Genomic DNA, 72,089 nt, shown 5'->3' with positions numbered 1-72,089 from the left:
AAGGATGTCAAGTGTTAAGCTAGCACATGATATTGGTATGGGAGGTGTTACCAAGAATAAGGGAGAGTCATCCAAGGCCAATAAGAAGGAATATGCTAGGGTAGCATATAATTATAGCAAGGATAAGGTGTCCAAGATTAAGGACAAGAAGAAATTCCCAAAGACAAGGTGTCTAAGGTTAAGAAGGTGAGTCTTGTAGGCCAAGTGTCAACTGAGATGCACCAAAATGGCATAGTCATAGTAAATGAGTCACCTAGGGAGGTGGATAAGATTAAGAGCTCAAGGGGGAGCTCAAAGAGTCTTTGGGACATATGGTAAATGATCTTAAGTGAACCAAGATGTGCCAAAGGGATTAGAGATAGATTTGAGCCTCTACTATACTTGGTTGGCACAATTGGGTTAAGTTTTATGCATGGAAATATGAATTGGGTTCATATTGCATGAAAATTAGTTTTTGATGTATAGATGTCATATAAACCCATGCTAGGAAAGTATTGTGGTTTAGTATGGGCAGATACATCAAGAGGAAGCCAAAACTAGGACTTTAGGTCAAGGTTCAATTGAACAATTTAGCTAGGTTTGAATTTTGTGTCAATCTTAGGATCTGTGATAAATATATTTTTATATATATTTTTCCCAAGTAGACAAGGTTAAAATAGACCTCTCCACAAAATTTGAGATTTTTTGGAGGTCTGTAGAATTTCTGGTGCATTTCTGAAGTTGGTCAGAAAAGGCTGATTTTTTCAGAAATAGGGTGCCAGTCGACTGGTGCAGATACCTGTCGACTGGTAACAGTGTTTTTTAGCACAGAATGTCTCTGTAAGCTCATTTTTATGAGGGCAGTCGACTGGTGCCAAGACCAGTCGACTGGTAACAGTAGATTTCAACTACAGAATGTTTCTGTAAGGTTCTGTCGAAGGGGGCAGTCGACTGATACCAGCCTAAACGTGTTTTTCAACGTTGTTCTTGACCGTGTCAACTCGTTTAAATATGAGATCCATGGGAGATAAATACATGAGTTTAGGGTCAATTTGGATGACATGTTTTCAATAATTGGGATATTGTTGGAACTCTTTTTGATGTATGGCAAAGGGGGAGAATTTTAGGTTTAAGTGGAAAACCTATACACCTTTGCAAGAAATCCTAGCTCAAGGGAGAGCTTAGGTGAAGGGGGAGCCTAGGGATTTAGGTTCCATTATTTATGCATGAGTTGATTTGCATATTTATTTGCATATGTATTATATTTATGTTTCCCTAACTTAAACAGGTTGCTAAACATCAAAAAGGGGGAGATTGTTGAAGCAATTTAGATGCCCTAGGTTTTGATGTTTGGGCAAAGGTTTAAGTTAGACTTATTGTTGTATTTGATATGCATTGTGAGTGTGTAGGATACAGGTACGACAAGGAAAGTCCAAGGGTGAGTCTTGGCGGTGTAAGTCCAAGCATGTAGTTTTGGCAACGTAAGTCCAAGTGTGATCCAAGGATGAGTCTTGGCGGTGTAAGTCCAAGCATATAGTCTTGGCAACATAAGTCCAAGTGTGACTTGGCAATGGATGAAGTCCCGGAGGCGTGACCTCTTGGCAAAGGAAGACCCGACAATAATGACAAGGCCGATGGAAGCTCCAGAAGGCAAGACGTGAAGGATGGGGAGGCATCCGAGGGACGCAAGGCTGATGGAGAAGGCTAGAAGGCTAGGTCTAGGTTGGTCGGGTGAGAACGAGTGTTGAGTGAATGTACTCGAGGTAAAATCCTAAAATTAGGGTTTACTATAGCAGTACTGTAGCAGTACTGTAGCGTTACTGTAACAGCACTGTAGCAGTCGACTGATGACTGTTGCAGTCGACTGGTACACTGTAGAGAGCCGTTGAGAGAGCCGTTGCGATGGAACCAGTCGACTGGTGCAAGGACTAGTCGACTGGTAACGGGCAAATCAGCTTACTGATTTGTTCCAAGCTCTATAAGAAGGAGTTTGGGATGGCCGGCCTAGGTGACGAAATTAGACTTGGTTAAAGCCTAATTAGTAGTCACCAAAGTGCTCAAGGATCTCTTGTGTCCAAGTGTTCTTGATTGAAGTTGTGGTGAGGTTTCTCCACTCACAAGGAGCGGTTGAGCTAGCCGGAGTTTCCGGGGACTAATCCACCGACGGATTGAGGGATCGTCCACCTTACGGACAGTCGTGGAGTAGGAGCATCATCTCCGAACCACGTTACATCGACGTGCATTGGTTTGATTATTCTTTTCTTTATCTTTAGCTTTCGTATTCGTAATTTGTATTGTATTATTCCGCTTGCACACTAACGAATATGTAGGAAGCCATCGACTTGGGTGAGACGCTATTCACCCCCCCTCTAGCGGCCACCGATCCTCCAACAGAATATTGATATATGTTGATCGTAAATCAATATTCTTCGGGAACATTGATAAAACTTATATCTTAGATCGACATTCTTTAAGAATATTGATAAATCTTATATTTTTATATTTTAAATTGCAGATCTGTCAATATATCAATAATATATCAATATAAGTTCATATTATCCTACTTCAGGAGCATCAACATAGAATTAAAAGTTGTGCTTCTTCAAGAATATTAATACAAATTTAGAATTTATGTTATTTAAAGAGTATCAATATTAAATCTAAATATTATGCTACTGCAAGAGCATTAATATAAAACTAAAGATATAAACATAAAACTAAAAAATTGTGTTATTTTGAGTTTCAAAAAACTAAGAATAAGAATATTTATGAGTCCCCCCCTTTATAAAATAGGTGGAGTGATGTAAATATGAAAGAATACAATAATTCATCAATTATAATAATTTTATATAAATATAAATAATTTTATATATTTTTATTTACTTAATCTATTTATTGGAATAAAAGGTGAAGTCGTCACCTTAGCAACCCCTTCAGTGCAACCCCACGCTCTCTTGAAAGGGAGTAAATAACAAGAGAAATTTATCCTAATATGACGACCCTTTGCATGGGGAGATTAAACATCTAATAAAACATTTTACATTCGTTGAAAATTAATCTCGAAACCTATTAAAGAAATCATCCATGTAGGTACTCACTTTGCTAATCCATGGGAAAACTTGATCAATTTATTTTTTTATGAAAATACTTCTTAAAATTGATCTATTAAAATTTAATAAGATAATATATCTAATAAAAATAATTTAAATAGCTTTATAATTTTATAATTTAAAATTTTCATAATGTTGGAAGAATAATGGATGTAAGAAATTTTCAAATTTGAGATTAGTGACTATATATATATATATATATATTATATGCTATTAATGAGTTTCAATTAAGTTATTGATCGCTTATTGATTACAAATAATTATATTCATTAAGATTGACTACACAAATTATTATTTTAAAAATTAATAGACAATTTCAATTATCGCTATAAAAGTCATATTATAAAAAAAAAATCTAACTACAATATAATATTAATTAAAATGAGCATATTTTTTTAAAAAAAAATTACTGATGCCACAATGCACACCATAAATTCCACATTATCATATAAAATAAATAAAGTATTAAAATATTTACTGAAAATTAAAATTAGCTTCTTAAAATAAAATAAAATAAAATAAGTAGTAAATGATATGTATGGTCGATCATCATCTCGTATATGCTTGTTGCTTTCTCTCCGTTTGACCCGGACAAATTTTCATCTCTCATTTTTTGAGAGAAACTGCGATTATCTTTCTAACAAAAATCTCTAGGGCAAAAAGTTTTAGATTCAGTTTTCCCTTTCATATTGTGGATCTGATTTCAGAGTATTGTACTTTGATTTTATTCCCATTGAGTAGTAGGCAATAAACAATTAAAAATGGCAACAATGAGGCTAGGTTCCAAGCCGGAAGAGTTTCAATTGGAAGGTCAAACTTGGTAAGCCTCACAAAGCTCTTCATTTTTTTTTTTTTTGCTTGACATGATTCTTCTCAATGACGTACCTCATTGTTTGAATTTATTCTAGGATTTGTGGTCTGAAACTTATCTTTCTGCCTAATTTTGGTTGCCAAATTTTTGGCGTGTTGAGGAGATCAGTAGCTAGATGTGTTTTTTATCTCCATGTTAAGGTTTTCATCAGCGTAGGGTTGATTTTGTGTCTTTAATTCGATCGGTCCATGCTCTTGTTAGTTTTTATACCTTTTGGTTGTGTAGGGTACGTCTTTATATGGAAAGAGCACTAGGCTTGACGGTGTAGTACGGATATTTTCATTGAACTTTTGGTGGATGCAACTCTACCTACATACACCAATTTTTAATCCCGAAAGGCAAATGTTGTTTCAATGTCATTTTACTCCTGATTACTCCATGTTATAGGTAGGACTCATACATATATATCGGTGGTTTCTTTATTATGTGGATTCTATGACATAGTATTTTTTAAAAAAAAATTAAAAAAATTACACATGATCAATAGAAATATCAAGTGTTCATGTATCCGACACAAGCGTGGAGAGGGTAGTAGATTGAAGGTCAAAGTGTCAGAGTGTGTGTTAATGTTCCTGTTGTTATGTTTCAGATGCTTTGTCGTAGAAAGGCAAGGATGAGAAGCAGAAAAATGTCTTTTTAGCCTGTAAATTTGAAATTGTTTTGATGTCGTGAGTTTTTAAAACTCATTGCAAACCTGTGTCTTCTTTTCTAAGGATCATAATTGTCGTTGGTTTTTCTTTTACGTGCTAAAAAAGACTCATAGATCGTGATCAGTTTTCTGCATCTCACAGGATATGTAAGAATGAATTGCTCAGTGATATCTCAATCAAGGTCGGAGAGGTGTTCTTTCAGCTCCACAAGGTGTTTTTCGTTATATGAAACCTACCTTCTTTTACTATCATTTAATTTGTTCACTAGAAGCATTCATTTGTAGAACAGATTTCAGTTAAGTCTTAATTGCAATATCCAGCTCAAACTTTATTTATGCTGCTATATCTTTGCCGGTTCCTATATACAGTGATGAACTATCATTAATGTTTTGTTAGTTTACTTACTCAAAAACGGTTTGATGAAGATTTACTAGCTATGCAATATCCGAAGCAACTTAACTTTGAGATGAATGATGAATCAGCTTATCGTGTATGTATCTTCTCTGTAATTTGCAGTTTCCATTGATTAACAGAAGTGGGTTGCTGCACAAAATGATCAGCGAATGGCACAACGATGATGATGCAAAAGATTGCATACTCGAGCTTCATGACATCCCTAGCGGCGCCAAGACTTTTGAGCTTGTCGCAAAGTTTTGCTATGATGTGAGGATAGAGTTGAATTCTTTGAATGTGGTTGCTCTTCGATGTGCTTCCGAATACCTCGAGATGACTGAACATTATGGAGGAGGAAATCTGATGATGCAAACTGAAAACTTCCTCGAAGAGGTTCTCGGGTATTGGAGCGACTCAATGAAAGCACTCTTAACATGTAAGGATGCTCTTCCTCATGCAGAAGAGCTCAACATTGTGAGTAGATGTATCAATTCATTGGCTGGAAAGGCATGTGCTGATCCGACGCTATTTAGTTGGCCAACCGATGGACAAGGTAACATGAAGAACGTGGGGGGTAGTGTACTTTGGAATGGAATTGGAACAACAGGAAGGGAAAGGTCCCCAGGTGCTGATTGGTGGTATAAAGATGTTACTTTCCTCGACTTTCCTATCTATAAGAGGCTGATTCTTGCTATGAAGTCGAAAGACATGAAGGCAGAGGACATTGCGGGATCTTTGGTGCAATATGCAAACAGATGGCTTCCGGGATTGACTAGGCACTCAGGCTCACAAGAAAGTTGCAATACCTTCAATTCTTCCAGCTCTTTGATTCAATTGGAAAGTGACCAAAGGGTTCTACTCGAACAGATAGTCGAGCTCCTGCCCCTGGAAAAGGGTGTCACTTCTTCCAAGTTTTTGCTTGGCTTTCTCCGAAGCGCTATAATACTACAAGCAAGTCCCCTTTGCAGGGAGAATTTGGAAAAGAGGGTGGGGGCTCAATTAGAGGATGCTACACTAGAAGATCTCCTAATACCCAATCTCGGTTACTCAATTGAAACTCTTTACGACGTCGACTGCATGCAAAGAATCCTTGACTATTTCATTTCTGTTAACCACCCGGAACGATCCTTGACGACTTCACCTTGCGTGGAGGATGAGGGACAGTTGATTGCCTCCTCTACGGCACTGACATCTATGACCATGGTAGCAAAGCTGGTGGATGGCTACCTTGCAGAAGTAGCTTCGGATGTTAATTTAAAGATTCAAAAGTTTCAATCCTTGGGGGCTTTAATTCCTGACTATGCCAGGCCATCAGATGATGGAATCTACCGTGCTATCGATGTTTTCTTAAAGGTATGTGTTTGTTTGTATATATGATCTTCTTTTTTTTCCCTTTTAACTTTAGCGAATGTTGGTTGGTTGGTTCGCTGGTTCAACATTGCCTCTAATGTATAATAGATAGATAGTTAGTTCCACAAAGTCTTTTTTTTTCAGTCCAATTTTCCTTTTATCCAATCCAATAGTTCCGTGGCTAGCTAATTAACAACATGCACAATATGTATGCACTTCAGTCACATCCGTGGCTAACAGATTCGGAGCGGGAACAACTTTGTCGACTAATGAACTGCCAGAAGCTCTCTTTGGAGGCATGCACACATGCGGCACAGAACGAGAGACTGCCTCTTCGGGTCATTGTGCAAGTGCTCTTCTTCGAGCAACTTCGCTTGAGGACGACTATAGCAAGTTGGTTTTTCGCCAATGATAACACGGACATTAACCCTGATATTAATGCTCCTCGTATGCTACCTAAGATCAATAGCCGGCACAACCAAGAAGACCAAGATTTCCAGAACTTGAGCTACGAAGAGATGCGATCCAGAGTATTTGAACTAGAGAGGGAGTGCTCAAGCATAAGAGAAGAAGTCAAAAAGATGGAAAAGCCGAAAAGTAATTGGAACATCTTAATAGGGAAATTTGGACATGGGATGAGATTGAAGCGGTCTGGTAGTACAAAAAAATAACAACTAGCTCATCTTAATAGGCACCGTACGTAGAGATTTACACTTTTTATTCTTCACTCTTTTTATACATGTATGACTCGATCTCTCTGTACGACTTAATTTTCAAACTAAACTTGTCTTCTTGGAACGAATGAAAAATTAATACAATTTATTCTGCATGCATATTTCACAAATGTTAATTAGATGATCGATGATTGTTACTATCATGATAATTTTTTCATTTTACATTTTTCTCCTCTCTAGTTTAGTTGAATTATTATGAACTATATATAGTAATTAAAGGGCCGTGTGTCTAGAGTAGTCATTCGACATATTGATATAAAATTAATTTGTTAATATCATGTCTCAACCAATGTGGAATTTGTTGACGTGTAACATCTTATTAGGTCTAGAGTCTTCGCCAATTACATTCTTTAAAACGCCGAGTTGGCAAAGAGCATTCTAATAGCTAAGAATTAAAATTACTAGCTAGATTAATAAAGGAGCTGAGTAATTGCTACTTAAATTCTAGGTCAGTAGATACTTAAACTCATTTCAAAACTAAATTTTAACTCTAAATCCTAAATTTTAACTAAATTTTAACAATCTGAATACACTGTCACTTCACCATAGCCTAAAATATGCATCCATATTAAAGCCTCAAATTATTAAATAAGGTTGTAATTTAATTTGTTCACTTGAAAGAGATATTGAAAATGAACACATTTTTTATTTTTAATATTATATTTTACTTTCTAATCTAATTGAGGATCTTTTAATGTTTTTTTCAATTAATGTTAGAGATTAATTCCTTTTATAGAATATCTCTAATCTTAAATTATAAATGTCTATTATAATTTAAACTCACATACCTTATAAATTGAACCACCTGAATTGATAATCTATGTCAACACAAAGAAGCTATAGAAACATAAATAAGAACTGTTGTCACACTAAGAAGGTGCATCATGGTTCTAATTGAAAGTCATTCATTGTGATTTGCTAAATCATGTGATTTTAATATTTAATGATTAATTAATTTAAGTTGGTTTGGAGCAATTGTAACATTGTGAAAGATTGACTAAAGGGAGTGAATAGATGGCACATAAAGATCTCATACATTCAAATCAAATCAAATCAAACAATTAGTCTATCCTGCGTGTGTGAAATATGTAAGAAAAAATAATAAAATAAAAAGAATAGTAATGATAAATTTATTATTCATCCTAGTTTATGATTCATCTTGGTTTTGGTGCAATGCTTTAAGAGAAAAACTCATAATAAATTGGTTGAGCAAAGATGCTCTTAAAAATTTAGTGGATTTATAGTTTAGATCACTTATATGCATTTTCTTTTTTTTAAATATAGGTATTTAGGTCTTCAAACTGATTAATTCTAAAGATGACTAATTTGACCTCACAAAAATTTTTTACCGGTCATCAGGATAAATCAGAAAATATAGATATCACGGGAGGTCCATTGTCATAGGTAGTTCAACTTCTTACATGCTCGTTGCCTAGGGATCTCACCCCATTATTTATCATTGTACCATTTTCCCAGGAGCTTATAGAGATTTGCTCTTGATTGACCTTAGAGGATTATAGCCTTTAAATCAATATTTTTAGATCTATTAAATTAACTTAGAATTATAACCCCTAAATTAACCTACTTTAGAATAATAATAAAATTTTTAAACCAACCTTAAAGGAATGCTAACCTTCGAGAATTGCAATCTTCCTTTTACAAGGATTTAAATTAGAGTGTGGAGAAAGAAATATAGAAAAGCTTTGATCTCACTCTAGAAAAATTAAAAGAAAAATTAGAAAGTGGGAATAGTTACTCAAGATAGGTAAATGTGCAACTAAAGCTTCAAATGCATAGGAAGCCCTTAAAGAGAAGTTTGCTTTACTTGTTGATAAATATCTCTCTAGAGCCGGGTTATAGATGATTTCTAACAATTATAGTTCAAATTTAAGCTTATCCATTGAAATAATAGTGATATCACTCATCCTAAGTGATCTAATATCATCAATCCCACGGTAAAATATATGTAAGTAAATAACGAAGGATATTTTTTCCTAATGCAATAACCCTTTGTATAGGGAATATCAGATATTCAACGAGATATTTTCACTAAAAAAAGTACTATGTTGGGACTAATTCTGAGACGAATTTCTAAAAAAAATTTCATTGTAAAAATATTTGGGACGAAATTTGCGATGAAAAATTTTCGTCCCAAAATTCTCATTGCCAACTTGACGATGAATTTGGGGAAGAAACTGCAAAATTGGGGTCGAATTCAACGATGAAATTGGCAACGAATTATAATTGGAAAGTGCAAGTACAGAAATAACAATTCTCTACACTCACCTTTTTTTTGTTTCCTTTTTTCTATTTTTCTGAAAATATTTTTGTTTGTTTTGGAATTTTGGCCTTTTTTTGCTGAAACTAATTTTTTTATTTTGACCTTTTTTACCAAAAATAATTTTTTTTTGAATTTCGACTTTTTTTTTTGCCAAAAAGATTTTTTTTTAATTTTGGCCTTTTTTTGCTAAAAATATTTTTTAAAATTTTGGCTTTTTTTTGCCAAAACTATATATATATATATATATATATTGAATTTTGGCCTCCTTTTTTTGTTGAAAATAATTTGATAGTAACAAGATGAATAATACTCACTAAGATTGAGATGATAATGTTAAGTAGATAATGTTGAACAAATAAACAAAGATTCAAGTACAAAGAAAAAGGATAACTAAATCGATTTAGAAAAACCAAAGCTCTGATACCAAATGATGTGAACCCAACGAGAAAGATATCTCAAGAACCCACAACGAATTGAAGACAGAAAGAAGGAAGGTCTAAGAGGATAAGATGGATGAAAAGAAACCTTGACCCAATGCTTAGGAAAGCATGAACCTTGGTATAGAAGATAGGAGATGCTACAACCTTGGGATTGAGGTTGATAAGTCTTTGAACGCTACAAGGAGATGCCTTGATAAGTTCTAGTTCAATGAAGAACCAACAAACGAGAGCCTCACCGTGCTTTACATTAAAAAATATGTCAAAGATACATGTGTGGTCGTCACCCCCTTTATTTATAGCTATAGGGTGACCAAAAAACTCTAAAAGGCCAAAAGAAAGCTCATTTAGTAAAGGCCTATATAGACTACTTAGCCATTTTAAGTTTATGCCATTATTACAACCCAAATAAAGATAGAAATTGAGTCTAAATTGAGCCTACATATCCATACTACATAGATATGAGACTTAAATGCTAATTCACCTCATCTAAGGCTTGAATTAGGTTGACTAAGCCGGATAACTTGCTCTTGATCAAACTTTCTTCAATGGTAGCTTTGGCCTTGACATCTTTAATTAGCATATTAAGTGTTTCCTTCATTTTTTTTAGCCTTAGCCCTTGTAATTGGGCCTCCATTGATGCATAATGGATCATCATTAATATCTAAAGTGGGTTGAGCATAATCCATATCATAAGCTTGTTGCGCAACTTGTTGTTCGCCTTCTTTTACTCCATCACAAGCTAACTTCATAGCCAACGGATGAGCAGAACTCCACCTCCTAAGTGTGTTGCCACTGTAGGAAGTCAACAGAATCAACGCCTATAGATCAACAAAAGAACTCTGGGAGAAATTCCTAGAGCTACATGAAGGGACTTCTAAAGCCAAGCTCATGAAGTGGGACCTGCTCTAGAATCAACTAACGAACCTTCTGCTAAAAGAAGGAGAGTCGGTCGCTCAACTACACGCTAAACTAAAGGAGTTGATCATCAAACTCACAAATCTCAAAGAAATTGTAACAAACTAATATTCACTAAGGTATGCACTAAACGTTTTCCCAAGAATGCCCGAGTGGATGTCCATAATCGATTCATATTATATCTCCAAGGATCTAGAGGCAAGTTTATTAAAAAGTTTATTTTCTACTTTAGAACTTCATGAATCTAGATGTACAGAACTAAGGAAAGAGTTAAATCAAAGATATTACCCTAAAGGAAAAATGGACGAACTAGACTCTGAATCTTCGACGACGAAGACAAAGCAGCCCTCATGGTAAGAAACTTTAGTAAATTTCTTAAATCTAACAAATTTCCCAAGTCACAGGAAAAGAAACACCTTCAAAGCAAAAGGAATATACGATGCTACAACTACCAAGAAAAGGGCACATCAAGGACAACTGCCCAAAACTAAAGAAGAAAAAAAAAAGAAAAACAAAAAGGGCTAAGAGGAACAAAGCAGAAAAACATAAAAGCTACGTGGGATAAATCATCGTCTTCTAAGTCTGAGATCGAATCCTATGCCAGATTGGCACTAATGGCAAACCATCAGAGGGGCATAGAAAGTTCCTCAAAAATGAACATCGACGAAGGGGGAGAGTTTTCAGAAAAAAGTACCAACAAAGGGGGAGCATCGGATAACGAAATCATCACCGTAAGTAAGGTACATTCCTGATCTTCTTGTTAGGATGTATACTAAAAGCCTAGCTTTTGAATGAACATTTATTTTGAAATGAGAATCACATTGGTCAAATATCTACATTTAGTAAAATACAATTATCCATTTAATTTATATTGTAGATAACATGGTGTGTGGTGTCACATAAAAGATCATGTTATCAGTTCCTTATAAATTATAAATAATAGCTCACAATCAAGATGGATTGGGACAAACCATTGGAATGGTTGTAGTGTAATTTGATATTAGTTTGTCTTGACTATAAAATTACACTAGTACACTATGTGTGTATTGAACAGGACTATTTGATGTTGTTTCTTTTTATACTGACTACATAAAAGAACAGAACCTCTGTTATTATGGATGTGCGTACTCTTAATCACGATATAATAACATATACTTAGTATTTATTTCTTTAATTTATCAATGGGTCAGATTTATTCATTAAATCAATAGGCTCGATAAGTTGAAAATAATATAATTTATATGATGTGTTGTTGATTATAGAAGGAAATTGTGTCCTAGTTATCTAGGTTGATAGTGTCCCCTTTAGGAGCTCATAAGGATTATCATGTAAACCCTGCAGGTGGACTTAGTCCGACATGATAATGAAGTTGAGTGGTACTACTCTTGGAGCTAGATACTAATTAAGTGAGTTGTCAATAACTCATTTAATTAATGGACATTCGATATCTTAAACACAGAGAGATTAATACACTCATGATAAGAAGCTCATAATGTAATATGTGATTGGTGCGGTAGTTCAATAATAACTCTTTAGTGGTATGAGTTATTATTGATGAACTTGAGTTGGGTGTTCGGGTCAAACACAGGAAGCTCAAGCTCATCGGGAGGTCAAAACTAATTCCTCCTCTAGATCCTTGTTGTGGCCTCTATAAAGCCTCGCGTTCACTGGTTTTGATTTTCCTTCTTACCCAAATGAGGGGTCAGCCACATCCTTGCTTGGTGCCCAAGCAAGGGGTCGGCCAAGTCCTCTTGGTGCCCAAGATGTGGGCCAGCCAAGCCATGCTTGGTGCCCAAGCATGGGGCCGGTCATACAAGAAGAGAAAAGGAAGTTTTGTTGAAAACAAAATTTTGTTAAAATCTTTCCTTTTATAGCTTTCTATAATGGATTAAAAGATAGATTTTAATTTTGTTAAAATCTTTCCTTTTTGTAGTTATCTACAATGGTTAAAAGAGAGATTTTAATTTTATTAAAATCTTTCCTTTTTGTAACCAACCATTATAGGAATAAAAGGAAGATTTTGTTTAAAACAAAATTTTGTTATAATCTTTCCTTTTATAACTATTTACAATGGTTTAAAAGAGATATTTTAATTTTGTTAAAATCTTTCCTTTTTTGTAACCATCTACAATAGCAAATAAGAGGAAATTTTATTAAAAACTCTCCTTATTAGCCGCTAGCAAAGATTATAAAAGAGGAGGAGGGAGGTGCCCAAAAACTAACACAACCTAAGGCTCCTCTTCTAATTTCTTGTGGCCGGCTCTTCCCTTTTTCCCTTTCCTCTTCATAAGGGCCAGCGGCACTTGGAGAACGGTCTTCACCTTGTGGCCGGTTGCTTGGAGAACAAGAAGAAGAAGAAGGAAGCCTCTTCACTTTGTATTCTTTGGTGGCCGAAAGCTTGGAAAAGAAGAAGGTCGGGTATCTTCGTCTTGGTAGATCGTCACCCACACGACGTCCAAGAGGAAGAGAGGAATACAGTAGAAGATCAAGAGGTCTTTGTCTACGAATGAAGGTACAACTAGTTCTTTATTCCGCAGCGGAACTAGTTTAGTTTTTATTTGTATGGATCCTGAAATACTAACACAAGAGGCTATCAATTTTGTATTTCTATTATGGTATCTATAGTTAAACCTAAGATTACTGTAAGAAATTTAAATATTCAATTTCTTTGAAAAGCTTTGTCTAGGAAGTGGTGGATGATCTCATACCCAAGAAGGTCGAGTGTCTCACCATATTTAACCTGGAAGCCTATCTTTGAAATAGATATTTAATCTGTTGGTGCGGGTAGCACTAACGGTCTAACCCAGGTTTTGATGAATGACAAATAGGTTAAGTTAGTTGTGTTGTTGTCTGACACTTTGATCAAGTGTGCAGGAAAAGTCCAGCTAGGTCGACGGGCTGACCGGATAGCTGGCGAGAAGTCCAAGCGGGTCGACGGGCTGACCGGACGCTTGGCGAGAAGTCCAGCTAGGTCGACGGGCTAACCGGATAGCTGGCGAGAAGTCCAAGCGGGTCGACGGGCTGACCGGACGCTTGGCGAGAAGTCCAGATGGGTCGACGGGCTGACCGGACGTCTGGTAGGTAAGCAAGGTAAGTCACTGGAAGGGAGTGACTGTGAGGACGCGTTCCCGGGAAGGGGACATTAGGCGTCGATCCGGCTTAGATCCATTTCGGATATCTAAGTCGAGATCGTGACTAGATTCCGGTCTCGGAAAGACGGAATCTAAGTCATACTCTTTTTAATTATCTGTTGAACCTTAACTGTGCTGACAATCTGTTTTACAGGATATACATTTGCCTCGGACTAACTTTGTTTTGCAGGAAAAGGGAGTTTTCTGGAACAAGGTGGTCCGGGCGCCCGGAAGGCGAATTTTATCCAGCCAAGTCGTCGCCACGTGGAGCATCTTGGTTTGAGCAGTTACGTCACACTCCAGGCGCCCGGAAGGAATCCAGGCGCCCGGAACAGCATATAAAAGAAGCCCCAGGCAAGAGCTTCAGAAATCAATCAAGCTGAGAACTCTTCTACTGCTGGTCTTGCTGCTCGATGCTCAGTGCGACGCCAACAAAGCTCCGACACTACGCTCCGTTCTTTTCCCTTTTGTCGGTATTTGTTTTTCAGTTTCATTAGCATTCCCTGTACGGTTCTTTTGTAATTATTATTCCGAATTGCTAGTGATTGCCCAATGAAAGTGGTCAAGGACCACGGGCCTTTGAGTAGGAGTCGTCACAGGCTCCGAACGAAGTAAAATCATTGTGTCTATTTTACTTTTCCGCTGCGTTTAAACTCTTGTTTTTTTTGAATCGATATTCACCCCCCCCTCTATCGAATCTAACGGTCCTACAAGTGGTATCAGAGCAGGTACCGCTCTGATTTGGTGCAACCACCAATCAGACAGGGGGTGAATTATTTTTGTTTTTTTTCAATAATTAATTTTAAAACTGGTGTTTCGTTAACTTAATATTTCTCTAATCAATTTAAATTAGTGCAACATGAATCTAGATTTTTTTCTATTTTTCTCTTCCCGCACTACTAATCCAAGACCAAGTCTTGGGATATTTTTTTGGTTATTTACCTGTGCACAGAATGTCCCAACAAGAAGGATTCAGCACAGTGCGACCTCCACTCTTTGACGGGGACGGCTTCCCTTACTGGAAGAAGCGCATGGAGGTCTACCTCAAAACAGACTTCGACCAGTGGATGAGCATTACGAAACCTTACAAAATTCCAGTGGACAACGCCGGGAATCTGGTGGATCCTGAAGACTGGACAGCAGATCTCAAGAAAAAAGCATCAACAGAAAATAAAGCGATCAACACTCTACAGTGCGGATTGACAAGAGAAGAACTGAACAGAGTCGGTCCACACAAAAACGCTAAAGAGCTATGGGACAAGCTGATCGAACTGCACGAGGGAACGAGCGACGCTAAGGTAACAAAACGAGACCTGCTTCTAAATAAAATTTTTAATATAAAAATGCAGGAAGGAGAAACAGCGAATCAACTACACGCGAGGATCAAGGACATCCTCAACGGGCTTCATGCGATAGGCCACCAAATGGAGAACAGAGACTTAATAAGGTACGCTTTAAACGCCTTTCCACGTAATAGTTTGTGGGCATCAATAGTGGATGCCTACAAAATTTCTAAGAATCTTTCCAACTTAAAATTAGATGAGCTGTTTTGTGAATTAGAATTACACGAACAAACTAATGCTGGAGCCGAGAAAGGTATAGCTCTATTTGCAGGTTCCTCCAAAGAAAAGAAAAGCAAGCCTGAACTTGAAGAAGACTCCGATCAAGATTCTGAAGACGAAGAACACCTGGTGAACTTGGTAAGAAAAATGTTCACCAGGAGAAAGAGGAGCTTCAGCAAAAAGGATCTTCAAAAGATCAGCTCTCCCTCAGAACAAAAGAACGTGACTTGCTACGGCTGCAACAAAAAGGGACATTACAAGAACGAATGTCCAAAACTAAAGTTCGAAAAACCAAAGCCAACCAAAAAGAAGGCACTCAAAGCAACGTGGGACGACTCCTCGGACGAATCGGAGGAAGAAGAGCAGAAACATCAAAGCCACCTCGCACTAATGGCCCGCGAAGCCGAAACAGAAAACGAGTCGGAAGATGAAGACGGGTCTGAACCCGAAACAAGCCACGAGTCCGTACTCGTTTCCGAAGGCCCGAATGAGGTATACTTTAATTTAAACAAAAAAAATTTTAGAATTATTTCCTGTTTAAATAGTAAATTAACTAAATTAGAAAATGAAAACAAATCACTTCTTGAGGAAAATCAAAACCTCAATGAACAATTAAAAAATTCGAATCCAACTCAAGATCTAACACTTGAAGAGGAAAATTTATCGTTAAAAAATGATGTTAAAGATTTAAAAGAAATGCTAGAAAAATTTACAACAAGATCAAAAAATCTAGACTTAATCCTAAATAATCAAAAAGCATGTTATAATAAAACCGGACTAGGATATAAGTCGAATTCAAATAAAACCTTCAAATCATTAATAACCCAATACAAGTCAACCAATTTAGCTTGGGTTCCGAAAGCGTGTCTGACCACGCAAGTAGGACTTAATCAATATTATATACCTAAAGAAAAAATACATTATATAAAATTAAATAAACCAAACCAAAATCCAAAATACAAACCTAAATCAAATTCAAAATCTAAACAGTTTAAAAATCAACAAAATTATCACCAAGTTAACTATAACTATAAAAAGAATCGACACAAGCCTAAAACCAAAATCTAAATTAATGGCCAATAATTCAGGGGGAGGCTCCAGAATAGCTGGCACCTCCAAAACTAACTTACCCGACAGGGTAACCCAAAACTAACAAACCCGGCAGGGCAATTAGAATTAGAGACCAAGTTTAACTTGAATCATGGTATTGGTGAAATTTTTGGATGATAGTACGTTAGGGAAACTTGGGCATCGCATGTCTAGAAAGATATGGTTTCGATCTGGTGCATTTGGCCAAGTGGAACTGACCGAAGCTACCCTTAAACGAATCCTAACCAGTTAGACCAAGATTTAGTACTAAGTTCCGTGGATAGGACTATTCGGAAAACCTCGAAAGGTTGGTTACTTCTAATGATGTCCTTGTGACTCACCAAACTTAGAAGTTTATCCGAAGAATGCCTATTTGTGGAAACCAAAGCTAAGTCTGAATCTAACACAAGTTAAACCAAAAGTCTGTAATCAAACCAATTTTATCTCACAAAATCATAGGATTCCCTGATTGATAATATAGTTCGGGTGAGATGAATAAGGCTTAAAAATTAATTTCAAAATTTTTAATTTTAACTTAAAAATTAATTTCAAAATTTTAATTTTAACTTTAAAAATTAATTTCAAAATTTTTAATTTTAACTTAAAAATTAATTTCAAAATTTTTAATTTTAACTTAAAAATTAATTTCAAAATTTTAATTTTAACTTTAAAAATTAATTTCAAAATTTTTAATTTTAACTTAAAAATTAATTTCAAAATTTTAATTTTAAACTTAAAAATTAATTTCAAAATTTTTAATTTTAAACTTAAAAATTAATTTCAAAATTTTTAATTTTAACTTAAAAATTAATTTCAAAATTTTAATTTTAACTTTAAAAATTAATTTCAAAATTTTTAATTTTAACTTAAAAATTAATTTCAAAATTTTAATTTTAACTTTAAAAATTTTTAATTTTAAACTTAAAAATTAATTTCAAAATTTTAATTTTAACTTTAAAAATTAATTTCAAAATTTTAATTTTAAACTTAAAAATTAATTTCAAAATTTTTAATTTTAAACTTAAAAATTAATTTCAAAATTTTTAATTTTAACTTAAAAATTAATTTCAAAATTTTAATTTTAACTTTAAAAATTAATTTCAAAATTTTTAATTTTAACTTAAAAATTAATTTCAAAATCTTAATTTTAACTTTAAAAATTAATTTCAAAATTTTTAAACTTAAAAATTAATTTCAAAATTTTAACTTAAAAATTAATTTCAAAATTTAAATTTTAATTTTAAAAATTAATTTCAAAATTTTAATTTTAAACTTAAAAATTAATTTCAAAATTTTTAATTTAATTTCAAAATTTTAATTTTAACTTTAAAAATTAATTTCAAAATTTTAATTTTAACTTTAAAAATTAATTTCAAAATTTTAATTTTAAACTTAAAAATTAATTTCAAAATTTTTAATTTTAACTTAAAAATTAATTTCAAAATTTTTAATTTTAACTTAAAAATTAATTTCAAAATTTTAATTTTAACTTTAAAAATTAATTTCAAAATTTTTAATTTTAACTTAAAAATTAATTTTAAAATTTTAAGTTAAAAATTTATTTCAAAATCTTAATTTTAAACTTAAATTAATACATGCTCAAAAGACTAACTTTAAATCCTACTTACTGTAGGAAACCAAGTGGATTTTGGACAGTGGTTGCTCCAAACATATGACTGGAGATCACACCAAGTTCACTCAACTCACTTACAAAAGCCTAGGAACAGTTGTCTTTGGAAACAACGGCAAACTCAAGGTAATTGGTATAGGTAATATTGAATTAAAATTAGACTTTATAATTACAAATGTCTTACTTGTTGAAAACTTTAAATATAATCTTCTAAGTATAAGTCAATTGTGTGATACTAGGTATAAAGTCAAATTTCTATCTACAGAATGCTCAATCAAACATCTAGATAATCCTACCATAAGCCTAAAAGGTTTTAGAAAAGACAACATCTATGTCATCAACTTAACCATTTCTTCCATTAAGTGTTATTTAACACAAAAAGAAGAAACATGGTTATGGCATAGGAGGATGTCTCACACCAACTTTAGAAATATAAGTAAACTAAATGGACTTGTAAAAGGATTACCAAAGTTACCTAACTTAGATTCAACCATATGTAATGCTTGTCAACAAGGCAAACAAACTAAATCAACCCACAAACAAACAAATCAACCACAAACTACCTCAATCTTAGAACTTCTACATTTAGACCTTTTTGACTCCCATGGAGTCAAATCTATAAATGGAAACTTATATTGCTTAGTAATTATAGACGATTATTCTAGGTTTACTTGGGTCAAATTCTTAAAACATAAAGATGAAACTTTTGAAAAAATTTCAAATTTTTGCAAACAGATTGAAAACGAAAAAGATATTAAAATTAAAAGAATTAGGAGTGACAACGGGGGAGAATTTAAAAATCACCACTTTAACAGTTTTTGTCTAGAAAACGGTTACCATCATGAGTTCTCATGCCCTAAAACCCCCCAACAAAATGGAATTGTAGAAAGAAAAAATAGAACCTTACTTGAAGCTTCTAGAACAATGTTAAATGAGTATAACCTACCTAAATACTTTTGGGCAGAAGCCGTTAGTACAGCCTGCTATGTCCAGAACAGAACAACAATAAATAAAACTCATAACAAAACGTTCTTCGAACTGTTTTATAATAAACAACCAAATATAAAATATTTTAAGGTATTTGGGTGTCCAGTTTTCATCTTAAATACAAGAGAACACTTAGGAAAATTCACCTCTAAAATTGAAAATGGAATTTTTGTAGGATATTCCCTAAATAGTAGAGGCTACAGAATTTACAATAAGGTTACCTTAAAAATTGAAGAAACTACTAATGTAAAGTTTGAAGAAACTAAACAAGACATAGGATCTACACAAACACCTGAGTTTGTTCCAGAAACCAACCAAACTCTAAGTCATGAAGAAGAGGAACAACATCAAGACAATCAACCTCCTAGAACAATAAGGGTTAACCCAAATCATCCAATTGATCAAATAATCGGTGACCCAGACTTAAGAGTTCAAACCAGATCATCCTTTAGAAACCTAAGTCAAATTTCATTAATCTCAAAAATTGAACTCAAAACTATGGATGAATCCCTACTAGACCCAGATTGGATAATAGCTATGCAAGAAGAACTAGCCCAATTTGAGCGTAATGAGGTCTGGGACCTAGTTCCACCACCTAAGAATAAGAAAATAATAGAAACAAAATGGGTATTCAGAAACAAACTAAGTGAAACTGGGGAAATTACTAGAAATAAGGCTAGGCTGGTTGCCAAAGTATTTAGTCAAGTTGAAGGACTTGACTATGATGAAACATATGCCCCAGTAGCCAGATTATAATCCATTAGAATGTTACTAAGTTATGCAGCCCATAAAGGGTTCAAACTATACCAAATGGATGTTAAGTCTGTCTTTCTTAATGGACTAATAAAAGAAGAAGTTTATGTAGGTCAACCTCCTGGGTTTGAAAGTCTAGAACACCCTGATTATGTATTTAAGTTAAAGAAAGCATTATATGGATTTAAACAAGCACCCAGGGCATGGTATGAAAGGCTAACATCCTACCTAACATCTAAAGGATTCAAACAAGGTCAAATTGACCCAACCTTGTTTGTTAAATCATTAAATTCAAACATATTTATTGCACAAATTTATGTAGATGATATAATATTTGGTTCAACAAATTCAGATTTTTTTTAGAGGAATTTATTAATCTAATGGAAAAAGAATTTGAAATGAGCCTAGTAGGAAAATTAACATATTTCTTAGGATTACAAATCAAACAAACAAATGAGGGAAATTACATTTATCAACACAAATACACTAAAGAATTACTTAAAAAATTCGGAATGAAAAATACAAAAGAAATAAAAACACCTATGGCAGTAAACACAATCTTAGATAATGACCCAAATGGAAAATCAGTTGACCTAAAATATTATAGGAGTGCAATAGGTAGCCTACTATACTTAACTGCAAGCCGACCTGATATTTTATTTGCAGTTAGTATGTGTGCACGATACCAAACTTGTGCTAAGGAATCCCACTTGACACAAGTTAAAAGAATTTTTAGATATCTTAAAGGAACAATAAATGTAGGAATTTGGTATCCTAGAACCAATAATTTTGAACTAATAGGGTATTCTGACTCAGATTATGCTGGATGTAAATTAGACCGCAAGAGCACAAGTGGAGGATGCCAATTATTAGGTTCATCACTTGTTAGCTGGTTTAGTAGAAAGCAACATTGTGTTGCTCTATCTACAACTGAGTCAGAATACATAGCCATAGGTGAATGTGTTGCACAATTACTATGGATGATGCATACTCTAAAAGATTTCAACTTAAACATTACAAATGTAAAAGTATTAATTGACAATATAAGTTCAATTAACTTAACCAAGAACCCTGTGCATCATTCAAGAACCAAACATATTGAAGTTAGGCACCACTTTATCAGGGATCATGTTACTAAAGGTGATATTGAACTCAAATACATTGAGTCCAAATCAAATTTAGCGGACATTTTCACAAAACCACTCCCTGAAAGTGAGTTTAGCAACTTACGCCGAAAATTAGGAATGTGCTCAATAGACTAGAAATTTTAAGTTTCAAAATTGCTTTCAAAAATCACTCTTTCAAATTATAAGTCAAATTTGGTTGTTTTCAAAACTTTCCATTTTTAGATTTTCAAAAACAGTTTTGGCCTTAGACTAGTTTTGAATCCTTAGAAAGCATGTACCCATTAGACTAGTTTTTGAGCATCTCACCAACACCTTAGGTTTACCTTGCTTGTGTTTGACAAACATAGAAAGGGGTGAGATGCATAGGCCAACTGTCTAGACTTAAGATGCTTATTTCAGTGCATCAACATAAGTCTGGACGTTAAATACAATTCAGACATTAATCAGATTAAAGTTCATCAGTCAAGTCAAACACTGACTGGTTATAATTAACTTAATCTGACTAACCAAGTGAAAGCTACTATCTTCTGATAGTCAGTTAGTAGCTAATTGGTTAGACAGTTGGTTAGAGAAAGTATCAAGTTCAGGGGGAGAATAAACTCAAATTTTGTATGTCTGAAAAATGCCTTTTAAAACCTAACCTATGTTTGAACATTGATTTATAAAAAGTTAAATTTAACTAAAGTATTTGAAAAATGTGAAAGTTTAATCCCACCTAATTTTCAAACCTGATTTGAAAAATTAACTATTTCCAAAATTAGCCTTAAAAATTAATTTTGACAAAAATTTTATTTCTTGAAAAGTTTAATTTTTGCTTTGTTTTAAATCGAAGTTGAAAAATTTACCTTTTTGAAAATTAAATGTTACTTAAACATAAAAAGTAAATTTGAAAAACCTTTCTTGAAAATTTCTACACGCTTGAAAAGTTAAACTTGATTAACTTTAACTTTTCAAAACTCAACTTGTCTACCCCAAGTCAACTTGACTATTTTTTTAACTTGGTGTTAAAAATTGCACTTTTATCTTTCAAATTTTGAACCAAACTTAGCTATCTTTCAAAATTTGATTACCTGTTACAGTAACTCTTCACTATGGTTATTTACCTTTGTTCATTTTTTTTGATGAATGCCAAAGGGGGAGGAGGGTTAGGTGGTTAAGTTAGTTAAGTTAGCTAAACCAATTTGAAAATACAAACTAACAAACTTTACAACCACATAAATGCATGTTATTTTCTTGCATATGTTTTCACTAACTTAACCAGGTTGTCATTCCATCAAAAAGGGGGAGATTGTTGGTGCGGGTAACACTAACGGTCTAACCCAGGTTTTGATGAATGACAAATAGGTTAAGTTAGTTGTGTTGTTGTCTGACACTTTGATCAAGTGTGCAGGAAAAGTCCAGCTAGGTCGACGGGCTGACCGGATAGCTGGCGAGAAGTCCAAGCGGGTCGACGGGCTGACCGGACGCTTGGCGAGAAGTCCAGCTAGGTCGCCGGGCTGACGAGAAGTCCAAGCGGGTCGACGGGCTGACCGGACGCTTGGCGAGAAGTCCAGACGGGTCGACGGGCTGACCAAACGTCTGGTAGGTAAGCAAGGTAAGTCACTGGAAGGGAGTGACTGTGAGGACGCGTTCCCGGGAAGGGGACATTAGGCGTCGATCCGGCTTAGATCCATTTCGGATATCTAAGTCGAGATCGTGACTAGATTCCGGTCTCGGAAAGACGGAATCTAAGTCATACTCTTTTTAATTATCTGTTGAACCTTAACTGTGCTGACAATCTGTTTTACAGGATATACATTTGCCTCGGACTAACTTTGTTTTGCAGGAAAAGGGAGTTTTCTGGAACAAGGTGGTCCGGGCGCCCGGAGGGGATCCGGGCGCCCGGAGGTCCGGGCGCCCGGAAGGGATCCGGGCGCCCGGAAGGCGAATTTTATCCAGCCAAGTCGTCGCCACGTGGAGCATCTTGGTTTGAGCAGTTACGTCACACTCCAGGCGCCCGGAAGGAATCCAGGCGCCCGGAACAGCATATAAAAGAAGCCCCAGGCAGGAGCTTCAGAAATCAATCAAGCTGAGAACTCTTCTACTGCTGGTCTTGCTGCTCGACGCTCAGTGAGATGCCAACAAAGCTCCGACACTACGCTCCGTTCTTTTCCCTTTTGTCGGTATTTGTTTTTCAGTTTCATTAGCATTCCCTGTACGGTTCTTTTGTAATTATTATTCCGAATTGCTAGTGATTGCCCAACGAAAGTGGTCAAGGACCACGGGCCTTCGAGTAGGAGTCGTCACAGGCTCCGAACAAAGTAAAACCATTGTGTCTATTTTACTTTTCCGCTGCGTTTAAACTCTTATTTTTTCGAATCGATATTCACCCCCCCCCTCTATCGAATCTAACGGTCCTACATAATCAACTTCTGTAATACGATTTAACTTCTGAAGAACACATGGGTTGAACTTTGAGTAAAAAAGTTAAGTTCCATTTCCCATCCAAGTTTAACTTCTGTAGAGCACATGGGCTGCTAGGAAAAGTTTCATTCTTATACAAATTTTTGAACAAGGGAAACAGAATGGAATTCTAAGTAGCACCCAACAATTGGTATCAGAGCTAGTTTTCTGTCTCTGTGTGTTTGGTTTTCAGTTTAATTATGTACTTTTCATACATAAATTTAGGCAGGATAATAGTAGGATGTGTAAATAGATTAACTCTATGGTTGCAGGCATCCTAGTTCTAACTATTATGGCCCTATTGTGTTTGTGTGTGATTGGACCCTCGGGCATGTCAAGGGCATTTTATGTGTGTGCATGATTATAATTATTAAATACAGCAAGAGCTATATTAGTTTTAGGATTATACATTCTGTTCAATCTAAATTACATGTACATTCCCTTGTGGAATATAAGATCAATAAATGTAAAATTTTATTTTTATCGCGGATCGTATCCTTGCGAGGTGTGATGCTATTTGAGGACCAGAGGCGTAGCGGAAAAGGAAGCAAGATAGATACGACGACATGACCCATTAGCGACGGCTAGGGTTGGTGGCACACGAAGGACAGCTATGGATGAGATCATAATAGTTAGAAAATTATTTTTCATATCTATTGCCTTTTATATGTGCTATGTGTGTGTGCATGTTAAAATTCCTCGTTTTAAATAACCAAGTGGGAGAGAAATTATTTAAATTCCACAGTCTCCATTACTGGTTTGTAAGTGATGCATTTAAACTTGTGCGTTGACTCTAAGTGCCTTCCTCCACATCGGATGAGTTTGTTTGCGGATCACTAGATCAAATTTCCTTTATGGATGATTATAGGAAATTATTTAGGTTTGTGTGATCTTCTCTATCTAAAGGGGCACAATCTTATTTAATGGACTAAGTATCAATTAATGATATTCACTTAGGCACATTTAATAGTATCCTCCCCATCGAAGTCACTGCTATTATTTGTGTGACCAAAGACAAACCAACTATTAATTTTATTTGTCATAAAGTTAGGCTGACAAAATAATAAAATTAATGGGGAAAACCCCCTCTTACAAATGTTTGAATTTGTATACGTCCACACTATCGTGGCATATAAAATTCACGGTGTTTTGAGATGTTGGTGAATTTAAATGATATTATTTGAGGAATCAATATTATTTTAAATTCTAATGTTTTGACCAAATATTTTGTGATTCTTAGGATTTCAAATGGCTTTCAATCCTCTTGTTGTGATATTGAAAGAAAACAAACTTACTGGTCCCAATTACATTGATTGGAAACAAAACTTGGACATTATCTTAACTGCTGAAGAATACAAGTTCGTATTTCTCGAGGTTTATCCTAGCATGACTGATAAGGATTCTAGTGAAGAGGAGATAGAGAGACATAGGAAATGGGTCAAGGCAGATGAGATGGTGCGCTGTTATATTTTGGCTTCTATGTCACATGTGATGCAACATCAGCATCAAGCCTTACCCACTGCCTATGACATGATGCTCAATCTCAAGGAACTCTTCAGACACCAGAATCAGGCTGCCAGGTAGGAGGCTATGAGAAACTTAATGACGACCACCATGACTGAGGGGACACCCGTAAGGGCTCATATCCTCAAGATGGTGGCTCATTTGACAGATTGTCCTTGCAGAAATGAGAACAATGAAGGTATATCTTATTCATTAGTTGTCGAAATATGTTTAGCGTTGTTATTTACCGGTACCTGGTGTGTAGATAAAGGAGTCACTGATCATGTCTGCAATTTATTGCAGGGGTTCCAGAAAACCCGACGACTATATGAAGGAGAAATTACCGTCTATATGTGCAATGCTACAAAAGTGGTGGTTGTTGTAGTAGGAGATGTTTATTTATTTTTTGATAGAAATAAAATATTAATTTTGAGAAATTGTCTTTACGTACCATGTTTTAGAAAGAACTTGATTTCAATTTCTAAACTATTTATGGATGGATATTCTGTTTCTTTTTATGACAAAGTAGTTGTCAAGAAGAATAGAGTAGTTATCTGTTCTGGTATGTTGGTTGATAATTTGTATACTCTAAATCCAATAAGTCCCATGATACAACAAAAGGAAATTTAAAAGAAAGAGATTTTAATCTTTCTTTTTTAGAATTACCAAATTCGTTTTGGGGATATGCTCTGGAAACAGCAGTATACATTCTGAACTTGGTACCTTTTAAGTCAGTACCCTCTACTCCCACAGAATTATGGAATGGGCGTAAGCCTAGTCTGAAACATATTCGGATATGGGGTAGTCCAGTACATGTGCTGAAGGGAGACACTGATAAGTTCGAATCACGGAAAGAAGTTCGCTTGTTTGCAAGTTATCCTAAAGGAACGAAAGGTGGTTTATTTTATAGTCTTAAAGATCAAAAGGTCATTGTTAGCATCAATGCCCGATTTTTAGAAAAGGACTATGTAATGAACCACAAACCCATGAGTAAAATTATTTTTGAAGAAATAAGAGAAGACACGTCTACCTTAGTACTAACGGTACAAGATGAGATACCACAAGAAACTGCAACACGTGCCACAAATGATGTACAATTACAAGTAATGTATCATCGTAGTGGGAGGGTTGTTAGGTGATTATGGCCTAATTTTGTCATGAATTGGGCATCAAACAATGAAGTACCAAACCCCTCCTACGCTAATGTAGCATAGGAATGACTCGGGTCGTCCGCCAACGAAAGCAACGATAGGATGGTAAACTTAGGATCGGATGTTATTTCTATTTTTTAGGGTTTTCACTATAGAATTGGGGGTTTTGGATTTTGATTATAAATCTAACAAATGAAAGGTAAAGCAAGTAAGAAACTAATCTAATGCTGGAATGAAATTTAACTAAGTGCCAATAATTAATCCACAATGCATTGTCACTCTACGCTATGGGTTAATCATCAACACTATTAATCTAGGGATTGAAATGACAAAGCATTAAATGAAACCTAATCTAATAAATGAAAGACAATGCAAGTAAAGAAAACTATGTCTATCCTAACTAACCATTGAAGATTTTCATACGTCGCATTGTCACACTACGATACAAGATTATCTATCAATGGGCATAACATGAAGTAAAACATTAACAAAACCTAAGCATTAAAGAAATTTAATCTAACCTAACCTAATTGCATTAAATCAAAGCTAGAACTTAAAGAAATTGAAAGAACAAGACAATCAAGAATTAAACAAAATAAATTGCATCAAATTGAACCTAACTACTTAAAGAGACATTACATCGAACACCTTATATGCATGAAACTATTTAAGCAAAATTAATGCAATTTAAACATGAAAGATCAAATTAGCTACAAGCATTCAACAATAAGCATCAACACAAGCAAATTGGCAATAAACATAAGAGAGACTAAGTTAATCCAACCACAATCCACACTTCAATTCTCAATTCCAACGACTACCCTCGTCGTCACACGAAGACCCGGCTCGGAACTCCCAAAATCGGTGGACAGTAGCTCACTTTGTTGGTTGCTGCTTGCTTCGACAACAATGGTGGTGAACGGATCTTCCACCGAGGAAACCCTCCTCGAATGGAAGTTGTTGGAGATGATGGGCATGGACTGTCGCTGCCGCTGCCGCTTGAACCCCAAGTGGTGGAGCCTTGGAAAAGTGTCGGAAGGTGAAGGATCTCACCGAAGAACCCCTCCGGTGAGGTGGATGATTGGAGCTCGCTGCCGAAGCTAAACGCCGCCTTAAAGAGTGCTGCTGTTGCTCACCGCTGGAAACTGAGAAGGAGAAGATGGACTGTGGATGGCCAGCCGGTGGCGGTGAAGAGAAGAAATGAAGCTGCCGGCCGGAGAAAGAAAGGAAGAAGAGAGTGGCAGCTGTCGTGAGTTCTGTTCGTCCGCGTGAAGGTAAGAAAAGGGAGTCTTTTCTTCTTGCGATCTGGGTCGTTCATCTTGGTGAAGGAGGTGGATGAAGATCTGGCCGTTTGATCTTGCTGATGAAGAGATGAGTGGTCCGGATCAAGTTGCCTTCTTGCTTGGATCCAATGGTCTATATCATTTTAGATCTGGATCAAGGGCATGATGCTTAGATCAGAATGAAGGAGCGAGATCTCTCTTGATTTAGATCAACGGTTTACACTGATTCAGCTTAATCTCTTCCGTTTGACCTCCAAATCACGCCAAATTCGATCCGGTTTGACCCTAATCAACAGCTCTTTGAATTTCCTACAAACCCACATAAAAAATATGAAACTAAATTTCATAATTTGTAGGAAATTTATAATTAAGCCCAAAAATAGATCCTCCTCACAAAATGTAATATAACCATAAAATTAAGCATGTGAGAAGGTAAAAATAACAATAATAAGAGTCAAAACAATGCACAAAAATGTTAATTATCATTAGGCAACCTGATAGATTCATGTTTTTGGGAGAATCTTTAGACTTGTTCCCTAGTGAACATGAACCTGATCCTTGGATATATGATGAAGCACTCCAAGATGCAGCATCGGTCTACCTATGGACTGAAGCAAGCTTCGAGATCTTGGAACATCCGATTTAATCTTATGGATTTATTCAGTGTCCGGATGAGTTTTGTGTATACAAGAAGAGTGATGGAAATGTGGTGGTATTTCTTGTACTATACGTAGATGACATTTTGCTCATTGTCCAAGCAGTTTGATATGAAGGATTTGGGAGAATGTGAGCATATTCTTGGGATCAAAGTAATAAGCGATTGCAAGAAAAGAATGTTGTGCTTATCCCAAGCTTCATACATCAATACTATCCTAGCTCATTTTAGCATGCAAAACTCCAAGAAAGGTTTTCTACCTTTTCGGCATGGAGTACTTTTATCTAAAGAGATGTGTCCTAAAACATCAAAGGAGATAGAGGACATGAAGGCAGTTCTTTATACTTTGGCTGTAGGAAGCCTATGTATGCAATACTATGTATAAGACTGGATATCTGTTTTATCGTGGCCATGGTTAGTAGATATCAAAGTAATCCAGGATAAGGACATTGGACTGTCGTAAAGCATATATTAAAGTACCTGAGAAGGACTAGAGATTATATGCTGGTTTATCAAGCAGATGATTTGCTCCCTGTGGGTTACACAGATTCTGACTTTCAATCAGATAGGGACAATAGTAAGTCAACCTCGGGGTATGTGTTTACTTTGGGAGGTGGAGCCATTACATGGAGGAGTGTTAAGCAGAAATACGTTTCGGACTCTACCATGGAAGTTGAGTATATGGCAGCCTCTGAGGCAGCCAAAGAAGCTGTATAGCTCATAAACTTCTTGATGGACTTAGATGTGATTCCTGATTTACCCAAAATTATCATAATTTATTGTAATAATAGTGGTGCAGTAGCAAACTCAAAGGAACCATGAGCCCATAAGGCAAGTAAACCCATTGAGCGCAAGTACCACCTAATACGAGACATCGTAAAATGAGGAGAAGTTGTTGTCGCCAAGATTACATCAGCAGATAACCTGGATCCTTTCACTTAGCCCCTTCAAGCGAGAGCTTTTGATGGGCATGTTGAGGGGATGGGAATCAGATGTATGACAACCTATATGGCAGCATAGTCTTTTAGTATAAGTGGGAGATTGTTAGGATGTATACTAAAAGCCTAGCTTTTTGTATGAACATTTATTTTGAAATGAGAATCACATTAATCAAATGTCTGCATTTAGAAAAATATAGTTATCCATTTAATTTATATTGTAGATAACATGGTGTGTGGTGTCACACAGAAGATCATGTTATCAGTTCCTTATAAATTATAAATAGTAGCTCACAACCAAGATGGATTGGGACAAACCTTTGGAATGATTGTAGTGTAATTTGGTATTAATTTATTTTGACTATAAAATTATACTAGTACACTATGTGTGTATTGAACAGGACCATTTGAGGTTGTTTTTTTTATACTGACTACATAAAAGAACAGAACCTCTGTTATTATGAATGTGCGTACTCTTAATCATGATATAATAACAAGAACATATACTTAGTATTTATTTCTTTAATTTATCAATGGGTGAGATTTATTCGTTAAATCAATAGGCTCGATAAGTTAAAAAATAATATAATTTATATGGTGTGTTGTTGATTATAGAAGGAAACTATGTCATAGTTATCTAGGTTGATGGTGTCCCCTTTAGGAGCTCATAAGGATTATCATGTAAACCCTGCAGGTGGACTTAGTCTGGCATGATAATGAAGTTGAGTGGTACTACTCTTGGAGCTAGATATTAATTAAGTGAGTTGTCAGTAACTCATTTAATTAATGGGCATTCGATATCTTAAACACAGAGAGATTAATGCACTCATGATAAGAAGAAGTCGATAATGTAATATGGGATTGGAGCGGTAGTTCAATAATAACTCTTTAGTGATATGAGTTATTATTGATAAACTTGAGTTGGGGGTTCGGGTTGAACACAGGAAGCTCAAGCTCATCGGGAGTCCAAAACCAATTCCTCCTCTCGATCCCTGTTGTAGCCTCTATAAAGCCTCGCGTTCACCGGTTTTGATTTTCCTTCTTACCCAAATGAGGGGTCGGCCACATCCTTGCTTGGTGCCCAAGCAAGGGGATGGCCAAGTCCTCTTGGTGCCCAAGATGTGGGTCAGCTAAGCCATGCTTGGTGCCCAAGCATGGGGTCGGCCATACAAGAAGAGAAAATGAAGTTTTGTTGAAAACAAAATTTTGTTAAAATCTTTCCCTTTATAGCTTTCTACAATGGATTAAAAGATATATTTTAATTTTGTTAAAATCTTTCCTTTTTGTAGTTATCTACAATGGTTAAAAGATAGATTTTAATTTTATTAAAATCTTTCCTTTTTGTAACCAACTATTATAGGAATAAAAGGAAGATTTTGTTTAAAATAAAATTTTATTATAATCTTTCCTTTTATAACTATTTACAATGTTTTAAAAGAGAGATTTTAATTTTGTTAAAATCTTTCCTTTTTTTAACCATCTACAATAGAAAATAAAAGGAAATTTTATTAAAAACTTTCCTTATTAGCCGCTAGCAAAGATTATAAAAGAGGAGGAGGGAGGTGCCCAAAATCTAACACAACCTAAGGCTCCTCTTCTAATTTCTTGTGGTCGGCTCTTCCATTTTTCCCTTTCCTCTTCATAAGGGTCGGCGACACTTGGAGAAGGACCTTCACCTTGTGGCCAGTTGCTTGGAGAACAAGAAGAAGAAGAAGGAAGCCTCTTCACTTTGTATTCTTTGGTGGCCGAAAGCTTGGAAAAGAAGGAGAAGGTCGGGTGTCTTCATCTTGGTAGATCGTCGCCCACACGACGCCCAAGAGGAGAAGAGGAATACAGCAGAAGATCAAGAGGTCTTTGTCTACGAAGAAAGGTACAACTAGTTCTTTATTCCGCAACGGAACTAATTTAGTTTTTCTTTGTATGAATCATGAAATACCAAAACAAGAGACTATTGATTTTGTGTTTTGATTTTGTGTTTCGATTTTGTGTTTCTGTTGTGGTCTCTATAGTTAAACCTAAGGTTACTGTAAGAAGTTTAAATATTCAATTTCTTTGAAAGGCTTTGTCTATGAAGTGGTGGATGATCTCATACCCAAGAAAGTCGAATGTCTCGCCATGTTTAACCTGGAAGTCAATCTTTGAAATAGATATTTAATCAACTTCTGTAATATGGTTTAACTTCTGAAAAACACATGGGTTGAACTTGGAGTAAAAATGTTAAGTTCCGTTTCCAATCCAAGTTTAACTTCTGAAAAACAACTTGGATTAAAAATGTTAAGTTGTGTTTGCAATCCAAGTTTAACTTCTGTAGAGCACATGGGCTGCTTGGAAAAGTTCTGTTTTTGTACAAATTTTTGAACAAGGGAAACAGAACGGAATTCCAAGTAGCACCCAACACTCCTGAAAAATTATTTGAGTTCATTAAAATACTGTCTAGAAATATGTGTAAGTTAGAGAAAGAGAATACAAGGTTAAAATTAATTTTAGCAAAAATATGTTCATTAGAAATATATGATAATCTAAAGGTGGAAAATGAAAGATAAAAGATCAACTAGAAAAATTGAGAAATGACTATGCATGCTTAAATATAAATGTTTCTCAAAATTCAAAATTTAGAAAATACGAAGGGCTTGGTTGGTATATCAGGAACCACAGGGGTCAAATTAAAAAAATCTCTAGAAATTATCTTCCACAAAAATTCCTAATAAATCCAATAAGAAGGAATCTTTGTTGGATTCCAACAACATGTTTAAATTGAATCTTCATTTTTTTTTAATGATTTATTAGAATATAATTTCTGAACTTAGCAAAACATTTTCTAATTCTTCTATTAGAGTTTTTTTGTTTAAATTTTAAATAATTATAGAATAGAAGATATCTGTTAGATTAATTTATTTTGAAATTTTTTGATTAATGACAAATCTTCTATGAATTAGTTATCAAAAAATTAATTTCAAATATTAAAATTCTCAAATGCTAAATTTTGAAAATTTTAATTTTTTGCAGATGTTTATTGGTTTTACATACTTATAAAAATTATCAAGATTTTTTTATATCAAAATCAATTTTTAATATTTATTTTTCTAAAAATAGGGTTCTATAATAAAATGATTTATTTTTGTTAAAATTAAAAATATTTTTTCATGAAATTTTTTTTATTCTATTTGACTTTAACAATAAATTTTATGATATTTTTTGAAATAGAAAAATAATTTTTAAAATTATTTTGTCAAAATAGAGAATTAATTAGTAAAATTAGAATATTTGTGAAAATTATGCCTAAAAAATGTTAGATTATTGTTAAATATGTTGATGATCCCCTAGAAAACTTTTCAAACATTTTGTAACTATTTTTTACTTATTTTTTCCCAATTTTTTTATGTGATAAAGGGGGAGAGATAGGATTAAGTTATATTAAGTTATGTGGGAAATTAGCTTGAATTTTTTTATGTACTTAAATGCAAACTTACTTTTTACTAAATTGTAAATTTAATATTTTATTATTTTTTTAACCCTAACTTAACTTGGGTTGATGCACATCAAAAAGGGGGAGATTATAAGTGCCCCGGATTGGTTTTGATGTGGTCAACTAAGTCAAATTAGGTATTGTTGTATTTGATGTCTTGTGTCTAAGTGTGCAGAAGCTTAGGAACACAAAAAGTCGAGTAAAAGACGTAGCGGACGAGAAGGATAGCATGGAAGCGAGTTGACGGGCTCGGTGCATCCAAGGGATGAAAGGCTACGAAAGAGTATATCGGTGGACGAGAAGAACACAACCGGAGCACTCGAGGGACGAGAAGCTAGGGAGAAAGTCTGCTTAAGGAAGGTCAGAGTTGGATTCAGATGAGCTCAATTCCAAACAACCGGAGAATCACCCAAAAAGGAAGAACTAGAAAGAGTTAACATTTCTTAAAGGTTAACTGGTCAAGCTGACTAATGGAAGGCGCCCTTAAAGAAGATGGAAGGCACCCTCACGCCTTCATGGAAGGCACCCTCAAACTGGTTAGAGGCGCCTCCAATAGCCATTAATCATCTAGAGGATAAAAACTCCAATGGATAGAGGATAAACTCTATCCTCTTAGAGGCACCCTAAACCTCTTTAGAGGCGCCCTAAACCTCTTTATAGGCGCCTCCAAGCGACGAAAACCAACAGCCACTTGATCCTAGGAGGCTATAAAAAGCCCCCTGGTACTAGGAATTAAACATAATTTCGACAATAACTTTTGTAATTCATTCAAGTCTTTTTCTGAGCTTTCAAAGAGTGTAAGAGGTTTTTTCTCCTTCAAAGAAGGAGATCATTTTAGAGCTTTTCATCTACCTTGGATTAACCACCAACTAGGTTGTAACTAAGTAAATTTTGTAGCCTCTTTCCTTTTATGTTGTTGTTTATTTTAATTACTTGTGTATAACTAATCAAGTCCAAAGATCAAGAAAGGATTTGTCTTTCTTTTTCAAAAAATTCACCCCCTCTTGCTGGCCTCGTGCGCACCAACAATTTATACTCCAGCAACGGTCATGAATGACTTTGGGCCATTCACTCTTACCCTATGGTCAAACCCATGAGTTCCTTAGGCCTTGCTTTCTTACTCTGCCCTCACAGAAAGGTTAGGTCGGATTTCAACATTCTCGTCACTTGGGTAACAATAATGCATTACTATATGTCACTTATTGCTTATGTATCTAAAATAATTTTAAATACATTACCAACGTTATGAGAGTCTATTGGGTCACACATAAATAACATATTGATTTAGAGATTGATTTATTTTAGTTTGACTAAAATATGATGGACCCTAAGATTATGGGATTAAGTCTTATCCGAATTAGACTCATTGAGTTAGATTCAAATGAATTCGGATTTGGATTAGACACATTGGATTAATAAGTTAGACTCATTGTCTTATTGAGTTAATGATTAATCTAATATACTAAAATCTAACCCATTTAAAAGATAATAAAAATTAATGAAGATTAATTGGTATCATTATTAGAAGAAGACTAAAAGATAAATTCTTGATATTCCTTGAAAAATATAGAAGCCTTTTGAGTAAGAATTTTCATAAGAAACTTTTGATCTTCATCTTCTTCCTCTTCTTCTTGCCTTGCCGAACCTCTGAAATTTCTAGCACAATGAAGGTGGTTTTTCTCTGAATCTAAGTTTATGTGATGAACAGGAAACATGTTCGTGTGGATACCGTAGAGGCGCGAATATTCTGATCACGCTGAGATCTACCAAAGTCAAGTTGCTGTCGGAATTATTTTGTTCACACAATAAAGGTAATTATTTTTTATGTGATAGAGTATCAAGAATGAACATACCGTATTCATAAAGATCTTTGGAGGGATCCTTTTCCTCTGCTATTATATATTATTTTATGTATAAAATCCCTATAGGCTGATCAATGAGATCTTTATTCGGCATGGAGATTCCTTATCACCCAGCTGTTGCAGCTAGCTAGCTAGCTATATTACCTGTACCTTTCAGTGCTTCATCAATCTTATTCATTCAAGAGACAATATGGACTGTACTGTGTTTCTTTTCAACTTGAACTGTCAGTTTTGGAAAACTATTCTAGTTTATAGCTCTTGAAAGTCAGGTACTTGGCTTGTTTCATTTTATTCTTAGCTCGTTTGATTATTTAGGTCCTAATTTGTCTCCTTTTTGTCCTATGATTATTAAAGACTTCAAATGAAATGCCCACATTGAGCTTTTATGAATCATAGTGTTTAGTAAAATACCTATCAGGATACTACAATCCAAACCAATCAATATTAGTTTGTTTGATCTAGTCAGTTCACCTTGAGTTGTTAAGCAGGCTTGGGATTGAGCATCATGCTAGTGCAGGTTGATGCTTCTAACTATTCGACCGGATTTTATCAAGTTAATTAGGCAGAGTTATGATTCGCTAGTTTGAATTGAGTTGTTCATGTTGGCACGTTGTCTCAAATTATTTGCTTGGACCAAGTAAATGTTGGTCCATTGACCCAAGTTGGCCGAGATGGTGAGCTGAAGAAGTAGGTCACTTGATCCACTCGGTCGAATTGATGTGTTCGATGGATCATGAGTGTTTGGACAAGAAGTGCATGGACGATGATTGCAAATTTGTTAGCATAAACACCCATGAATCAGATACAGTTGTGCATGCATATAAGATCAATTTCAATGATGCTAATCAAAGGATGTTAAATTGCTGGGTTGGTCGTCGCGTGCGTTTCTTGATTTATCCTGATGGCTGGTGGATAATTTTCGTAGGACCAGATCAATCACCTCAAGAATAATCAATGAAATTAACTAGGATTATCATTAATAATAAAGAAGATTTTGATTTCTGGTAGCGAACCTTATAATAATTTGCTCATTAGCGTTGTCAGATTTTAACATCAACATTTTTCATTAAATAAAAATTCTATTGATAGCATTTTTTTCATAGGCAATTCACAAATGGACTAGTTTATAGTTAAATTATTTTTCACATCCAGAATATTATTGAGATTAAATGGGTTTCATTATTATAAGTATTATTTATTAAATTTGATTGAATTCACAATCAAATGTCAACTATTTTAGCTATTAAATTTGACATCAAATTTAGAGATTTTAAACCATTTTGCAATTGCCAAATTTAACTTATGCATTTAGATTTTAAACCTTTTTTTTTGTGCTGATTTCCGTTCTTTCAGATTATCCAAATTTGACAGTTAAATTTAGTTTTCCAGCTGATTTTGTTTTTTTTTCCCAGTTATCCTACTTTAACACCCAGATTTAGATTTTCAATTGATTTTTAAAATGGAAAGCAAAAGCAAAAAATTAAGATGTAAAATAAACAAGATAAAAAAATTTTAACTGGAAACTAAATCTTAAATTAATTTGCAACGTAAAATAGGCGGGGAAATGTTGACAAGATAGATAAAAAGCATTTTCTAGGAGCATAATTACTTAAGTTGTATTCTTCAGTTTGATCCTTCAATTTTACAAATCTTTAACTACCTCGGTGACAGCATCATTATGAGCACAATGACTCTGGGAAGATGACTTAAAATGAAGCCACAGAGATGACTGAAACTTCCCAAATGGTACAAATTGAGCAACTTTTGTTGCAGTGTGATTGAAGAAATCAGGTTCAATCTCAAATATGGAGTAAATGCCAGGATAAAACTAAAGATCAATCCCCTTCATCAGATTCGAAAGACTGTCTTCGTCTTAACGATTCCAGTACACTCTGTGGCCGCTTACTGCTCAGCACACCGGTGCTTCCTTGGGTATCCTTCAGCTTTGGCACATTCATTGCACGCAGAGGAGTGGGTGTCTTGCGGTTTGCCTCCTTGAGCACTGACATCACCTTAGCTTTGGCAGCTGCATCTGCTACGGCTGAAGCAAGCTTCCCTTGTGTTCCAAGATTTTCTGCAACTCTGGTGTATATGCCAGCAGAGTTCTGTCCGTTCAGTGGTGAACGATAACTTTCTGATCTTTGCACGTTGGCAATGGCTTCGGCGACAGTGGATTTGGCCTTGGCTGCCTCGTATTTCTGGATGTCATAGAGGAGCTCCTTCTGAAGTTGCTTGTCAGCAACCAAGATCTCGTCAATCTCACTCTTGTAATCCTTGAGGAGGACGCGGAGGCATTCCATAAGGCAGCCTGTAAGAGGACTATTCTTGGACTCAAGTAGTTGTTTCAGTTCAATGAAGATGGGGATAGCTATCTGGATCAGGTTTTTCTTGGCTACTTGAGTGACCACCCTACATCTGGCGGCATTGATATTTCCACCACCCTCACCTCCTTCATCATCCATTTCAGATGAATCGGAACCACGAATAGGTTGGATTCTCATCTCTTTGCAAGCAAGAATTTCTAAAGCGTCCTGTAAATGGGAAAAATAACGGTCAACGTTGTTCTCTTATTGACAGAAACAAGCTCAATCTCATTGGTGACTAATAGTCAAAATTCAAGAACAGTATGTATAGCACGCGTAAAGTAAGAAGGAATACAGCAATAATAAAGTAATTAAAGAAAAACATTTAAAAATTACTTTTATAATCAATTTAATCACCCTAAAGAATACGTAATAATGGAGATTGAAAATTATGGTAAATTTAAATTTCTAATTAAATGCTAGTTGAGAAATTTATTTCATCTTCCATTAACTAGATCTAATTCAAGGATCATGATCAAATAGAAGCCTTGGATGAAAAGTAACATGATATAATCCTATTGCACTGGGAAACCTTAAAAATGTAAGGTGTGACGTGTGACAGGAAGTATAGAAGTGGCCACCAATTCCTCAGTTTAGATAACCCTATTGCACTAGGAAACCTATAAAAAAAGATAACATTATATATAATACTGAAACAGGCATGTGATATTCTTGGTTGACTGGCAAAACTTTGTAATCATGTGGCTTATAACATACCCGGAGGACAGATAGTCCAGCAACATCATCAATATTAAGCAAGCCATCAGAAGCAGCCGCCAATATCTCGGCACAAAGCTTTGCTGATGTAGCCAAGAGGTGCTCTGGCGCCATCTGTCTTAACAAAGAAAGATATATATGCATCCTCTGTGACCTTGATTTCTCATCAGTGCCTCTGTATTGCAAAATATGCAAAATATGCGTGTGTGTACAAAAGGCTCAATAATCAATGCTTATGCAATCTCAATTTGAGGATTATAATTTGCACTGAACTTACCTGATAGAAAAAAGTTGAGATATATTATTCAAGCCGCCTTGAGTTTCATTGTTGAATGAATGGATGCTGCAGTCATTTAGGAAAAAGATTGCCTCAACAAAACTGTTGTATGCAAGAAGTGGTGCCTTAGCTGTTATGCAAATATAAGAAAATATGTTACTTAAATCATAAAGAAATCAAGATATGAACACAATAGGAGACCAAACCCTTTAGGATGTTTCCAAAGAGGAAATCAGCCAGATGTCTTATCTTTGCAGATTCGTCAACCAGAGACAACAAGAATCGAAGGAAAAGGACTCCTCTCCATTTTACATAATCTCTCTGGGAAAAGAAAAGTCAAGGAATCAGGATCACGAGGTAGAATTCTCTAAATAATCTATTCACAGGTTTGAGAACCTGTAATAATTGTGAAAGTAAGATGAATGTCTGCCTTCTCACAACTTCACAGGAATCACGCAATGATATAGTGATCTTGTGTATGTAACTGTTACAGAGGCAGAAGGAAATTGTAATCAGTGCTACCAAACACAGGCATCTGTTGTCAATCAAATACGTTGAGCATGTAAAACCTTTTGAGATGAAATGTTGGATGTTCTCCTAAAACTACATAGAAGAATATGATAAGAAGATGAAAAAATTTTGAGCGTTTCAACTTCTAACACAGTTGCAACTCTGTCAAAGGGTATGAGAATTCACTGAATTGTTTACCTGAAAGCATTAATGTTTATTTTCTTGGTGAATCAATACCTTTTTTAAAGTAACAATATATACTAAAGCATAAACAAAAATATTCTTGAAAAGGATAGAAAACTAAAGGAAACTAGAATTCAAAGACAGATGAATACCAGTCAACTAAGGCAGTGTATCGGACACAAAAATCTGTCATTGCCACCATAATGTTGTTGCGGAGAGCAGCATTGTCACTTCTCTCCAACTCCTATAGTACCCCAACAAGACAATAGAACTATAATAACTAAAAGATCGAAATCAAGAAATAGAGTTGAGTGATAGGAATAATTTTCACCTGCACAAATAGTGGAATATAACGCTTTGCTAATTTATCATCAACAAGGCACATTTTTCCCATTGTCACCCATGACTGAATGTACAAAGGAAGAGCCAACTCTTTAAATGAAATTGTTGACCCAACAAGCTTCCTGGACTTTGTTTCAGAATTTTCAGATGTTATAATAGTGTGTAACACAGCAACAATGCCATGAATATTAGCAGAAGGGCAGACTATAATTGATGATCCAATAGTAAAAGCAGCAGTCACTGCTTTGAATGTCAACTTTGAGATTGAAGCATCTCTTGTTCCTTTTCTTCTATTCTGTGGCGTGAGGAAACTGTCCATCTTGGAAGATTCTCGCACATCAGTTACATAACTGTCAAGAATCTCTAGAGCTTTCGAAAGCAACTGCTGCACCCATTTCAATACAAGGATGTCACCCTCTTCAGCTCTTGTAGCCTTTCTCTTGCATAGAGTTTTCAAAGCTTTTACATGAGCATCAACCTACAAGCATAACAAAAGGAAATAGTTCGCAATCTACTAAATGCTGGAAATTGCAAACATCCTTTGAATTACATATTCTAGAATGTGAAGAACAATATAAAATCTGTAATATCACTTGCCCATAGCTCCATATTCCATCTGCTTCTTAACCACTACAGGTTATAGAAAATAAATATAGTAAAGCTTTTAGCTGAACTAGATGCATGGAAATATTGATGGCGATGTATATAAAAGCAAGTGAACTTTTAATAAAATTAACTAACACGAGACACTAGAAAATAATGTGCATTGCTTTTGTGATCCATCTAGTGAAATTTTTCCATAAGGCAATATATTGAAGAACTTGATAAAGGGTAGCCAGTTGCAAGAAGCTCCCGCCGATGTGGGGTCTCGAGGAATGGTCTATTATACACCGCCTTACTCTGTTTTGCAAGAGGTTGTTTCCGAGATTCAGATCAGTGATAATGCGGGAGCATAAAAAAGTAATTTTAATATTTTTATTTTTTATCGAGCTTAGTATTTAGGGTATTTTTGTTAATTTTTGCCAATTATATTTTTAGATTTTGAGTCTGTTTAGGATATTTTATATTTTTAATACGTTTAGAATTTTTCCTTTCTATCAATATTTCTTTCCTTTACATATATAAAGTTGTAGTCTATATAAACGTCCTGTTACTTTAAATGAGATGCATAATGGAAAGCCGTTGGACCAGATGATATTCCGATAGAGGTATGGAAGTGCTTAGGGAAACAAGGTATTGAATGACTTACAAAATTATTTAACATGATATTGAAGACGAAAAAAATGTCTGATCAATGGAGGATAAGTACTCTAGTTCCCTTATATAAGAATAAGGGAGACGTACAAAATTGTGCAAACTATAGGGGTATTAAACTAATGAGTCATACTATGAAACTTTGGGAAAAAATAATAGAAAAAAGATTAAGGAAGGAGACCACAGTGATAGAAAATCAATTTGGGTTCATGTTTGGAAGGTCGACAATAGAAGCTATACATCTTCTTAGACAATTAATTGAAAAATATCGGGAGCAAAAACAAGATCTACATATGGTATTCATTGACTTAGAAAAAGCTTATGATAGAGTAGAAATTATATGGAGAATTTTAGAAAAAAGAAGTGTTAACGTAACATATATTGAACTAATTAAGGATATGTATGAGGATGTAACAACCAAAGTAAAGACTTCAGGGGAGTAACTGAAGTATTTCCAATAAAGATAGGGTTACATCAAGGATCAGCTCTAAGTCCCTATCTTTTTACACTAATTATGGACGAACTCACTGTGCACATTCAAGACACAGTACCGTGGTGCATGTTGTTTGCAGATGATATTATTTTGGTAGATGAGACATTTGAAGGAGTAAATGCTAAGTTAGAATCTTGGAGGGAAACACTCAAAGGGAAAGGTTTTAAACTTAGTAGATTAAAGACAGAATATATGGAATTTAAGTTTAGCAATATTAGAAGTAATGAAACAATTGTTAAGATAGGAGAGGACGAGTTGCCTGGAATCGAGAGATTTAAATATTTAGGATCATTTTTACAAAATGATGGAGGGATTGAGAGAGATGTCTTACATAGAATACAAGCAGGATGGGTGAAATGGAGAGGAGCGTCGGGTGTTTTATGTGACTGTAAAGTACCTCTTAAACTTAAAGGTAAGTTCTATAAAATCGCAGTTAGACCTGCTATGTTATATGGAGCTGAATGTTGGGTTATGACTCGAACACATGAGTAGAAGATGAGAGTTGCAGGGATGAGGATGTTAAGGTGGATGTGTGGACATACGAAGATAGACAAAATAAGAAATGAAAGCATTAGAGAGAAAGTCGGAATTGCATCTATTGAGGACAAACTCCGAGAGACACGTTTAAGATGGTATGGACATGTACTTAGACGACCAATAAATGCTCCAGTTAGACGATGTGAAACTATGATAAATATGCATATCAAACGAGGAAGAGCAAGACCAAAAAAGACTTAGTTAGCAACAATAAAACAAGATAAAATTTATTTAAATATAGATGATGATATAATAGGAGATAGAACTCAATGGCGTAAAAGGATTCATACAGCCAACCCCACCTAGTGGGAAAAGACTTGATTGTTGTTGTTGTTGTTGTTGTAAATTTGTCAAGGCTGGTCAAATCTTCAACAGCCGTGGAAACCTCACCACCGAGGTTGATCTTACATGTGACTATAGGGCCTTTGCAAGGGCTGTTATTCCAAGTGGTGCAACCACAAGTGCATATGAAGTGCTGGTGCTGAGAGATGGAGGATCATATTACTTGGAAAGGGTGTCCTCAAGGATGTTAAGTATGTGAATAAGGTAATTGCTACAGCATTCATCGACAAGGATCCTATTGAGCAAAGCACAAATTGATAACTACATGGTCCAACAACTTAATGTTACTCAAAAAGAATGGGGTTGGTGCAAACAAAAGCTTGGTAAAAAACTAGCTTGGTGCAAAACTTCTAGTTTTGATGATAGTGATGGGGAAGATTATGGAGATTCAACAAATTTTGATAAGGAGGTAATAGTCCGCAATTGCTAGTAAATTTTACCGAATTGATACCAAAAAGAATGGGGTTGGTGCAAACAAAAGCTTGGTAAAAAACTATCTTGATGCAAAACTTCTAGTTTTGATGATAGTGATGGGGAAGATTATGGAGATTCAACAAATTTTGATAAGGAGGTAATAGTCCGCAATTGCTAGTAAATTTTACCGAATTGATACCAAATGATCTTCCTCCTGAGCTACCCCTAATACTATTCTAAATTCGAGGATGAATTTTCTCCATCTTAGAGAGAATGATGCGAGACCGGAGAAAGTAATTTTAGTATTTTTGTTATCATTTTTATCGAGTTTGATATTTAGAGTATTTTTAATAATTTCTATCTTTTATATTTTTAGATTTTGAGTACGTTTAAGACATTTTATATTTTTCATATGTTTAGAATTTTTCTCTTTCAGTATTTCTTTCCTTTGCATATTTAGGATTAGAGTATATATAACCATCCTGTTTAATTTTAAAAAGACAATCTTTGATTAATAAAAATTCGGCCACGTCGTTCTTCTTTTCCCAAAGCTTCTTTAGTTTTTTGATGTCTATTCCCTGGTATTCGTGCACGAATCAACAGGTTTAAAAGATCATTTCCAGTAATCATACACGAATCAACCAATTCGATAGTTATTCAAGTCACTTCCAGTATCCGTACGTGAATCAATAGAATCGATAGTTATCCGCTGCATCACTTGACCTCTAAGTCACATAACAACAACTTTATTATTGCGCCAAGATTCCCCTTCATTGAAAAACTCAATAGAAAATTTAAATTTAAAATAACTAACTAAACATATATATAACATATATATACACTTAAAAATTGAATAATTCCTGAAGTCTAATGAAGAAGCAAGTTAGATACGGGTATTGATTGTCCTGTAAGTATATATCATTCACCATAAATGATAAGATAAATGGATATTTTGACAAACCCATCCATGGATTATGTTGTAAATAGTATTCGTGCTGCAACCAGGATACAAGCTATTAACTAAAAAGTTGTTGACAAAAATCCCATTTGGTTGGATCATTGTCACCTAGTTTCCAAAAACATATTTGGTAAGATGATTTCTTTGAAATAAAATTCTAAAACATGAGGAGATGAAAAAGTGAAACTAAAAAATAGAGAAGAAAATCTCATTTCTATTTTCAAAAAAATCTCATTTCTATTTTTAGAGAATCTCATTAACAATGGCATACTTATCTATTAAATTCATTATTATAATTAAATATTATTTATTATTATACATAATAGTTATTATTGTTTACTATGATTATTACCATTTTTGTTCACTATTACATTATTAACTAGTATTTTATATTTCTGTTATTATTATTTTAATATAAAAGATGAAGGGGAGCCTTGGCGCAACGGTAAAGTTGTTGCTTTGTGACCAAAAGGTCACGGTTTCGAATCCTGAAAGCAGCCTCTTGCAAAAAAATAGGGTAAGACTGCGTACAATGGATCCTTACCCGGGACCCCACATAACAGGAGTTTCGTGCACCGGGCTACCTTTTTATTATTTTAATATAAAAGATCAATAATAACACAACAATATGATCACGATTATACAATGTAATAGCATCATAAAACATATAATGTAATACTATTATCATATTATATTATATTTTTTTTTTATTTTATTTATTCAACCAAATAAACCTCATTATATCTATCTCTATGAATAATTCCATTTAATAAACCAAACAAGTTTTCATGTTTTCAAATTCTTGAAAATGAATTAATTTTTGTTTATCACATTCTCCATTTCATAGAAATGAAAATTTGAAGAAGAAAAAATTGTGAACCAAACAAGTCGTGCAATTTCTAGGCAATTACAGGTTAAGGGAAACACATTTATCATATATGTTTAACCATTTAGAATACAGATGAATCTCTCTAAGTATTCACCTAAATTAAACAAATGTAATGCATATCAAGATAAGCTACAAATATGCACTCAGGTTTGAAGTTAAATATTGATAGATGAAGCAGATGAACCATTCCCCTTGAAATTATGAACAACTATTGATGGAAGTCAAAAGAGCTACCAAGCCTACACAAGGAATTAGAAAAGAACTAAAGTGGAGTTCCTTTGGATCAGTGGAATTGCAAACTTAGGATTGGACTGTACATTACCTTTTAACAAATTTAGTCAAAATAGGGATTTTGTCCAAAATCATATTTGCCATTTTCACATTGACTATCTAAGGAGAAGAATAAGGAAGACTGTTAAAGTTGAAAAAGGAAATATTTTATGATGAATATATATTAAAAATTTCAAGGCTAAATTGTACAACATTTCAAAATATAACAGAAGACATGGAAGGAAACAATTCAAAACTAATTGAGCATTTATGGAGGGAAATTCCATCAATCAAATCTCCCAAAGTTGAAAGGTTCCTTGATTCATAAATTGATGGAAAGGAATCTTTTTTCATTTTCATACAAGGGGGTTGCAGATGTGGCAAAGAGGATTGTAAAAGTTATGGAACTTTAAATAAATGTAGTCCAATAGAAATTAGAAACTCACTGACTTTTCCACTTAGGTTTTTGGGAAACTTGGAGTTTTCGAATGAGTCTAGTGTGTCATCTAGATCAATCTTCTTCTCTTCGCTCTATCTTATAATCCCATTCATTCACAAAAGTCAAGCTTTATTGATGTCTTCAATTTCTTGAAAATCTCACTGTTTTTAAACCCATCACCCAAGAATTGATAATAGGAAGATGAAAACAGAAACAGAACCAAATATGGAGACTACCAAAAGTAAATCTAGAACTACTCGTGTAGAATTTTATGATTCATTGTCATGTATTGCATTTAGATCCAAAAGTTTTGGAGATTGTTTGTTCTTGTATTTTCAAGGTCAATTAATTACTTACAAATTAGGTTTACATTGTTTTTCCTCCTACCTCAGGTTTTACCCATATAAAAGTTTCCCCCAAAACCTCCTATGTCAATTTTTCTAGAACCATTAAACTGCTAGAAAGAGTACATTCTCAACCATGAGAGAAGATAACATTTGATCTCAATCAAAATTAAATATTTTACAAAAGTCATTTTTTTAGTTAATGGATGGGTGGCTCATTGTATTTACTTATTTATCCACATGAAGTCTTCATGTTCCCAATTGTGCTTTGCCCTTTGGTTCAATACAAATTATCAATAACCATGATGCAAGATGTATTTTTCTTCTTTTTAACGGTGTAGACCAAGAATGTTTCCTCTACTTAAAAACCCACAGCAGAACCTATTTTGTTTAAAATGCATCCTTAGCATATAGTTTTATTAGTCATCGCCACCATCATCATCCAATTATTGGGGACCAACTACATGAATCCTGTACCTCTATTGAACCCTATGAAAGCCTGTAAACTTTTATCAGTATGTGCATAAATATCACATAAGGTTATCCTGCAGCTCAATTTTTTGGTTTTTTCATCAAAATAAATTTCAACAGCAATAATTGTCCACATATATCTCATACAAAGTGCAATATAATTTCTTTTCAAAAATACAGTACCAAAATTCTGTATGGTTGAAAACTTGGCTCGACATCTTTACAATATTGGAACAGAATGCAGAAGAATTATAAGGTCATGGGTCTATAGAAAAGCATTACAAACTAAAGTTATAGTTAGTATTTACCTCACTTAAGTTCATATTGAAGTTCTTGAGACGGTCTAGCAAATTGCAAGCTAGCTCTGCAGCAGGCTCAGGAGGCAACTCCAAGGACACATTAGCAATGGTTTGCAACAGGTGAACACGATCTCCTGCCCACATGAAAGAGTTTGGCTCCCCTCCGTCATCAATGTTGTTTTTACCATGTTCTTCTTCAATAACTTTGTCAAGAAGATGCCAATGGTGATGGAGAAATTCCCATTCTACAGCCTTGGGGGTGAACAATGACACCACAGAAAGCAACTGCCATGTTCCAGGAGGGGCTGTCCACTTCTCTATGCTCTTACCAGTGCTCAACCATAAGGATTCTGATATTTTAATTGTATTCTGAAGTGACCTTACAACTGACACCTTGATCTTTTTCTTCTTTCCAAGGCATGCACATATCTTTCTCACGCATATGGCCACTTCACTGTCACAAGTCCCTTTTAACAAATCAAATAAACCTTCAGGAAATAAGGACTCCAAACTAGTAGCATCCTTTTCAAAGTTCAAATTTGAAGCTCGAGAAATTCTATCTAAGACCAATTCCTGAAATAAATTCTCACAATCTTCTTGGATACTTGTTTCGTTATCAACAATCAACCGAGGAACAGAATGAAGCCATTGAGTTATTACTGAGCCATCAGGGTATATCCTACAAGCCTACAACAACAATTGATGAAAACTTAAGAATGAATTAGGAAGCAAAATATTGGGGAAAAAAAAGAAAGGTGAAATTGAGATACATTTACCTCTGATAGAGCTATAATAGCAGCTTTCCGGATTGTGACTAAAGGGTCGGAGCAAGCTGAACTCAATATCTTAAGGAGCACTTCTTCAACTGGCCTTCCAAATAATTTTATTGACTTTGTGACAAGAAGAAGTGCTGCTTTCCTTACTGCAGCCTTATCATCCTGACACCTACTCCTCAATAAGTCACTAAAGCTAACTTTTCCCATTCCTATTAAATCCCATAAATGAGAAGCACTATCTGAATCTACAGCTAACAGGCCAAGTAATTGAGCAGTGTTTGTTAAAGCTCGAGCTCTAATTGCAGTAGCTGAATCTGAGCATCTCTGTATTAATGCTCTCAAACAATTCACTCCCCATACATTGTCATTCGAATATTGAGGCAATTCCTTTACCACGAAAGAATTGGGAGAAGATGTCAAAAGTGATAGAATGAGGTCTACTGCCAAAAGTCTTAGCTGAGACTTCCCTTGTGTCATCTTTACCACAAACCCAGCATATCCTACTCGATCTTCTTCCTGCATTGCCTGAACAATCTCCATGATGGAATCAACAGCGCAAGCTCTTGGTTCTGACTTTTCTGGCGCTTTTATAGATAAGAACCTAGGCAAGTAGACCAGAGCTTTCCTCACTGCATCATTCTCGTAGCCCAGAGGCACCAGCATTTTGGTGATAAAAGCTATTGCAGAGGCTCGTGATGGTGATTTCACAGGAGACAAGAGCATCGGCGCCAGCGATCGCAAAACCTCAGCAGCTGAAGTCGTCTGATCTCCATGCTCAGGCTTTGAAACGAGACTGTAGAGTACACGAAAACATAGATCTTGCAGGCCGTGATGGCTGGAGGAGGAACTAAGGATTTCTGACAACGTTTCAACCAATGGTTTGAGGGCATCAGCAGTGCCATCAAGCTGAACACGGCAGAGTACGGAGTCGAGAAGTTGAAGGACGCGAGGAAGCAGGTCAGGAACGCCAGAGGCCTGATCCATTGGAAACGTTGAAGCGCGGCAAGCAGGTCGGGGAGGTTTCCTCTTCCGGCCGTTCCTCCGACGATCGGAAGGACCGTTCGAGGCGTCCAGCGGGAGTTCAGGGGAGGCAGGAGATGACAACGTAAGTGACTTAAGGGAACGGCGGATTGAGCGAAGGAGCGACAGAAAGGCGAGGGGCGTGAAGAGGGAGAAGAGAGGAGAAGCGGGGGAGAGGAGGAGGGAGAGATACGCCCGGGCAGCGAGGAGTGAGAGGCGCGGGGATGAGTCTTCCATGGAGGAGGAGAGGGGTCTAAGGATGGCGGACGCCGGAAGTCCGCCAGCGGCGAGTCGGTCCCAGAAGACAACGACGGCATTGTCGGGTGCGGCATCGAGGAGAGACTGAAGGCCAAGGATGGAGCTCTCAGAGAGGGGCGATTCCTCATCACGGCAGCCATGAGAAGACTCGAGCTCGGAGAGGATCGAGGAGAGGGTTTCACTCTCGTCGGCATCGTCTTCCATGTCGATCACCCCGAAACCCTTTTGGATTTGGGGCAGTTCCCGCTCAAAGGAGACGGAGAGAAATCTCCGGGTTAATCCCCTTACGCTTACCGGATAGTGTAGTTACTTCGCATGGACCAAAATTTCGAAATGGCTAAAACGGCTAAAATATAATTAAGAATTGGACAGGTTTCAGATTTAATAATTTTTATTAACTTTTTTAAATGATAAATTTTTATGGAATTATAAATTTTTATTAATTTTTATAAAATCTCATATAGTTATAAAAAAATTCCATGTAATTCTATAGTTTTATAGATTTAAGAGGTGTATTCAATTTTGAAAAAGTGTAGGTGGTCATAATATATTTATTTTCAAACAAACCTAAAATATCTAATTAAATTTATTTTTTAAATAAAATAATAAATAGTATACTTGTCCATAAAAATTTTTTTTTAACTTTTTATACTTTTATTTTATTTTGATTAAAAATAAAGAGAAGATAACGTCTCATTTTACAAAAAAAAAAAAATTAATAATGTTTAATCCAATAATATTATAATAATTTTAAATATTTTTATTTATATTTTTATCCAAATTAACCTAAAATGTTAGTCAACCCTTTAATTTGTCAAACTTTTAATAAAATGTTAAATTGATAAATTTGATTAGTAATAAAATTAATAATATTATTATTAATTTGATTAGTAATAATATTATTAAAATAAATAAATATAAATATATAAAATTTATTTTAAAATTTTAAAATTTAATAAATTTTATAGAATATTTTTAGATCAAATTTCATTAGACTTTATTAAATTATCTATTAAATAAATTGAGAATTAAGTTGATTTATTAATATATATTTTATATTAAACTCTACTGTCTCAAGTTTCTCTTCCCTCTACGCATAGCGCCACCGTCCAAATTGACTTCGATTTCAACCTGCTCGCAAGTAGTCGACGGAAATATCACTAGCTGCCTCAGACAATTTTTCTATTTATTTTTCTCCTTTTCGGCGCACTGCAGGCTTCACCAGATGACACTCATTGTTTCCCATCACGAGCAACCAAAGAAAAAATCTCTGGCTGCAGCACGCCTCCATGAGTCGCAGCTGGAGTAAAGGCTACAAGCGGTTGTTGTTCCGTTCCAACCGTTCATATCCATTCTTTTACCGTTATAACGTCGGAGAACAACATTTCAGAGGATTCTCAGCTTCGCATGAAATGCAGGTCGTCGAGAGGTTGATGCAGGTCGTCGAGAGGTTGAACAAGGACAGGGCTTTTAAGATCAAAGAAATAATTAAAATTGAGGAGCGGAAAGAGAAAGAACTTATTTGTAAAAAATTAAAGCAATTTGAAGTCTATAGAAATCTCAACGATGAGGAGAAGACTTTTTATTTTATTTTTAAAATTGTACCAAATGTTTTGGAGAGCTCTTATTGGTTAAAATTTATATTCGAGGATTTCTAAAAAAATCCATGAAAATCTATTGAAACTTTGGATACCAAAAGATTTTCATAAAGTTTTAAAAACTCAAGTTTGAATACCACATGACTTTTTAAAACTCTATAAAAATCTAATTTGGAACCTATACTTTTAAAATCTACAAAAGTCATTCAAAATAATTAAAAGTCTAATATTGAATATACCCCCGTTAGTTATCGATAATTTGATGATGTGGTTCCATGATTTACTTTTGGGGATCGGACGACATTTCAATAGGACGGATAGGTCGTTTTCATGATCTAGTTATCAAATAAAAAAATAAAATATAAAAATTTTCTATTTTATACTACGCAAGGCACTTTTGAAATTTCCCAAAAAAATAAAAAAAATGTTTTATTTTATTTTTCATATTAAATATATATTTTTATTTTATATTATTAATAGTAACAGCTGCGTAACACTTTTATATTTAAAAAATATATATAAATTGTTTGGGCTCAATTGTTCTAATTTTATGACTAAATCGATTTTGGATCGAAACTTGAACCGGACATGATTGAACTCAATAGTCTGAGTCAAATTAAGTAAGGGTTTGGTTGGGGGTATTCTCGTCCATTGTCATCTTTGGCAGGACTCGATCCAGACAGATCTCCGATGAGGCTGCGAGATTCTTCCTCTCCTCTCACGCCGATCACGCCGCACTGAATGCGACCTCCCGTGGGGTGCGCTCATCGTCACTGTCGTACATAGTGAATTTATGTCTGTGTCGTATCTACGCTTGCATCGCCCACATTGCCTAACCTGCTGCCAACGTTGGTTGTCGCACGCTGCCTACGCCACTAGCACCGCTTGAACTCAATCGTCATCTCCTGGTAGATCTTCTTCTGTGGTTGTTCGATCATCCACCTCTTCTAGAAGCCGAGGTGATAAATAGTTGAAAACATTATATTAGGTAGTCTTATAACTTGGTGATGCAGTGATGATGAGGGACCCTACCCTGCTGCCACGGTGGAGGTTAAAGGAGGTCAAAGTCAAGGCGGTCAACTCTTAGAAGTCATTTGCCGATCGGACAAGCATGTCCTGATCGGGAAGAGAAAGGGTCGATCCGATATCACCTTTGACTCGGCTATGAGTCGAGCACCCGACACTCAAATAAGAGGACGACAAAGGGAACAGTATGCAGAAACTGGGTCGAGCGGCTCTTCCGCTCGGCCTAATAGCAAACTTGACATCAGCCGAGCAGGGGGACAGTGGACTTCCGGCCGATCGGCTATCTCACTGGGCCCAGCAACAGAACATGCAGGCAGTGGACTTCCAGCCAAGGGCTATCTCGCTCGGCCCAACAACAGAACATACGGACAGTGGACTTCCAGCCAAGCAACTATCCCACTCGGCACAGCAACATAGCACGCGGACAGTGGGCTTCTGGCTGAGTGGCTATCCCGCTCGGCCCAGCAACAGAACATTCAAACAGTGGAATTATGGCCGAGCGGCTATCCTGCTCGGCCCAGCAACAGACGACACGCCGATGGCGAAATTTCGGCCGAGCGGCTATTCCGCTTGACCAAGTAAGACACAACATGCCATCTTTTGACATCCTTTTGGGAATTAGTGTCGTTGACAGGCGGCATGGTTAGACAGAGGATCGTACGGCGGAAGCTTCCACTGTCACTTCAAAGATATGCTCAGCCCATTAAGGTACTATGTCAAAGACACTTTACTGACATGTATTTTCAAGAAAAGATTTGAGATGTGTGCCAGCCTTAGGAAGCGTGAACGCGCGCTACAAGAGCTCTATATAAAGGAGGTTCAAGCATCGGCGGAGGTATGCGATATTTTACTGTTGTGCTATAGTCTTCTTGTTGCTCCACTTACTGCTTCTTCTTCTTTGTCGTCGAAGGGTCATTGTCAGGGCCCCCTTCCCTGGCTCGGCACTGACGTCACTTGTGTTGTAGGCCGGAGCGAAGTCCATAGGAGGTCAGCGGGAGCACCACATCCCCAACATCCATCTCATCGACTTTCAGACATGATCATATTTGGCGTCGTCTGTGGGAACATCACCTGCATCCGAGCCAAGAAGATGGAGGGGACGTTGGACGACTAACCACCGTAATGCTCACCCAAGAAGAGCTCGACATGCTCGTGCAAGCCTGAGCGGCAAAAATGATCGAGTAACAACAGCAAGCGTTAGCCGATCGGCTAACACCGTAGCCCGCGACATCGATAGCAGGACGAGCAGGGCATGAAGACTGAGCAAAATAGCTCTTCATGTGGGGAGAGAACAGAAGACCGACCGGCACACAGGGGGAAGCACTGCCCGTGCTGATCTCCTTCCATCGAGCTTTGTTCCAAACCCCCTCAGAGATAACCCAAGCGCATCAGGAGCGGGGATCTTCGAATGATGCTCCCATTCGGAGTGCACGCAAAGGCAAAGCGCCCTTAAGAAACTCGTCTCCCGAACAGATCAACCAATAGTTCTCAGAAGAGATCTTACAAGACCCTCTGCCCAGGCACTACACACCGCTAGCCATAGGGACGTACAATGGGTCGACCGATCCAGATGATCACCTGGATCGATTCGACAATGAGGCCACGTTGCACCAATATACAGACGGAATGAAGTGCCAACTCTTCCTCACGACTCTCCACGGATCAGTGCAGATCCGGTTCCGAAGACTACCGGATGGCTCAATACGAAGCTTCAAAGACTTCCGAGCCGCTTTCTAGCATCATTTCACCAACAACTGGCTCTACCAAAAGACGAGGATCAGCCTCTTCACCCTGAAGCAAGGGCCCAAGGAAGCGCTTCGAGCGTACATTAGTTAGATCGTAGAGCTCGCTAGAGGGGGGGTGAATAGTGATTTAAAATTTGTTATCGAGTTAGAGTAAGCAACGGAAAAATAAAAGAAAAACACAACGCTAAAATGAAACCAGTTTTACTTGGTTCGGAGCCTTCGTCGACTTATACTCCAAGGCCCCCACTCGTCGAGTGCTTTCGTTGGGAAATTCACTAGCAGTTCGAAAAAGTGATTACAAATGTAAGTACAAGAATGCTTAAAACGAAATACCAACAACAATTGAAAAAGAAGACTTGAGTCATAAGTTGTCGGAGAGGCTTTGCAGCGTCGCAGGAGCACAGCGCAATAGAGCAGTCGTTGGAAGAAGTTGTTGTATTTTTGATGCTCCGTGGAGGCCTTCTTTTATAGGCATGCTCCGGGCGCCCTAACCGTGACGTAGGTCTGGCCAATCAGCGAGCTCCAAATCTGCGACGAGATAGATTTTGCCTTCCGGGCGCCCGGACCACCTTTCTCCAGAAGGTCTTTTTCCTGTAAGAAAGTGTTAGTTTGAGGCAAAATAAAAACTAAACTATCTTGCAAAATAGAAGTGATCACAATTACAGTAAAAGAATAGTAATTTGATTCCTTCTCATCGAGACCAGAATCTAATCACGATCTAAACTTAGATTCCCGAAATGGTTTTAAGTTGGATCGACGCCTACTGTTTGTTGGTTGCGACTCGGAATACCGTTCTAGTTCCCCTGTACAAAAATTTTGTACATGTAACGACCCAATTTTCCTGATTAGGAGTTCTAAAAGTTCTTAAAAATATTTAGAAATATTTTAGAAATATTCTAGAGATTTTGCATGCTAAAATGAGTTAGGATAATATTGATGTATGAAGCTTGGGATAAGGACAATATCATTTTCTTGCGATCCCTTATTACTTTGATCCCAAGAATATGTCCACATTTTCTCAAGTTCTTCATATCAAAATACTTGAACAACCATACCCTTACTTCTGACAATATTTGGATATTGTTGCCAATGAGCAAAATATCATCTACGTATAGTATAAGAAATACCACCACATTTCCGTCATGTTTCTTATATACACAAGACTCATCCGGACATAGAATGAATCCATAAGACTAGATAACTTCATTAAACCGGATGTTCCAAGATCTCCAAGATTGCTTTAGTCCATAGACCAATTGAGCTTACATACAAGATGCTCTTTGCCCTTCGCAATGAATCCCTCTGGTTGCTTCATATAAATATGTTCTTCAAGACTTCTAATAAGGAAAGCTGCCTTGACATTCATTTTCCAAATCTCATTATCCATATGAGCAGCAACAGATAAAAGAATCCGGATAGACTTAAGCATGGCTACCAGCGAAAATGTTTCCTCATAATCGATTCCCTCTTTCTGAGTATACCCTTTTGTAATAAGCCTTTCTTTGAAAGTTTCCACCTTCCCATCTTTCCCTCTTTTTCTTCTGTAGATCCATTTACACCTAATGGCTTTTACACCATTTGATGGTTCTACAAGCTCCCAGACCTGATTAGAATACGTAGATTCTAGTTCATTGCACTTTGCTAAGATGCTGCATCTTTATCTTGGAGTACTTCATCATATATCCAGGGATCAAGTTCATGTTCACCAGGGATCAAGTCGGAAGACTCTCCCAAAAATATGAATCTATCAAGTGTTGGAACCCCAAGATTGTTTTGGTGTGATCAACAAGTTAAGTTAGGTCCTGTGTGTTTCTAACCTTGTGTCTAAGTGTGCAGGAGCTTAGGATCACAGGTACTCAAGCGGAAGACGCGGCTAGCGAGAAGGACGGCAGTCCGAGGGACGAGGTGCTACGGAAGAGTACACCGGCGGACGAGAAGGAAGCGCGCGGTGGTTCCGAGGGACGAAAGCCGGAGCGGAAGATTGCTCGGGGAGCAAGAGACGCAGCTAGCGAGAAGATTGCGGATGAGTACGCCGGCGGACGAGAAGGGAACACACGGCGATTTCGAGGGACGAGAAGCCGGAGGGAAGCCCGCTCGAGAAGACTGGAAGTTGGGTTCGGGTGAGCCCTTTTCTGGATGGCAGAGATCACCTAAGCGAACGGATCCAGAGTAGAAGACCCAGACCGAGGCGAACTGAACCGGAGCAGTGGTCCCCGGATGAAAAAGTCAACATCGGTTGACTTTAGGCTCCGGGGCGCCCGGAGTAGCCCGGGGCACCCGGAACCCTTCCGGACACTCGGAACCCTTCCGGGCGCCCGGACCTGGTTTGTTGACCAGATCACGTCAAACGCGATCTAAACGTTGGGGATAAAGTTTTATCCCCCCAGGGCGCCCGGAACCCCTTCCAAGTGCCCCGACCAAGGCTATAAATATAGCCTTGGTCTAAAAGCTTTAAAACGAACTCAGAATTGTAATTCCAACACTTGTGTGCTACTAGAGTTAAGCTTCTATTTCTGCGCTTCAACGTTGTAGGAGGCTTCTCCGCCTGAAGGAGTTTTTAGTGCTTAATCTTCCTTGGATTAACAACCACATCGGTTGTAACCAAGTAAATACTTGTGCCTCGTTCTTTATGTTTTTAATTTATCTGCTTTGTTTATTTTATGCAAGTGTTAGCTTAAAGAGTTCGAGAAGGGTTGTTCATTTGTTTTGATTTTACAGGATATCCAACAACCCCCCTTCCAGCCAGCCGCAATGGTCCAACATCAGGTTGCCTAACAACCCTCCCACTACGATGAGACACTTCTTGTAATCGTGCATCATTTATGACATGTGTTGCAGTTTCTTGTGGTATCTTATCTTGTATAGTTGGTACTAAATTAGACGTGTCTTCTCTACTTTCCTCAAGAATAATTTTACTCATGGGCCTGTGGTTCATTACATAGTCTTCTTCTAAAAATCAGGCATTGGTGCTAACAATGACCTTTTGATCTTTAGGACTATAAAATAAACCACCTTTCGTTCCTTTAGGATAACCCACAAATAAGCGAACTTCTGTATGTGATTCCAACTTATCAGTGTTTCCCTTCAACACATGTGTTGGACTACCCCAAATCCGAATATGCTTCATACTAGGCTTATGCCCATTCCACAATTCTATGTGAGTAGAGGGTACTGACTTAGAAGGTACCATATTCAGAATGTACACTATTATTTCCATAGCATATCCCTAAAATAAATTTTGGTAATAACTCATCATTGGTTTAACCATTTCCATAAGAATCCTATTCCTTCGTTCTGCTACACCATTCTATTGGAGTGTACCAGGTGCAGACAATTGGGATTGAATCCCAACCTCTAATAAGTAATTCCTAAACTCTCCTGAGAGGTACTTGCCACCACGATCAGACCATAGTATCTTGATACTTTTACCGTGACATTTTTCCACATCAACCTTGTACTCTTTGAACTTATCAAAGCACTTAGACTTGCGGCACATCAAGTAAATGTACCAATATCTCGAATAGTCGTCTATAAAAGAGACAAAATATTCAAAATCACCACTCACCTGGATAGTCATAGGTCCACACAAATCAGAATGAACTAATTCCAACACATCTTTTGCTCTATACCCCTTGGCCTTAAAAGGTCTCTTGGTCATTTTACCTTCCAAGCAAGATTCGTAGGTTGGAAAGTTTTCCACCACCAATGAACCCAAAAGTCCATCGACTATTAGCCTTTGAATCCTACTCAATTTTATATGACCAAGCCTAAGATGCCAAAGATATGTTTGGTTAATTTCTGAAGGTTTCTTTCTCTTATTAGAGTTAAAGGATGTGTTATTAATTTCCATTTGTTGCATCATGGGAGTTATTGGATTTTGAGTATATAAATTGCCAACCAATGTACCAGAACAGATAACTTCTCTATTTTTCTTGACAACCACTTTGTCATCAAAAGAAACAGAATATCCATTCTCAAATAGTTTAGAAACTAAAATCAAATTCTTTCTAAAACTTGGTACATAAAGGCAATTTCTCAAAATTAATGTTTTATTCCTATCAAAAGATAAATAAACATCTCTCACTGCAACAACCGCTACTTTCGTAGCATTGCCCATGTAAACGATGATTTCCCCTTCATGTAGTCGTCGGGTTTCCTGGAACCCCTGCAATGAATTGCAGACATGATCAGTGGCTCCTGTATCTACACACCAGGTACCGGTAGATAACACCACTAAACATGTTTTAACAACTAATGAATAAGATACACCTTTATTATTTTCATAATTGAGAGGATAGTCCACCTTAGTGTCCAAGTTTTGTTTCCAATCATTATAATTGGGACTAGTAAGTCTATTTTCTTTCAATATAACAACTAGGGGATTGAAAAACATTTGAAATCCTAAGAATCATAAAATATTTGGTCAAGACCTTAAAATAATATTGATTCCTCAATATCATTTACCAACACCTCAAAACTTTGTAACGACCCGACCCCTCGGCCCCTTGGGCGGCCCAACTTGCGACCCCTTATGTAGTCGACCGACGACCCTCGATCGTGTCATTACTCACTAGGTCTTCCCACCCCTGGCCAGTGGATTTTTGCCTTCCCCAGGATTCGAACTCTAGACCTCCAGGCTAAGTACTAGAGTTTATGAATCCTGGTAGCCAAGTGAGCGCCGCTCACTTGGCTACCAGGATTCATAAACTCTAGTACTTAGCCTGGAGGTCTAGAGTTCAAATCCTGGGGAAGGCAAAAATCCACTGGCCATGGGTGGGAAGACCTAGTGAGTAATGGCACGGTGGAGGGTCGTCGGTCGACGACATAAGGGGTCGTCAGTTGGGCCACCCAAGGGACCACCAAGGGGACGCCAAATTGGCCGCTAGTTGGGTCGCCCAAGGGACCGCCAGTTGGGCCGCCCAAGGGGCCGGGTCGTTACAATAAAAAGGTGCCTTTTTATTGTAACGACTCGACCCCTCGGCCCCTTGGGCGGCCCAACTGGCGGCCCATTTAGTGGTCCAACTAGCGGCCCAACTGGCGACCCCTTATGTCGTCGACCGATGACCCTCGACTGTGTCGTTAATCACTATGTCTTCCCACCCCTGGTTAGTGGATTTTTGCCTTCCCCAGGATTCGAACTCTTGACCTCCAGGCTAAGTACTAGAGTTTATGAATCCTGGTAGCCAAGTGAGCGCTGTTAGGATCCTTTGTACGGCTAGAGAGGGGGGTGTGAATAGCCGACCCCAATTCGTTCGATTCTTTCTACAATGTCGAGTTAGCGCAGCGGAAATAAAACAATAGAAGCGACAAAGAAAGAAATCAAACCTCAAACTCGATGGATGTAACGAGGTTCGGAGATTAGGGCTCCTACTCCTCGGCGTGTCCGTAAGGTGGACGAGTCCGGTCAATCCGTCGGTGGATGAGTCCCCGGAGAACCGGCTAATATAAACTCCTTATGGGTGGAGAAACCTCGCCACACTCTTTTGCAACAGCAAACAAAGGAGTACAACAATGGAGAAAACAAACAAGAACAATAGAAATTGTAATACACTTGCTTGCCTCTTGTTGTCGATTGGAACCTTGATGAACAGCAGCTTCTCGGATCCAAACACAGAAACTCACGCGAGCTTCGACGAGTTCAACAGAACTCAGCACAATGAGAGCTCAACCAAAGCTCGGCGAGGCGAAAAGATTCGTGAAGAAGAAGCGATTCTGCGTTTGGCTCGCGGCGTAGCCCTCCTTTTATAACTGCGAAAGCGAAGAAAACGAAGAAATCTGGCGTTGCGGCGCGGCTAGTGCTGGATCGGTCGGGACCGATCGGGACCTATTCGATCGGTCCCGGACCGATCGCTTTCTTCCTGCCCACCTTACATGCGGGTTACGATCGATGCGTGGACCGATCGAGGCCTGATCGGTCCGCATCCCAACCTCGCGACATCGTCTCGATCGGTCCCGCACCGATCAGGACATAACTGATCGATGTGGACGATCGGCTGCCTCTCTTTGCCTCTATTCGCTGGCGATCGGTCACCGATCGATCAACGAAACTTCATTGATATCGATCGGTCACCGGACCGATCGAGCAAACAGTATGGATCGGTTTGGTGACCGATCCAGAGTTTGGCCCAAACCAAGTCCCAAGACTTCCAAACCAATATCCGGTCAACCTTGACCTATTGGTACTTCATCCCTAACATCCGGTCACTCCCTTGACTGCTAGACTCTCCACCAAGTGTCCGGTCAATCCTTTGACCTACTTGGACTTTCCAACACCAAGTCCGATCATCCCCGATCCATCTGGATTTTCCCTTGCACGGCTTCACTCACGGGACTTTCACCCACTCACCAGGATTTCCACATTGCCTAACATCCCATTAGGACTTTCCCACCGCCTCGGCTTCACTCACTGGACTTTCACCTGCCTGGCTTCACGGGACTTTCCACACCGCCAACATCCAGTTAGGACTTTCTCATTCACCTAGCTTCACTCACTAGGATTTTCACCGGCTTCACTCAGGATTTTCCACACCGCCTAACATCCAGTTAGGACTTCCCATTCACCTAGCTTCACTCACTAGGATTTTCACCGGCTTCACTCACCAGATTTTCCCTGCCCGGCTTCACTCACCAGGACTTTCACCTTCACCTAGCTTCACTCACTAGGATTTTCACCGGATTCACTCACCAGGATTTCCATTGCTGGCTTCACTCACCGGGACTTTTCCCGTGCAAACTCCTTGCTTGGACTTTTCCCGTCCAAGTCTCCATACTTGGACTTTTCGTGCCAAGCTCCTGCTTGGACTTTTCCGTGCCAAGTCCCCATACTTGGACTTTTCGATGCCAAGCTCCTGCTTGGACTTTTCCGTAAGTCTCCATACTTGGACTTTTCCCGAATCAGGTCAACCAGGTCAACCTTGACCTACGGTTGCACCAATAATCTCCCAAACATCTATTCTTGTCCCACATCAAGAATAGAACTCTCTCACGAGTGTCAAACATCAACATGCAACACAACTAGGTCAACCTTGACCTAAGGTTGCACCGACAATCTTCCCAAGTCAAACATCAAAATACAACTCGAGTCACGTCAACTCGAGTCGGGTCAACCAGGTCAACCTTGACCTAAGGTTGCACCAACAATCTCCCCCTTTTTGATGTTTGACAAAATCATAATCAAGTTAGGTTAACCCGATAACCTAACTTAGGTTTTCAATCATCTTCCAATGTCCAATGTTCTTTCCTTGAACATTCTCTAGACATTCTCCCCTTAGGTTAACCTGATAACCTAACTTGGGTTCTCTAATAATTCTCCCCCTTTTTGACACACATCAAAAAGTATTCCAATGTTCTTCCTCGAACATTCCTTGACAATCTTCCCCTAGCTTAGGTTAAACCGATAACCTAACTTGGGTTCTCCAATAATTCTCCCCCTTTTTGACACACATCAAAAAGAATAAGGAGGGTATCAAGGTCAAGAGTTTCTTCCTAATGAAAGTCCCATACCTTTCATTGAAACTCTTAATTTTCCCCTTGATACTAAACTCAACAATCAACTTAGTGATAATCCCATATCACTAATCCTTAAAAGTCTTAAGGAGTACAAACTCCCCCTAAAAGTCAACTCCTCTTGACAATTAGGTAAAACTCCCCCTAAAGGCCAACTCCCCCTTGACCATTGCACCAACAATGTCTTGGAGAGTTTCAAACCTTTAGAAATCTAAAAACCAACTTTCAGCCGAAATTTCAGACATGCAGTCGAATTTCAGCACATTGGCACGCTATCAGACCTCACTGGATCGGTCACCAGACCGATCCACAGCACTCTGGATCGGTCCAGTGACCGATCCAGCCCTCCCTGGATCGGTCCAGCGACCGATCCAGACACTGATCACAGGGATTTCTGATTTTTCCTCTCCCGAAATTCAGAAACCCCTAATAAATTCCAGAAAATTCGAAAAATTGTGAAATTTTGAGGATACATTCCTCATATCATACACTACCATGGAAAAATAATTTTCTATGAAAATAGTTTCCATTTTCAAATCTTGATACAAAGTTCAAAAACTTTGAAATAGTTCAAGTTTTAACTCAACTTTGTATCACAATGTTCAATGATGAATGCTATCACTAGGAAAGCTTCATCAAGGTTTTCCAAATCAATTTTAAAATGCTTTTAAAACCATTTGAATTTAGGACCATAATCTTAGGGCTAGATGTACATAACTTGTACACAAGCTTTCCCTATGATCCCTCTTTTCTTGAATTAGGCTCATCTAGGTACAAAAACTATGCACCTTGATCCTAACTCATGATCCTAATATCTCACACACATCTAAGGTGTATCAAACCACATTCAAGTCAATTTGATGTGAGATATGGGTTAAGGTCAACTTAGGCTAAGTTCTCATGCATTTTCTAAACTACACTTTGATCTCAATATCAAAATGTGTTTTTCATCCTTAAACCAATTCAATTGATTATTAATGCAAGAGATGATGACATGGCATAAATGATATCATAAGTAAAAACATGTGCCAATGTCATGATGTCATGGCATAAAGCTTGAAAACTTAAATAAAGCATGACATATAATAACCTAAGCATTATCATGACATTTCAAGTGATCATAACTTAAATATGATGTCATGACATGGCATATGGCAACCAATCATGGCAAGTTAGCACAAATAAAATATCTAAATCTCTATCTAAGTATCCTTAGCCTTAGCTAACTTAAAATCTAACCCTAGATTGCCCATATATCCCTAAGAGAAAACCAAAATCCCAATTATGGTATTTCTCTAGGTTTTCCTCAAATTGTGCCACTTAAGATTAAAAATGATATTTCCACCATTAGGCACATCTAGCTCTTCAAGGGAGTAAATGATAATTCCATTTCATTTCCAAAAGTTCTCAAAACCTTGAAAATGCTCCTTGAGTGTCAATTTCCTCAAAGTTGGGTTAACTACCCTTCTTATTGGAGTTGACACTCTCTAACCCATTTATGGGGTAGAGAAGATGCTCCTAGGAACCCAATACCTATTTGAGCTCATTGGGTTCACTAAATATTCACTAGGGATAACTTCCCTAGCAACCCTCCTAATGACCCTCTTAGGCTTTAAAGCCTTGGTCATTTGGGTCTCATCAAGGTCAACTATAGGGGTGACTCCCCTTGTGACCTTGGTAATGGTCTTCCTAGCCCTAGGTTTTGTTCCATAATCAAATGGAACATTGTGGTAAGTGGGCTTGACCATTTGGGACTTAGGTTTGTGACCCAAACCTTTCTTGTCCTTGGGCTTTGGTTTTTGACCCTTAAACCCTAGAGATGACTTCTCCATGTTTTTAAGAGCATTTTCTAAATTATCAAGTCTTGACCTCAAGACTTGATTTTCCCTCTCTAATACCTCAAGTTTTAATTTGTCATTTTCTCTTGAGATATTCCTAGGCATGTGTCTAGTCTTTTTGGGATTTCTACCTAGGTTTTCCTTAACTTTAGAAGCGTTAATCCTAGGGTTGGTATTTCTAGTGTTATCCTTACCTAGGCTAACATGTTTAGCTCCTAAGCACATGTATTGGTTCCTAAAGTTAACATGCTTATCATTATTAACAATTGCAACAAAACTACTAGCATGAGTTTTATTAGAATTGCAATAATGAACCTTAGAAGTTACCTTAGGGTTTGCCTTAGCTCCCCCTATCGTTGTGCCCGGTCTCTTGCCCTTGTGAGGTTGCCTCCCCCTCGGACAATGGCTCCTATAGTGTCCCCTTTGCTTGCATTGGAAGCACACGATGTGCTCCTTGCCCTTGCGTTTCGGGACTCCGGCTTCCTTGACCTTTGGCGCCGGTGGAGTCTTTCTTACCCTCTTTGGACACTTACTCTTGTAGTGCCCAAATTCCCTACACTCAAAACACATTATATGCAATTTACTTGAACTTAAAGTGTTTGAGTTACCTAGGATTGAGGATGAATGGATGTTCTCTTCTTCATCCCTCCCGGAGGTAGAAGCTTCTTCTTCGTGCTCCGATCTTGAAGAAGAACTCACTTCCTCTTCTTCCTTGGATGTTGAGTAGCCCTCAACTCCCAACTCGCTCCCTCCATGATGTGAGCTACTTGGCTCACTAGGCTCCTCTTCATGGCTTGAAGTGGAACTCTCCTCATGGTACTTGGCCAAGTTATCCCACAACTCCTTGGCATTGTTGTATTCACCTATCTTACGTAAAATATTAGTAGGTAATGAAAATTCAATTGTTTTAGTTACCTCATTGTTGATCGTTGATTGATGGACTTGTTCCTTTGTCCACTTGTTCTTCTCTAGAGGCTCTCCTTCTTTATCCATTGGAGGAGTAAACCCTTCTTGTACACAAAACCAATTCCACATATTAGTCCTAAGAAAATACATCATCCTTACCTTCCAATATGCGAAGTTGTCGTTGTAGAAGGGTGGAATGGTGATGTCTTCTCCGAATTGATCCATCTCTAGCGCTTGTGCTCCCACGGGTGTGAATCCGATGAAGAGCGACCTCGCTCTGATACCACTTGTTAGGATCCTTTGTACGGCTAGAGAGGGGGGTGTGAATAGCCGACCCCAATTCGTTCGATTCTTTCTACAATGTCGAGTTAGCGCAGCGGAAATAAAACAATAGAAGCGACAAAGAAAGAAATCAAACCTCAAACTCGATGGATGTAACGAGGTTCGGAGATTAGGGCTCCTACTCCTCGGCGTGTCCGTAAGGTGGACGAGTCCGGTCAATCCGTCGGTGGATGAGTCCCCGGAGAACCGGCTAATATAAACTCCTTATGGGTGGAGAAACCTCGCCACACTCTTTTGCAACAGCAAACAAAGGAGTACAACAATGGAGAAAACAAACAAGAACAATAGAAATTGTAATACACTTGCTTGCCTCTTGTTGTCGATTGGAACCTTGATGAAGCAGCAGCTTCTGGATCCAAAGCTAGAACACCAGCAGGAAACTCACGCAGAGCTTCGACGAGTTCAACAGAACTCAGCACAATGAGAGCTCAACCAAAGCTCGGCAGGAAGCGAAAAGATTCAGCAGAAGAAGAGTAGTACCGCTCTTAGCCCCTTTATAACTGCGAAGAAAGCGAAGAAAACACAGAAATCTGGCGGGTGCGGCGGCGGCTAGTGCTGAATCGGTGGGGACCGATCAGGACCTATTCGATCGGTCCCGGACCGATCGGCCTTTCTTCTAAGCCGCCCACCTTCATGCGGGTTCGATCGGTGCGTGGACCGATCGAGCCACTGATCGGTCCGCACCGATCCCAACCTCAGCGACATCGTCTCGATCGGTCCCCCGATCGGGACATCGATGCATGGACCGATCGGCTGCCTCTTTGCCTCGTTGCTGGCCGATCGGTCACCGGGCCGTCGATAACGAAAACAGAGCTTGACGATATCGATCGGTCACCGACCGATCGAGCAAACAGTATCACCGGATCGGTTTGGTGACCGATCCGAGCTTGGGTTTGGCCCAAACCAAGTCCCAAGACTTCAAACCAATATCCGGTCAACCTTGACCTATTGGTACTTCATCCCTAACATCTGGTCACTCCCTTGACTGCTAGAACTCCCCGCCAAGTGTCCGGTCAATCCTTTGACCTACTTGGACTTTCAACACCAGTCCGATCATCCCTGATCCATCTGGTTTTCCTTGCAGCTTCACTCACGGGACTTTCACCTGCTCACCAGGATTTCCACATTGCCTAACATCCCGTTAGGACTTTCCCATGTCGCTTCACTCACGGGACTTTCCACACCGCTGGCTTCACTCACGGGACTTTCCACACCGCCTAACATCCTTAGGACTTTCTCATTCACCTAGCTTCACTCACTAGGATTTTCACCTGGCTTCACTCACCAGGATTTTCCACACTGCCTAACATCCCAGTTAGGACTTCCCATTCACCTAGCTTCACTCACTAGGATTTTCACCTGGCTTCACTCACCAGGATTTTCCCGAATGCCTGGCTTCACTCACCGGGACTTTCACCTTCACCTAGCTTCACTCACTAGGATTTTCACCTGGATTCACTCACCAGGATTTCCCGACTGCCTGGCTTCACTCACCAGGACTTTTCCCCGTGCCAAACTCCCTGTTTGGACTTTCCCCGTGCCAAGTCTCCATACTTGGACTTTTCGCGTGCCAAGCTCCCTGCTTGGACTTTTCCGTGCCAAGTCCCCATACTTGGACTTTTCCAGTGCCAAGCTCCCTGCTTGGACTTTTCCGTGCCAAGTCTCCATACTTGGACTTTTCCCGAATCAGGTCAACCAGGTCAACCTTGACCTACGGTTGCACCAATAATCTCCCAAACATCTATTCTTGTCCCACATCAAGAATAGAACTCTCTCACGAGTGTCAAACATCAACATGCAACACAACTAGGTCAACCTTGACCTAAGGTTGCACCGACAATCTTCCCAAGTCAAACATCAAAATACAACTCGAGTCACGTCAACTCGAGTCGGGTCAACCAGGTCAACCTTGACCTAAGGTTGCACCAACAAGCGCCACTCACTTTGCTACTAGGATTCATAAACTCTAGTACTTAGCTTGGATCTACCAGGATTCATAAACTCTAGTACTTAGCCTGGAGGTCTAGAGTTTGAATCCTGGGGAAGGCAAAAATCCACTGGCCAAGGGTGGGAAGACCTAGTGAGTAACGGTACGGCCAAGGGTCGTCGGTCGACGACATAAGGGGCTGCCAGTTGGGCCACCCAAGGGACCGCCAAGGGGCCGCCAAATGGGCCGCCAGTTGGACCGCTCAAGGGGCCGAGTCGTTACACCGTGAATATTGTATGCCACGTTAGTATGGACGTATACAAATTCAAACATTTATAAGAGGAGATTTTATTATCTTGTCATCCTAACTTTATGACAAATAAAATTAATAGTTGGTTTGTCTTCGATCAAATATTTGGTCAAAACCTTATAATTTAAAATAATATTGATTCCTCAAACAATATCATTTAAATTCACCAACATCTCAAACACCGTGAATTTTGTATACCACGATAGTATGGACGTATACAAATTCGAGCATTTGTAAGAGGAGGGCGTTACCCATTAATTATCTTGTCAACCTAACTTTATGACGAATAAAATTACCTCAAATACCATGAATATTGTATGTCATGTTAGTGTGGACATATACAAATTCAAACATTAGTAAGAGGGGGTTTTACCCATTAATTTTATTATCTTGTCAACCTAACTTTATGACAAATAAAATTACCTCATACATCGTGAATATTGTATGCCACGTTAGTGTGGACGTATACAAATTCAAACATTAGTAAGAGGGAGTTTTACCCATTAATTTTATTATCTTGTCAACTTAACTTTATGACAAATTAATAGTTGGTTTTCCTTTGGTCACACAAATAATAGCAGTGACTCCGATGGGGAGGATACTATTAAATATGTCTAACTGTATACCATTACTTGATACTTAGTCCATTAAATATAATTGTGCCCCTTCAGATGGAGAAGATCACACAATCCTAAATAATTTCCTATAATCATTCATAAAGGAAGTTTGATATAGTGATCCGCAAACAAACTCATCCGATGTGGAGGAAGGCACTCAGAGCCAGCATGCAAGTTTGTTTGCATCACTTACAAACCAATAATGGAGACTATAGAATTTATTTAAAATCCTTCTCCCACTTAGTTATTTAAGATGAGGATTTTAACATGCAAGCACATATCACATGCACACACACATCACAACAAATAAAAGCAATAAATATGGAAAAATAATTTTTCAACTATTATGGCCTCTTCCATCGCTTCCTTCGTGTGCCGCAAACCCTAGCCGTCGCCAATCCTAGCCGTCGACCCTAGGGCTCATGTCATCGCGTCCATCGAGCTTCCTTTTCCACTGCGCCTCCGGTCTTTAAAAAGTATCACGCCTTGCAAGGATATGATTCGCGACAAAAATGAAATTTTACATATAACGATCCTATATTCCACAAAAGAATGTACATATAGTCTAGATTGAACAAAATGTAAAATCCTAAAACTAATACAGCTCCTGCTGTATTTAATAAATATAATCATGCATACACATAAAATGCCCTCGACATGTCCGAGGGTCCAATCACACATAATCACAATAGGCCATAATAGTTGGAGTCTACAACCACATAGTTAATCTATTTGCATATTCTACTATTTTCATGCCTAAAATATGTATGACATGTGCATAATTAAACTAAAAACCAAACACACAGAGGTAAAACCTAGCTCTGATACCAATTGTTGGTTGCTACTCGGAATACTGTTCTAGTTCCCCTGTACAAAAATTTTGTACAAACATAGAACTATCCTAGCTACCCATGTGCTCTGCTGAAGTTAAATTTGGATTGCAAATGATGCTTAACATTATTAATCCAAATTGTCCTTCAGAAGTTAAACTCGGATTGGAAATGATACTTAACATTTTTACTCCAAGTTTAACCGATGTGATCCTCCTAAGTTAAACCATATTACAGAAGTCAATCAAATATCTATTTCAAAGATCAGCTTCCAGGTTAAACATGGCGAGGCACTAGGCCTTCTTGGGTATGGGATTATCCACCACTTCCTAGATAAAGCCTTTCAAAAAAATCAGATATTTAACTTCTTACAGTAAACTAGGTTTAACTACAGAGACCTCAATAGAAACACAATATTGAAACATGAAATTGAAAAATAAAATCGATAACAAAACGATAACCTAAAACCAAAAATCTCTTGTGTTTGGTTTTTCAAGATCTATACAAAAGATGAACTAGTTATGATGCAGAAACTAATAACTAGTTATACCTTTTGTAGCTTATAGACCTCTTGATCTTCGGCTGTATTCCTCTCCTTCTCTTGGACGTCGTGTGGGCGACGATCTTCCAAGATGAAATCCACCCAAGCTTCTTCCTTTAATTCCAACATTCGACCACCAACTAACCTCCAAGGGATGCTAGACAAGAGAGCTTCCTTCTCTCCTTCTTCTCCTTCAAGCAACCGGCCACCAAGAGAAAGCAATGCTTGATGTTGCCAGCCTCTAAGAAAGAAAACAAAAGGAGAAGAGAAAAGGATAAGGGCCGGCCACCAAAGGATTGGAATAGAGGAATAGAAGATGTGTTATCTCATGAGGCACCCCCTCCATCTCTTTTATAATCCTTGGTCTTGGCAAAAAAGGAAAGTTTTAAACATAATTAAAACTTCCTTATTTTCCTTGACAATGAATAAAAAGGAAAGTTTTAAAACAAAAAATTAAAACTTCCTTTTAATGCTTGTCATGGCCAGCCCTACACATGTGCTCCAAACAAGGGAAGTTTTAAACATAAAATTAAAACTTCTTTATTTGTTTCCGGTAAGAAATTTTAATAAAAAATTTCTCTTTTAAATCCCTTGTTGGTTATAAAAGGAAAATTTTATAAATTAAAATTTCTCTTTTAAAAACATGTGAATGGTTACAAAAAAGGAAAGTTTTATCAAAAATTAAAATCTTTCTTTTAACTACAAATAAGGAAAGATATCAAACCTCTCTCTTAATCCTTTGTAGAAAGCTATAAAAGGAAATATTTTAAAATTTAAAAACTCTCTTTTAAAACCATGGCTTCCACAAAAGGAAAGATTTTAAAATTTAAAATACCCTTTTAATTTTATGTGGTCGGCCACCTAGCTTGGGCTCCAAGCTTGGTTGACCACAACTTGGCTCCAATCATTGGCTTAGCCGACCCTAGCTTAGGCTTTAAGCTTGGCTTGGCCGACCACATCAAGATGGGTAAGAAGTTGGGCTTTAAGTGGATGTAAGGCTTTATAAATAAGAGGCTACAACAGGGACCGAGAGGAGGAATTAGTTTTGGTCTCTCGATGAGCTTGATCTTCTCGTGTTCGCCCCGAACACCCAACTCAAGTTCATCAATAATAACTCATACCACTAAAGAGTTATTATTGCACTACCGCACCAATCCCACATTACAATATGGGCTCCTTATCATGAGTGTGTTAGTCTTCCTGTGTTTAAGATATCAAATGCCCACTAATTAAATGAGTTACCGACAACTCACTTAATTAATATTTAGATCCAAGAGTAGTACCACTCAACCTTATTGTCATGTTAGACTAAGTCCACCTGCAGGGTTTACATGACAATCCTTATGAGCTCCTCAAGGGGACATCATCAACCTAGATCACTAGGACACAGTTTCATTCTATAATCAACAACATACCATATAAATAATATTGTTTCCCAACTTATCGGGCTATTGATTTAACGAACTAAATCTCACCCTTTGATAAATTAAAGAAATAAATATTAAGTATACGTGCTTGTTATTATATCATGATTAAGAGTACGCACATCTATAATAACAGAGGTCCTGCTCTTTTTTACAGTCAGTATAAAAAGAACAACCTCAAATGGTCCTGCTCAATACACTCAGAGTGTACTTGTGTAATTTTATAATCAAGATAAACTAATACTAGATTACACTACAACCATTCCAATGGTTTGTCTCATTCTATCTTGGTTGTGAGCAACTATTTATAATTTATAAGGAACTGATAACATGATCTTCTGTGTGACACCACACACCATGTTATCTTCAATATAAATTAAATGAACAATTACATTTAGCATATAAATGTAAACATTTGACCAATGTGATTCTTATTTCAAAATAAATATTTATACAAAAAGCTAGGCTTTTAGTATACATTTCAACACTATTCACTCGAACGGATAATGCGTTCTCACCAAGTCACTCTCCTCCAGTGACTTATCTTAACTTACCTGCCAAACGTCTGGTCAGCCCGTTGACCCGTCTGAACTTCGTGCCAGCTATCAGGTTAGCCCGTCGACCTAACTGGACTTTGTGCCAGACATTCGATCAGCCCGTTGACCAATCTGGACTTCGTGCCAGCTATCAGATCAGCCCGTCGACTAGCTGGGCTTCATGCCAGCTATTCGGTCGGCCCGTCGACCTAGTTAGACTTCGTGCCAGCTATCCAATCGACACATCAACCTAGCTGGGCTTCTCTTGCACACTTTATCAAAGTGTTAGATCACTATGAAACTAACTTATGCCCCAGCCCGAGCAGGCCCCACTGGACCGAACCGAGAACTCCACCAAAATTGCCCATCGGGTTGACGACTAGCTCCACAGACCACTGGAGGTCCTTTCAGCGTACTTTGTCCTCACTCACACACACCTTGGAAAACTTCGCAGGAGGTCACCCATCCTCAGATTTCTCCAAGCTAAGCACGCTTAACTTTAGAGTTCTTAAGTTTGGGCTTCCGAAAAGGAAGGTGCACCTTGGTGATATGGATAGTACCATCTAACCTTTTAAGTCATAATTAACCAGAATCTCAGAACCGAGGTATTATAATCATCCCCACTTAAAGACACAATGCCCTCATTGTGTAACCATGAATCACACCACAGACAAATCCTAGAATCTCCCTCGCTAGGTGGTGCCCTGGGTGCTCCTGCCACAGGCGCACTCACGGTCGCAAGGTCGCTCTGATACCATCTGTAACGCCCCGACCTGAGCGGGCCCCATCGGACCGAACCAGGAATGCCACCAAAATTGCCCATCGGGTTAACGACTAGCTCCACAGATCACCGGAGGTCCTTTCAGCGTGCTTTGTCCTCACTCACACGCACCCTGGAAAACTTCCCAGGAGGTCACCCATCCTCAGATTTCTTCAAGCCAAGCACTTTGGAGTTCTTGAGTTTGGGCTTCCAAAAAGGAATGTGCACTTTGGTGATATGGATAGTACCATCTAACCTTTTAAGCCATACTTAACTAGAATCTCAGAACCGAGGTATTACAACAAGACATGGTTTTGTTTAATCTAGCCTTGCTTTATGTTTGGTATTTTGTTGCTAACTAACTTAAACTACCTAATCCTCCCCCTTTGGCATTCATCAAAAATATGGCAAGAATAAATAATTTTCAACTTGACAACAGAAAATAAGTTAACTTTGAAATAAAATTTAACACCAAAGAATTATGATAATATAAAATATTTAGGTTTACCGGGGGAGTTAACTTAGAAGAAATAAGTTAAGGAAAACTTTGAAAAAAATGTTAGAAGAAATAAGTTTTTTAAATAGCTAACTTTTTATCAAAAATACTAAGGTAAAAAAACTAACTTTGTAAAATTAAATAGGTTTGCAAAATTGAGGTAATTTTCAGATTATCTTTCAAAAATAAGTTTTGTGAAATTAAACAAATTTTCAAAACATAAGCTTGTAAAAATTAAACCAATTTTCAAACATAAGTCTAATTTTTTTTTTAAATAAGTTAATGAAAGTCCTTTTCAAAAATAAGTTTTTGAAAGTCATTTTCAAAATTAAGTTTTTGAAATTCATTTTTAAAAATAAGTTTTTGAAAGTTATTTTTTTTTAAAAATAATATTTTGAAAACCATTTTTCAAAAATTAAATTTGCAAAATTAAAGTAATTTTCAAAACAATTTTGCTAAAGTATTTTTAAGGAAATGAAAAATACTTTTCAAAAGTAATTTTGCAACAATATTTTCAAAGAAAATAAAATAATAAGTATGAAAATAATTAATCCTCCCCCTGAACCTGACATTAACAAAACTTCAACTGTCTAACCATAAGTTATTATCTATCAGAAGATAACAGCTTTCACTTGGTTAGTTAGGTTAAGTTGTTTGTATTTAGTTAGTGTTTGACTAAGCTGAAATACTTAACCTGATTAATATTTGTTTGATTTTTAACACCTAGACTTATGATGATGCACTGATATAAGCATCTTTAAGTCTAGGCAATCTGCTTATACATCTCACCCCTTTCTAAGTTCATAAATACACAAACAAATTAGCCCTAATGTGTTGATGAGATGCTCAAACCTTAGATCTATAGGAGCATGCTTTCTAAGGGATTTATCTATTCTAAGGCTAAAACTGATTTTCAAAAATTTTAAAAATGAGAAACTTTGAGAAACATAAAAAGTTTTACCCTAGAATTTTAAAGACAACTTTTGAAAATAATTTTGCAATTTAAAAATCTTAGTCTATTAAGCACATTCCTAATTTACGACGTAGATTACTAAACTCATTTTCAGGGAGTGGTTTAGTGAATATGTCAGCTAAATTAGACTTGGACTCAAAGTATTTGAATTTAATATCTCCTTTAGTGACATGACCCTGATGAAGTGATGCCTAATTTCAATGTATTTGGTTCGTGAATGATGTACAGGATTTTTTTGTTAAATTAATTGAGCTAACATTATCAATTAATACTGTTACTTTTGTAAAGTTTGAATTAAAATCTTTTAAGGTGTGCATCATCCATAATAATTGTGCGACACATTCTCCTATAGGTATATATTTCAACTCAGTAGTAGATAGGGCAACACAGTGTTTCTTTCTACTCAACCAGCTAACAAGTGATAGACCCAGCAATTGACACCCACCACTTATACTCTTACGGTCTAATTTACAGCCAGCGTAATCCTAGTCAGAATACCCTATTAGTTCAAAATTGTTTGTCCTAGGATACCAAATTCCTACATTTGATGTTCCTTTAAGATATCTAAAGATTCTTTTGACTTGAGTCAAATGAGATTCTTTAGCACAAGTTTGATATCTAACACACATACTAACTGCAAATAAAATATCAAGTCGACTTGCAGTTAAGTACAGTAGGCTACCTATGACACTTCTATAGTATTTTAAATCAACAGGTTTGCCATTAGGGTCATCATCTAGGGTTGTGTTAACCACCATAGGTGTCTTTATATCTTTAGTATTATCCATCCCGAATTTTTTAAGTAATTCTTTAATATATTTTTGTTGATAAATGTAGTTACCTTCATTTGTTTGCTTGATTTGTAATCCTAAAAAGTAAGTTAATTTACTTACCAAAGTCATTTCAAATTCTTGTTCCATTAAGGTTATAAATTCTTGTAAAAATTTTGAGTTGGTTTATCCAAAGATTATATCGTCTACATAAACTTGGGCTATAAAGATATCCTCTTTGATTGATTTGACAAATAAGGTTGGGTCAACTTGACCTTGGTGGAATTCTTAGGATATTATGTAAGAGGTCAACCTTTCATACCATGCCCTAGGTGCTTGCTTAAGTCCGTATAAGACTTTCTTTAGTTTAAAGACATAGTTAGGATAGTCTAAACTTTCAAACCCAAGTAGCTGACCTACATAGATTTCTTCTTTTATTAGTCCATTTAGAAAGGTGGATTTGACATCTATCTGATAGAGTTTGAA

The 72,089-nt window shown here is 37.1% G+C and overlaps 2 protein-coding genes across 2 annotated transcripts; one reads left to right on the top strand and one right to left on the bottom strand.

The window, feature by feature from the left end:
* Positions 1-3,850: 3,850 nt before the first annotated feature.
* Positions 3,851-7,024, top strand: LOC122026670 (BTB/POZ domain-containing protein At5g03250-like). Its single transcript, XM_042585399.1, has 4 exons — positions 3,851-3,909; positions 4,752-4,821; positions 5,127-6,356; positions 6,575-7,024. The coding sequence occupies exons 1-4, from the start codon at positions 3,851-3,853 to the stop codon at positions 7,022-7,024; spliced, it is 1,809 nt and encodes a 602-aa protein (XP_042441333.1).
* A 28,845-nt stretch (positions 7,025-35,869) lies between these two features.
* LOC122027948 (condensin-2 complex subunit D3-like) lies at positions 35,870-47,773 on the bottom strand. The gene is made up of 9 exons (XM_042586963.1): positions 46,181-47,773; positions 45,414-46,091; positions 38,684-39,172; positions 38,505-38,596; positions 38,056-38,143; positions 37,866-37,980; positions 37,660-37,789; positions 37,383-37,557; positions 35,870-36,833 (listed from the first exon to the last, which is right to left on the bottom strand). Exons 1-9 carry the CDS (start codon positions 47,660-47,662, stop codon positions 36,138-36,140), a joined length of 3,945 nt encoding a protein of 1,314 aa, XP_042442897.1. The 5' UTR covers positions 47,663-47,773; the 3' UTR covers positions 35,870-36,137.
* Between the last annotated feature and the right edge of the window lie 24,316 nt (positions 47,774-72,089).

Source organism: Zingiber officinale, chromosome 10A, assembly GCF_018446385.1.
Source record: "Zingiber officinale cultivar Zhangliang chromosome 10A, Zo_v1.1, whole genome shotgun sequence".
NCBI lineage: Eukaryota > Viridiplantae > Streptophyta > Magnoliopsida > Zingiberales > Zingiberaceae > Zingiber > Zingiber officinale.
The sequence above is the reverse complement of the archived record's forward strand: the minus strand, read 5'-3'. Positions and strand labels throughout refer to the sequence as shown.

Excerpts from the sequence above, each read along its gene's own strand:
- LOC122026670 (XM_042585399.1), top strand. The coding sequence starts at position 3,851 with ATGGCAACAATGAGGCTAGGTTCCAAGCCGGAAGAGTTTCAATTGGAA. Across the intron at positions 4,822-5,126 it reads TGTTCTTTCAGCTCCACAAG|TTTCCATTGATTAACAGAAG; the intron begins GTGTTTTTCGTT and ends TGTAATTTGCAG. Across the intron at positions 6,357-6,574 it reads CTATCGATGTTTTCTTAAAG|TCACATCCGTGGCTAACAGA; the intron begins GTATGTGTTTGT and ends TATGCACTTCAG.
- LOC122027948 (XM_042586963.1), bottom strand. The coding sequence starts at position 47,662 with ATGGAAGACGATGCCGACGAGAGTGAAACCCTCTCCTCGATCCTCTCC. Across the intron at positions 46,092-46,180 it reads CTATTATAGCTCTATCAGAG|GCTTGTAGGATATACCCTGA; the intron begins GTAAATGTATCT and ends TTGTTGTTGTAG. Across the intron at positions 39,173-45,413 it reads TCAATATGAACTTAAGTGAG|GTTGATGCTCATGTAAAAGC; the intron begins GTAAATACTAAC and ends TTATGCTTGTAG.